Raw genomic sequence first — 71,497 nt, 5'->3', positions numbered from 1 at the left:
CTTGACGTTATACTGTAACTAAGATCTTTTACCCTGATGGAAGACCACTACTTGAATTTTTTATTTGTTTATTTTTAATGATTCCACAAGATTAGTAACCACACTTGGCAGCCTTAAACCAGTTGGGTCAGGAGGAGTGTATCTGAGTAACTTAAATCTGTGCTTGCATTATGCATGTATTTAGGCAGAGGTGTACTGCTGACAGTGAAATGAGTAGAATCTGAGTAGTGTCGGTAGTTCTCAACCAGCAGCAGTTTTGCCCCCAGGGGACATCTGGCAATGTCTAGAAATATTTTAGGTTATCATAACAACCGGGGTGCTTCCTGGCTTCTAGTGAGTAGAAGCCGAGTATCCTACTAAACGTCCTATAATCAAGCCCCCCAAAACAAAGATTTGGCTCAAAATTAATAGTGTCAATGTTGAGAAACCCTATTGTAACATAATTCAGAACAATTTTATGTTTGCTTATTTTTATTTTATTTGGAAATTTTCTACTATATTTATTAAATGCTTTCTGTTTTAGTACCATAATTCCTTTTTTATACTAAGCACTCATTCATCCCACTATACTTCATACATGGTGGCTACTCAGTAGAAGGAAAGTGTTATACTTTCATGTGTTCCTCTGAAGAATAATTGGAATATGTTCAAGTTGTCTTATGTAGTTCATAGCTGCTGCAATTTTTTTTTTTTTCTTTTTTCTGTTTAGGATGGCTGGAATGGCTTTAGTCATGAGGCTTTTAGAATTGTTTCAAGGCGGGATTATGCGTAAGTGTGACTTTTCCTTTGAGAGTATACTTATTAAGCCCCAGATCAGTGGTTTCTACATTTGTGATTAACTATTCCTTTATGTGATTACCGTTTGTATTTATTTATAGATTATGTAATGTGCCCCTGTCAATTCCCATTTGAATACTGTCATATATTTTCTCCTTTGGTCATTTTGGAGACTGCTGTTAAGATAACAATAATCATCACATTGTTTTAAATGTACTACAGATCAGAAGCAATCAAGGGAGCAGTTGTTGGAATCGATTTGGGTACTACCAACTCCTGTGTGGCAGTTATGGAAGGTAAACAAGCAAAGGTGAGCATGATTTGAAGCTCTGGGTCACTTAGAGGTAGCTGGTACCCAATCCAGAATTCTGTGGCCTTTGGCTTAGATAAAGGATTCTGAGACCTGATTTACATTTTAAAAGCTGCTTTTGGTTTTTTCAGACTTGCAAGGTTAACCTTTGTGGTATTGATAATTGAATGGGTTTTACTTCTAAGATAGAATATTAATATGTCTTTCTCATGTACAGGTAAGGCTACTAACTTATCATTAAAAGGAATTGGAACGGTTCGCACTGTTGATTACTCCTTGTATTCGTTTCTGTTGCTTATAACAAAATACCTGGAACTGGGTAATTTATAAAGAAACAATATTTATTGATTACAGTTACAAAGGCTAGGAAGTCCAAAGTCCAGGGAATGCATCTGGTGAGGGTCTTGTTTGGTAGTGGCTTTACAGCAATGCAGGGGTCTCACATGGCAGAAAATAGTGGGACAGAGAGAAGGAGACTCACGGTGTTCTCCTTTTAAAGCCTTCCTAACCTCGCCCCTGACCACCATTATTATTATGGCATGATCCTACAATCTAATCACCTCTTCAAGGCCCCACCTTTCAATTACCATAATAACATTTCCTACCCTCAACAGTTATAGTGAGAATTAAACTTCTAATATATGAACTTTGGGGGACAAAATTCAATCAATCCACAGCATTCTGCCCCTGGCCCCCAAAGTTCATGTTCTTCTCAAAGGTAAATATGTTCATTCCATCCCCAGAGTCTTAATTTGTTTCAACTCAAAAGTCCAAAGTTCAAAGTCCTGTCTGTGAAATCAAAACAAGTTATCTCCTTCCAAGATACAATGGTGGGACAAGCACAGGGTACTTATTCCTGACCAAAAAGGGAAAATAGGCCAAAAGAAGGGAATAGGTCCCAAACAAGTCCGAAACCCAGCAGGACAGGCATTAAATCTTGAAGTTGGTGAATCATGTACTTTGACTCAGTGTTAGGCATTCTGTGCACACTGGTGCAGGGGTTGGGTCCCCAACTCCTCAGGCAGCTCCATTCCTATGGCTTTCCTGGTCTGAGGTCATGTTTCAGCAGGCTGGCGTTGCACACTGGTAGCTTCACAATTTTGAGGTCTCCATAGTGGTCCTGCTCCGACGGCTCCACTAGGCGTGGTGCTGTTGGGGTTTTTCTGCTGCAACTCCAACCCCGCACTTCCACTCAGTATTGCTCTAGTGAAGGCTGTCTGTGGTGACTCCATCCCTGCCACATCTCTCCCTGGGTCCCCAGGCTTTTCCATACATTCTTTGAAATAGGGGTGGAGGTTTCCAAGCCTCCACAACTCTGGCATTCTGTGAGCCTACAGACTTAAAACGGCAACGCCGCCTGGGTTTCTGGCTTGAATTTTCCAAAACTGCGGATCCAACCACACCTGGAGCCAGTTTAGCAATGGCTGGAGCAGCTGAAACAGCCAGCGTGCTAGCAGCGAGCCCGAGGAGGGTGCTTCAGGCTTGCTCCCAGAGACCATTCTGTCTCCGTAGGCCTCTGGGCCTGTATTGGAAGGGTTGGCCCCAGAGGCTTCTGCAATGCCTTCAGGGCCTTTTTCTCCTTCTCTTGATAATCCCTTTCTTTTGTACTAATCTTAGCAAACGGTTGCTGAGCTGAACCATTTGTATTTTTCTCCTGAAAATGCTCTCTGCTTCTCTACCACATGGCCAGGTTGCAAATTTTCCAAACCTTTACACTCTGCTTTCCTCTTAAATCTGGCTTTGTATAATGCCTTTGCTGCCATAACTCAGTGTAGGCTGTTAGAAGTAGCCGTGCGAAGACTATGCTTTCAGGGATCATTTCTATAGTTCGTTACTAGTGAATGTGTAGAGCACCAAAAACCACGAGGAGGAGGTGTAGTGTTCTCTCTGGAGCATAATGCTGGTTCTTGGTGTTGTTTTATCGCAACTGCCATTTACGATTGATGATCGTCCCTGCTTTTCTATTAGAAGAGTAAGGTGGAAAGAACACAGGCTGAGTGGTTTAGGGAAAAAAAAAAGTAGCCGTGCAGCTTCCTGAATGTATTGCTGCTTAGAAATTTCTTCCACCACAGGGCCAGCCTGTGGCTCACTTGGGAGAGTATGGTGCTGATAACACCAAGGCCATGGGTTCGGATCCCTATATAGGGATGGTCGGTTAGCTCACTTGGGAGAGCGTGGTGCTGACAACACCACATCAAGGGTTAAGATCCCCTACTGGTTATCTTTTAGGGAAAAAAAAAGAAAGGAAAGAAAGAAAAGAAATTTCTTTCACCAAATACTTTGGTTCATAACTCCTAAGTTCCAACTTCCACAAAGTTCGAGGGCATGGACAAAATGCAGCCAAATTCCTTGCCAGTTCATAGCAAGAGTGATTTTTACCCCAGTTTCTAAGAAATCTCTCTTTATTTCTGTTCGAGACCTCCTTAGAATGGTCTTTGTAGTCCTTATTTTCATAAGCATTCTGGTCACAACCACTTAACTAGTCTAAAACTTTTCCTGGTTTTTCTTGTCTTCTAAACTTTCACCAGCATCTAGGCTTTTTCTAGCCTATTCCTTGAAATTCCTCTAGGCTTTCCTCAACACCTAGTTCAAAGCTGTTTCAACATTTTCAAGTAATTGTTATAAGCAACACCCACTCCTGGAACCAATTATCTATATTAGTCTGTTTCTGTTGCTTATAACAAAATACCTGGAACTAGGTAATTTATAAGAAAATGAAATTTATTGCTTATAGTTTCAGAGGCTGGGAAGCCCGAAGTCCAGGGAACACGTCTGGTGAGGGTCTTTTTGGTGTTGGCTTTACAGCAATGCGGGTGTCTCACATGACAGAAAATGGTGGACCAGAAACTCTTCCAATTGCTTTCCTTTTAAAGCCCTCCTAACCACACCCCTGATCACCATTATTTATCCAGTCACTACAGCATGATCCTCCAATTTAATCACCTCTTCAAAGCTCCACTTTTCTATTACCATAATAGGCTTTCCTGCCCTTAACATTTACAGTGGGAGTTAAGCTTCTCATATGTAAATTCTGGGGGACAAAGTTCAATCAATGTACAGCTCGTGTAATCAAAACCCTGCTTTTTTTTTTTTTTTTTTTTTTTTTTTTGTGGCAGCTGGCTGGTTCTGAACCCTTGACCTTGCTTATATCAGCACCACACTCTACTGAGTGAGCTAACCTGTCAGCCCCATTTTTCTTGTCATCTGCACTAAGGTTGGAGGTACAGGAACAGGGAAGTGGAGCTCCACATCCTAAGTAAAGTATGTTTTAAGGAGCTCCCGTTTGGCACCAAGAGAAGATGCTTTCTTCCCTCGGCCCTAGCCTATGGTACTTGGCGTAATTTTCTATATGCCTGAAATTTGTAGCCACCACAAAAAAAAATTTAGAAGTATGTTTAATTTGGGGCCGGCTAGAGTTGGTTAGAGTGCGGTGTTGTAACAGGTGTTACAACATCCCTGTACAAGGTGTTCAGATCCCTGTACTGCCAAAAGAAAAAAGAAAAAAATAAATATATGTAATCATCCATATGAAAGGAAAGATTACCTTGTCCCAACACTGAGTATGAAGACCTGATCTAGTCTTTGTCCGGTTTGTGTTTAGTTATAAGTAGTTTCAAAGTAGTAGAAGACTAGAGATATCAAGGTATCTTAAATATCTACCGTCTTCAGTAGTAGGTATTTACTGTATCAGCTTTCACAGCAGTAAAGCATGCTCATTAGTACCGTTCTTAGATATTTGGTGATTTGGCCCGTTTTGTGTCTTAAACAATTGCTGCAGAGATACCACTAACATTAGACTAGAACCTTATTCCCTGTCTTAATTTTGGGAATTTTAGGTGCTGGAGAATGCTGAAGGTGCCAGAACCACCCCTTCAGTTGTTGCCTTTACAGCAGATGGTGAGCGACTTGTTGGCATGCCAGCCAAGCGACAAGCTGTCACCAACCCAAACAATACATTCTATGCCACCAAACGTCTCATTGGCCGACGATATGATGACCCTGAGGTACAGAAAGACATGTGAGTAATAGCAAAAGCACAGTTGTTTGCAAAGGCCACACAGAAGAGTATTGCATAACGTTGATCGGGATTACTGGAGCACCTTACTTTAGTGACTTTACATATTGTAAATCCATGGGAGAGATCCATGCCCCTGCCAAAAGGGTAACTCCTTTAAGAAATTCTTTTTCACCTTCACAAATTAGGTCTTTGCTATGTATTGATGTAATATATGAAGATCTGTGAGGCATTCCCGTAAATTGGTATTAGACACATGAGGCAGATAGTTACATAGGTTTTATATTATGTATATATAACCAACACCTTGTTTTTTCTTTTCAAAGTAAAAATACTAGAAGCCTAAGTAGTTTCCTGTGTAAATCTTATTTTTAAACAGCTTTATTGAGCTCCGAATAGAATATAAATTCCCTATGAATGGATTCATATATATGTGGACTTTTGTGGCTGGCTTCTTTCACTTAGCATAATTTTCAAGGTTCATACATGTTGTAGCATCTATCAATATTTTATTCCTTTTTATGGCCATACATTCTGCTGTGTGGATATATACCACATTTTGTTTATCAGTTTGTCAGTTGATGGACATTTGGGTTGTTTCCACTTTTTGGTGATTATGAATAATGCTGCCATTTTTGTGTAGACATATGTTGTCATGTCTCTTGTGTGGATACCTAGTAATGGGATTGCTCAGTCATAACAGTTATGATGTTTCATCTTCAAGTGGAGCTGTCAGTCTGTTTTTCAAAGAGGCTGCAAAAATCTTTTGCTTAATGGGAAGTAAAGAATGTTCAGGTTTCATCAGGATGGTGTTTTTACATGGTAATGCTTGCTTTCTAAAATTTTTCATTAAATTTCTGAAATTGTCATTTGCTGTCCATGGGTCTCTTGGGGTGGAGTATGGACATTTATGGTATATAGTAACCTTGTTGTGGTAGGTTGCACTGGCCACTTTTCTCTAATATAATTTTTGTGTCTTTCAGTAAAAATGTTCCCTTTAAAATTGTCCGTGCCTCCAATGGTGATGCCTGGGTTGAGGCTCATGGAAAACTTTATTCCCCAAGTCAGATCGGAGCATTTGTGTTGATGAAGATGAAAGAGACTGCAGGTGAGTAAATGTAGTTCACATCTGGGAAGGTTCAGGGTGTGCTGCATGATTTCTCTGTGATAACTGGCTCCGTACCCCAGTGTCCCACAGTTGAGTCTATTTTGTACAGAAAACCTGTTAATGGCAAAACTTTACTTTTCATACGTTTACTGCAGATTGAATTTACTTTCAAGGTTTACTAATGGTGGCTGGCTTGTGTTTATTTCCCCAGTAAGGGGCATTGTTCTGTATTAAAAGCTAGAGGACTACACGTTAAGCTTTTGCCCCTGCTAAGTAAAACAACATCCCATTTGAAGAAACCAGTGGCTGTTTTAAGTGTAAAAGTCATTGTAGCTTGGTGAACTTTCACTAAAATGTTAAAGGTGAGATCTTTGGTTTTCAGCTAGTATCTTTAATTGGAGTGTTTTCTTACAAGGTCTCTACATGTTGTCACTTGCCCAAAAACTGATGAGTTTTGTTTGTGGCTACAAAAGAGGATCACACAAATTGTTAGGCTACATTAATAATTCTCTTGCCTGTTGTATATGACAAAATCCCATGATTGAATTTCATTCTTTCATTTTTTTTTTTTTTTTTTTTTTTTCCAGAAAATTACTTGGGACACACAGCAAAAAATGCTGTGATCACAGTCCCAGCTTATTTCAATGACTCACAGAGACAGGTGAGGTGAATTAGCGTTCTTATTCACAAAAAGTAATGGTAGCTGAGACACAAGGGTGGAAAAATGCTTTTTCTTTGTTTTCTCTAGGCCACTAAGGATGCTGGCCAGATATCTGGACTCAATGTGCTTCGGGTGATTAATGAACCCACAGCTGCTGCTCTGGCCTATGGTCTGGATAAATCAGAAGACAAAATGTAAGTTTGTGCAGTAAATTCCACCTGTATGTATGAGACTAAAGTTAGGGAGCTATGAGTCTGATCCTAGATCATCTCTTGATTTCTTAGTGTTTGAGCCTTGTCCTTGGACTAAAAATGCCTTTACTTTATACAAGGCTGTATGGTCTCTGTTTTTCATTTGTTTGAAGACCGTTTCTTCGTTTATTTACTTTTGGGTTGTGTTAATTTTTCTTTGCCTTGATAGGCGTGTTGGCAAGTATTATTCATCCAAAACTGTGATTGAATACTGTCAGTTTTATTGCTTTTAAAAATTGAGTTTTGTTTCAGCTCTGTGTGTGCATTGTACATTACCTCTTAAAGCCACGTGTTAACCAATGTATCACTTAGGCAGTTATCAGATTTCATAATTATTCTTCAGGAAATAGCTAAATTTATTTTCATTTAGTTATTGAGATTTATACATTTGTGACAGATTTTGTTCCTTAAAACTTTCTCTCCTTTCTTTCTAGCATTGCTGTGTATGATTTAGGTGGTGGAACTTTTGATATTTCTATCCTGGAAATTCAGAAAGGAGTATTTGAGGTGAAATCCACCAATGGGGACACTTTCTTAGGTGGTGAAGACTTTGATCAGGCCTTGCTACGACACATTGTGAAGGAGTTCAAGAGAGAGGTTAGTTATCATTGTGGTTAATATGTAGACACTGGATATTGAGAATTTCTGTTCTTTTTTTTATTTTTATTTTTGTGTTTGGTGGCTGGCCAGTACAGGGATCCACACCCCTGACGTTGGTGTTATCAACACCATGCTCTAACCAAGTGAGCTAACCAGCCAGCCCTGGATATTGAGGATTTCTTTGTTCAGATTGCTCTTTGCTTCATTTACAATCTTTTTTGCCCTTAAGGGAGCACTGAAATAATTGCATTTTGTGTTAATAGGTGTACTGAACTATTCTGGTTATTGCAGCTTCAGATTGGGAACAAATAAGGGACATAAGTTTATGGCACTCAGTATATACTACTGGGAGAGGAATATGGGTAACTCCTTTTTGAACTAGAATCCTAGGGCTGGAAAGAACTGAACATCAGTTCAGCCCCCTGATTCCAGGCACAGATACCGTTTTCAGAAGAGGCTACTTTTTCTCTACATATTTTTAAGAGTAATAAAAAGTAATTCATGTTTGCTCAAAAAGGTATGGCTCCATTTTGTGTTGTTCCATGTTTCTACTATGATTTAAGTAGTATTCGTCATCTCACTAATGCTAGTATTGTGTGTTTTAACTTTGTAGACAGGGGTTGATTTGACCAAAGACAACATGGCACTTCAAAGGGTGCGGGAAGCTGCTGAGAAGGCTAAATGTGAACTCTCCTCATCTGTGCAGGTGAGACATGGAAAAGTCCCAGCAGTCTTGAATATTTTCAGCCTGAGTTTATTTGAATAGAATATTCTAATTGGCCTAATGTCAGTTCAGTCTTTTTACAGTTTTCTGGTTGGCAGACCCTTTGCCATGAGCAAAGGAGCAGTATGAGCTTTAGTTTGTTTTAATGGATGAGCTGAAATTTTAACCACCCAAATGAGAGGTTATGTATACTGGAGCCAGATATTAAGATCTGAATCATAGTTGATGCAGTTGTTTGCCTTTAAGTTAAAGACGTGGATTTAAAAATCTAGTCTAGCATTGTGCAAAATTAGAATTACCAGCCTGGAAAAACTGCTGTCTTCACTTAACTGAACACATCTCTCCCTGTGAATTGTGGGAGTCTCTATCTCTCATTTAATAATTCGTTCCTTTGTTTGTTTTTGGCGGCTGGCCGGTACAGGGATCAAACCCTGGACCTTGGTGTTATCAGTACCGTGCCATAATCAACTGAGCTAACCAGCCAACTCATTTAATAATTTGGATGGCCAGTCTAGAAAATGAGCTGTGAAACCTTGCTGATGTCTACACCTGTGCACAGATTCTCTCTAAGAGCATCAGATTTGCTCGGCTTCTGTGAGAGGTGAAGCCTCACTTTCCCTTAACTACCAAGAATAGAATTGTAGAAACCATATTAAATCTGAGTTGGAGACCCACAAAGATGGAAGATAGCAGATCTATTTCTGGGTTCTTAAGTGACAGCAGGAAGAGCAGAGCTGTGACTTCTCAAAATTTTTTTCCTAAGCAATAGGCTTTATCCATCTTTATTTATGTATGTATGTTTGTTTTGGTGGTTGGCCGGAACAGGGATCCAAACCCTTGACCATGGTGCTTGATGTTATCAGCACCAGCTCTAACCAAGTGAGCTAGCTGGCCAGCCTAGACTTTGTTTTTATAGCAGTTTTAGGTTCACAGAGATATTGAACGGAGAGAACAGATAGTTGCCTCACATCACCACCACCCCCATATAGTTTATACTATTATTAACTTGTTACATTAGTGTGGTACATTTGTTACAATTATGAACCGATATTGAAGTTGTTATTAACTCAGTTTTACTTTAGGGTTTCTTCTTTGTGTTGTGCAGTTTTATGGGTTTTGCCAGATACATGCCATGTATTTGCTATTACAGCATCATACAAAATTATGAGTACTTGTTAGTTTGATCACCCGCAGGGAAGTGGTATTTACAGAAATTGTCAATGTGTTGATAAAGTGGTTGCTACTAATTAGCCTGCATTTCAACCTGAGTTTTGTTTTTGTCTTTTTTTAAGTGGCTGTGAAGAGTAGACAAAGTTGTACACACACATCCTTGCTGCTCATGATGTTACTTTGTTCCTGCTATAATATGGAGTAGCAGAACTTTGCAGCATGATGATTAGGGTTGGAGTTGAAATGTGTGGTACTGCCAGAAGATAATTTGTAATGCTTTAAAGGGATTTGACACTTTTTTGTGGGGGTGATACATTGGAAGATGTTGGCTGGCTTTAATTAGTGTGGTATCCCATTAATAGTTATTTAGATTGTTTTCCACTATTTAGTTTTATAGCAAGATGTATTGAGCATTCTTGTACATTCAGGTTTGTGTAAGTGATTGTAAATCTGTAGGATAAATTCCTAGAAGCATTTATTACTCTCATGTAGTTTATAGTGTGGTTGGGCAGATGGACATTAATTAGAACATTATATTTTTTGTTGGTTTGCTTTTTTTTTTTTTTGTGGCTGGCCAGTACGGGGTTCTGAACCCATGACCTTTGTGTTATAAAGCTGCACTCTAACCAACTCAGCTAACTGGCCAGCCCAGAACATTGTATTAATAAATGTCAAACCAGAAGAGATATAAAGTAGAAGAGTGACGATTCTGCAAGCAGGCTGCTGGGGTTCAAGTCCCTGTTCATCACTGCTTAGCTGTTGATGTTTCTTATCTACAAAATGAGGATATTAGTAGTATTTTCTCCCTGGTTGTGAGGATTACCGAATTAATACATATAGTAGGCTCAGGATAATGTGTAGTAAACATCGGGTATTCTAAAATGTAAGTTATCGTTAATGTAACAGGTGATAAAAAGGCAGAATTACATTTATAATTTTAAAAAGTAACCTGACAGAGTGTTCAGGATAACAAGGATAGCTCCTGATAGATGACTTAACCAGGAGAAGATAAGGGGCAGTATGTATTAGGCTCGGGTGAAGACCTGAGAAAGGCCAGTGTGGCTAAAGTGCAGATGCAGAGAGGGGGTGGCCATCATGGAAGGTGAAGCTAGAGGCTTTATTTTTTTTTTTTTTAAAGGTGACCGGTAAGGGGATCTTAACCCTTGACTTGCTGTTGTCAGCACCATGCTCTCCCAAGTGAGTGAACTGGCCATCCCTATATAGGGATCTGAACCCGTGGCCTTGGTGTTATCAGCACCACACTCTCCCAAGTGAGCCACGGGCCGGCCTGAAGCTTAGAGGCTTTATACATTTGGGGTTTGGAGTCTATCCCGAGATAATTGAGTACAAACTCCAGAAGAGTTTTAAGTTGGTGGTAGTATGTGGTCTTATTTTGATGGCTGGGGGGGAGTGGAGAATTGTTTGGTAGCATCCTGTGGCAGAGGGCAGTGGATGTGGGAAGATGTGGGGAGGCTATTGTAACACCAGGCGGTTTGTAAACACCAGCAGACTGCTTGCAGAACCATCACTCTTCTACTTTACATCACTTCTGGTTTGACATTGTCTGGGCTGGCCGATTAGCTAAGTTGGTTAGAGTGCAACGTTATAACACAAAGGTCATGAGTTCGGATCCCGGTACCGGTCAGCCACAAAGGAAGTACTTGAACTAGAGCTGGGGAGCGAGAGATAACCTGGCTGGATTTCAGTGGCACAGAACTTTGTGGTGGCTGTAGAGGTTTGAGAGTTGGTAGTCCTGGAGTTTTTCAGATTGGCATTACTTTTAGCATTTAGAGGTGTGCTAATAACCGCAGCTACATGTGGGTATTTTAATTAAAATTAAATAAACTTTAAAATTTTGTTCCTTAGTTGCACTGGTCTTATTTCAAGTGCTCAGTAGCCGTATGTGAGTGGTTACTGAATTCGACAGGATAAAGAACATTTTCATTGTCACAGAAACTTCCACTGGACAGCATTGGCTTATATAATTAAATTCTGTTCTCTGATTTGGTTTATTAACATCTTGCAAAAAAGAAAGAAATTGTCAGTGGTATTCTTTAAAGCAAAGTCCACTACCTATTTCTACAGATGGTGTGTTAACTCATTATTTATTTAGTATTTAAATGTTTAGAGTGCTTTCTCCTAAAGAAAGATAGTTAAGGACTCACTCCTCTCGATTAATATTTACACTGTGCTGGCCTCTTTGCTGGCCGTCAGCAAATTCTGTGATGAATTTTGCTAGTCTAAATATTCCAAGTTACACATTATAAGATCCTGTGCCTTACTAGGGTTTGGAATTTATTAAATACTGGCGGTTAACATTGTGCAACTATCAGGTGCTCTCCACAGATGTGATTGCATGCAGGTCAGTCCTCTTTAATAAGAGCATTTCTGTAGCTTTCTTAACCACTTACAAGCTTCCTAGAACATAAAAAGCCTGGGGTGATGGCATGTTATTTGGTTCAGAGCGTACCTTTGACATTTTTCTTCATGTACATGAGATATTTTGAAAACTTGGTGAAAGAAAACATTATTCGTATTTGTTTTTTCTTCCTTTTTTGGCAGCCAGCCGTTACCAGAATCCGAGCCCATGGCCTTGGGGTTATAAGGCTGCTCTCTAACCAGTTGTGCTAACTGGTCCATCCTTTAATGTGATTCTTAATGAAAGTAGGTCTGACCCTCACTGTGGCTTTCCAAGTCTTTCTGTCCTAGGATATGGTCTTATTTTAACTGAGGTAATAAAGAAACTTAACTACCATTGACCTTCCCATTGATGTACAATTAAACATATCCTTTGCAGACCGACATCAACTTACCATATCTTACAATGGATACTTCTGGACCCAAGCATTTGAATATGAAGCTGACCCGGGCTCAATTTGAGGGCATTGTCACTGATCTAATCAGGAGGACTATGGCTCCATGCCAAAAGGCTATGCAAGATGCAGAAGTCAGCAAGAGTGACATAGGAGAAGTGATTCTTGTTGGTGGCATGACTAGGATGCCCAAGGTATGGACCCATGGAGTACTTGTCATGGGAGGAGGAGAGGGCCAGCACATAATATATTCTGGGGACTGGTGGCTTATGTTGTATATGGACATGAATATGTGGTCCATTCTGCTAGGGTGACCTGAAAGAGGGATGGGATTGTGTTCTCAATGAAGTGTTTACAGCTTTTTTTTTTTTTTTTTTTTTAATTAAAAGGTACTTAAAAAACAATTAGGTAGAGAATGTCTTTTGGGACAATATCAAGGGAGGATTTCTTTTTTATTTATTTATTTATTTTTTTCTTAAAATGACCGGTAAGGTGATCTTAACCCTTGACTTGGTGTTGTCAACACCATACTCTCCAAAGTGAGCCACAGGCCAGCCCTAAGGGAGGATTTATAACTCAGTCTTGTAGAATTTTCACAAATGAAAGTTTGAAGTCAGAGATAGCTTAAAACTTTGCAGCGTAGTGCCTGGGGTTTCTTTTGCATCTCTTCAACAAAGATTTGTGCAGTGATGCATTTTATTCATCAACACATCATTCTGAAAGCACAAATGTGTGGAAAACTAATGACTGAGCACAGACCTGTTGAAGATGCAATTCTTCCTTGGCTGCCTGAGTAGAATTACCTTGGGCCTGAGTTAGTGACTTATTTTCTTCATTTTTCCATTGGAATATGTGGGCTTAGGAAAATGCATACAGAAGAAACCTGAGGGAGAGGAAAAAAAGGCTCTGGGCCGGGAGGATATCTTGATGTTAACAGATTATCCTAGATGTCATTCAGATAGCACTTTTTCTTGGCCTTAATATAATAAACAGGAGGAAAGAACATGCCCCACATCAGTACCAGTGTTATTACGGCTTCCTTTAAATTGGTTTTTAGTTGATAACGCAGCAGAGGACTTGGACTACACAATTTCGAAGTCCCCTTACTTTCCACCTTGTGTTTCAAGTGATTTAATATGTTGTGTGGGAAACCAGAAATAAAACTTACACGAATTCTTCCCAAATTTAAAAGGGCCATGAATGAGGTACTGCCATGAATAAAGTATGTGAGTATTATCAGATCATTAACAAGAACTCAACTATGAAGTAGTAGTTTGAGTAAACATTCTTGGATCTGAATCAACCTGTCTTGAGACTTGCTTAGGACATACATGTGCTCTTTCCCATTCTAAGGCAGTTGCTCTGAGTGTTGGGTGACAGGTTCTTTATCTTTGATGCTCAGGTTCAGCAGACTGTGCAGGATCTTTTTGGTCGAGCCCCAAGTAAAGCTGTCAATCCTGATGAGGCTGTGGCCATTGGAGCTGCCATTCAGGGAGGCGTGTTGGCTGGTGATGTCACAGATGTGCTACTCTTGGATGTCACTCCTCTGTCTTTGGGTATTGAGACTCTGGGAGGTGTCTTTACCAAACTTATTAACCGGAACACTACTATTCCAACCAAGAAGAGCCAGGTAAGAGCCATCTTTCCCTACCTTGTCACTGAGGTATTTAGATTCTGTGAGGGATGTGATTGCAGTCCCTTATGTGAGCTTTTTCTAGAAAACTTGACTCTGTTTTGCAGTCCAGAGTAGTTGACTGTGGGTGGTGAGACTCATCTTCAGTTTTTTTTTTTTTTTTTCCTGGGAAAGTTCTTACGTGTTAGCTGGCAGTGATGATTGTAGGGAGGGTTTCAATAGTCTCTCCTTCACAGGATTAACATGATTTGCTGAAAGGAGTCTCAGTTGTTTGGGAGAGAATTCCATGTAGTGTTCTGTTACCAAAGACAGTAAAAAGAATAGCCTGGCCAAGACTTGGGGAGTGTGCTTGTTTTATGAGTTGAATGATGGTATAATAGGGGTACTGAGATACCAAGCAGGGCTATTTGGACAGGCTTGGTCTTGGATTAAGAATTATTTCCTGGCTTTCCTAATCTTAACATTTTTCTGAAAAACTATGGCTTTTGCTGTATTTGTTAACACATCATTCTGAAGAAAGGTGTGGTGACTTCCTGTGACTGAGAACATGATACATCTCTTGTTTCTGATCCGAGTTTCCCCAGACCAGCGTGTTTCAACTTTTAACTCCTTCTCTTGAGGCTGCCTGTGCTAATGCTGTATTTTTGTACAGTGCATTTGCTTAGTTGAGACAGTAGCTATTATATATGCTCTTTTGCTGTATTAATCCTACTCCTGTTCCCTGTAAAGACATAGCCTTTGTTCTGAACATAGGACCCTTCCAATGTTGAGATGTGAATTTCTTTCTCTGGCTTGCCTATTGTCTGTATAAGTGGAGTAGTTTTCTTTCTTTTCTTCTCTTTTTTTTTGGTGGCTGGCCAGTATGGGGATCAAACCCTGAAATCTAGGTGTTATCATCATCAGTCTCTAACCAACTGAGCTAACTGGCAGCCCAGGGGAGTAGTTTAATTGGTTGGCAAACCCAGGAAGTTTTCTTCCTCCCTAGGTGTTTTCTACTGCTGCTGATGGTCAGACTCAAGTGGAGATTAAAGTGTGTCAGGGTGAGAGAGAGATGGCTGGAGACAACAAACTTCTTGGACAGTTTACTTTGGTAGGTATTGTTAATCCTGAATATTGCTCAGTCTCTTCAGTGTGAAGTTAGACAATATTCTAACCCGTAAAAACGTTGCTACAAACTACTAACATACAAACGCGTACTATGTTATCTTGAGAAGGTATGCAAATGAATTCTGCAAGTGGATCCCACTGCTTTAGTTTTTACCTGAAAGCCTTGCTTGCTCTTGTGCCTTAGGAACTTCATCAAGAAGTTTATAAATATAAGAAGCAGGGAAATGTTCAGAATCAATCATTTCTCCTGATTACTCATTTAAAAGACGTTTGATATTGTTGGTTTCTGAGCAGCACTGCTTATTGATACTTGGTGAGATGGACAATAGTGGGGAGGTTGGCTCTCATTCAGTATGTCCTGCATACCAGGTACATATAGCCATTTATGGATATTTGCTACATAGCTAATCTTCACAGGTATAAGCCCTGTTGATTTCAGGAAGTGATAAACCTACTACCCTCATTTGTGTTTTTGTACATTAAGTCAAGGTATTCATTGTTCCTCCCAGAAACTAGCTGACTTCTTTACCAGAAGACCATATAGATTTGAACATAATAGCACTGGAACCCCTCCCTCTGTGAGAGGAGCTTACTCTTGATATTTGCTTATTTATTTTAGATTGGAATTCCCCCAGCCCCTCGTGGAGTCCCTCAGATTGAAGTTACATTTGATATTGATGCCAATGGGATTGTACATGTTTCTGCCAAAGATAAGGGCACAGGACGTGAGCAGCAGAGTAAGTCCTCTTATTTTTCAGACTGTAAGAGGGAGATAAGGGACGCTGTTGGAAAATAGACCTTCTTGTTGTGCTGCATGTCTTTTTTCCCCCAGCCTCGGGGGAGGATGATGAGTCCTTTTTGCCCCTTTTCTTCTCAGTTATCAGATTGATTTTGACAAGTGTAGTATTTATTCCCCAAAAAACAGGCAAGCAGTGAGGCTGAAGTTTCAGCAGGCAGGCCAGCCAGTTGGACTTTAGGTTTCCTTTTCCTTCTTAAAGGAAAATAGGGTATTCCTCTTTGTAATTTGCATCAAGATTGACTACTGTGAGCTGGTGTATTTTTTTTCTTAATAGAGGAAGAAGAAGCATATAATTTTACTTGGGAACTAATGAGATGCCTTCTTTTTATTACAGTTGTAATCCAGTCTTCTGGTGGATTAAGCAAAGATGATATTGAAAATATGGTTAAAAATGCGGAGAAGTATGCTGAGGAAGACAGGCGAAAGAAGGTGATCACTTTTTGCCTTTCTTCTGAGCTTCTTAATCTTAGTAAAGCTGGGACATGAAAGTGGGAGTTTGGACATGTCATTGCTCTTATATTTCTCTTCCTCAATCTATTCTTTCTTCCCCTTTGCTCATAACTTAGGTGTGGAATGCCTTTCTTATTCTCACTCTTTCCCTGTCAAAATTCTCATGTTACAAAATACAGCTCAAATCACTCTTAAAGCTGTCCTAGACTACCTCAAACCACAGTGATTTCTCTCTCATTTTCTATTTTATTCTGTAACTGTACGCAGCAGATAGTTTAGTTTTGCTCACTGTGGACATTCAGCAAACTATGGTTGATTGGAAAATCTTCCTTTATGTTAAACTTCTAATTTCTCCCAGGAACGAGTTGAAGCAGTTAATATGGCCGAAGGAATCATTCATGACACAGAAACCAAAATGGAAGAATTCAAGGACCAATTGCCTGCTGATGAGGTAAGTTCTGTTTTAAAATAACTCGAAGTTGGAGGCATTATCATCAGTGTCATTAAAATTCATTTTTTGTGGGTTTTGATAGGGATTTAATTTTTAATTGTTTTTGAATATTAACCGCCACATGTTATGGGACAGGAAACCTAGAAAAGTGAGGGTTTTTTTTCCTTTTTCTCTTTTTTTCTAAGTGTAACAAGCTAAAAGAAGAGATTTCCAAAATGAGGGAGCTCTTGGCTAGAAAAGACAGCGAAACAGGAGAAAACATTAGGCAAGCAGCATCCTCCCTTCAGCAGGCATCACTGAAGCTCTTCGAAATGGCATACAAAAAGGTAAAGGAACTGATGGAATGGTGTTTTGGTCCTAATTTGACCTTGATCTGACTGCTCTTGATTACTATCACTGGTGGTTTCCTCCATTGCCATTTATGGAATTGAGAAGTGAGTGTTGAGAAGTGAGTTGGAAATATCCTCTTGCCCTTTTGACTCTACTTTGGGAGTGGGGGTAGGGTCAAGTGAAGGATTCACAGAAACCACCAAATAGTGTACAAGGGGGGGAGAGAGACTGGAATAGAGACACAGAATGGGATGTGGCTCCTTCATTTTTGCATTCAGCAGAGAGCAGCATAGCCCTGACATTAAATCTGAGTGGCTCTCAAATATTTTCTTAACAGATGGCATCTGAGCGAGAAGGCTCTGGAAGTTCTGGCACTGGGGAACAAAAGGAAGATCAAAAGGAGGAGAAACAGTAATAGTAAATTTTGGAGCCAAAAGGACACATACTATGAAGCTTGGGAGTGAAGGAATTTCCTGAGCAGAAATGGGCAAACTTCAGTCTCTTTACTGTGTTTTTGCAGTATTCTATATAATTTCCTTAATATGTAAACTTAGTGTCTGTTAGTTAATGGTCATTTAATGAGTGATAATTCCCCAACAGTAGAAAGTTGACAATGTTCTGTCCCTAGCCTGTCATCATTTTTCAGCTGCATGTAAAAGGGTGGTAGGACAATTTATTGATCATTATAAAGACTTAACATTGTTTTGTGCTTAAGTGGCCATATTTTTAAGGGGTGAAACCATCTCACACACAACAATGAAGGTGGTCAGTCACACCTCGAATGAGACCATATAGGGATGAGATCCTTTTAGTTAGGTAACTGCTGTACTCTGGCTTGTGTGTACATGGGGTCCTTCCATTGAGGCCTTGAAAGGCGAACCAGCTGTGCCATGTTTATAGGTGGGGCAAGGAAGCCAGATCAGTGGAAAACTAAGCTAGCTATTTATGTTAGGTACAGCTTGTAAAACAAGGTAGTAATGAGGCTCCCTAACTTTCCTAAGGCATACTTTTATAGCTACCTTCTGGCCTGTGTCTGTCACCTACATCCTTGATGATTGTTCTTTTTGATCCATTATGGATTTTTTTAAAAATAAATATGAAAAGCATCTTGATCTCGTTTGTGAGTGGTAAGACTCTTAAGATTTGACTTTAGGAATATGAGGACCTCTGCTTCCCATACATCCCAAGGGGGGAAAATATAGCTAACACTGGCTAAAAATGCAAACAAATTGAAGATGTGGAAGGGGTGGTATAATGAAATGATAAGTAGTATTAGCATAGGCAAATCTATTAGGAGCATGTGTGTGTGTTCCCCTGCCCGGTAGCCCTATCTTAAATTTGGAATTGAAACAGTCTACAGATAAACCAGGACTATTTTCAGGTTGCTTTCCAGCTATAAGTAGCAAAAAAAAATACAACCAGAATTGGCTTACGTTAGAGAAACTCATATTTTGTAATAAGTTCTATGGTATGACTTCAATGGCTTAAAAATAACAGGAACCCAGATTCTTTCCCTATTTCTGCTCTTCTATTCTCAGTGTATTGGCTTGTCCCATATTTTCTGATGTAGTTCCAATAATCACATGCTGACAATTTAGGAAGCACAAAGGTGACTGCTTTTCTCTTGTATTTCATTCAGTGTAAAGAATTACTTCCAAAAGTCCCCAAGCAGACTTCCCTTCGTGTTTCATGAATTATTGTCATATGTCATGCCTAAAGGAGTCTGTTACCAAGAAGATGGCCTTAGACTATCAGACATAATGCCTACTCTTAGGTTTTGTAATGATACCTAGAAACAAAATTCGTACATTTTAAAAAATCAATATAAAAAATCAGTTTAACGCTCTAGTGTGAAGGAAGTGATTGAGACAATAATTACATTCCTGGAAAATGCAATGTTCGTTACCACCCATGTAAAAGATTCTTGGGATTCATGTGAAAAATAAATTTTAGGCCCAAGTTTCAGACACATAAACACTTGATGGGAACATTTAGGGATGTTTAGTAATTTCATTATGAAGGATTGTTCTGTGGTGTGCTGGAAAATATTTAGCATTTCTGGTTGGCCCTTGCTGAACTGTCTCCTTGAGTTTTAAAAAAAAAAAAAAAAAAAAAAAGCCCTCCAGGATTTCCAAAGTACCTCAGTTGGGAACTACTGGTTTATATTAGTCAAGATTCTTCCTTCGGATCAGGGAAAGGAGCCAGGCATCCCCTGAACTTATGGGTTCTATTAGAAAGGAGGGAGAAGAGCTGCTTGGGTAGGTACCCATATCTGCTTTCTCAAGCTGCTCCATGGGTAGGAGTGAACGCACTGTATTTCAGGTACCTACCAAGAAAGCTGATAGTGCAAAATAGTCTTGAAAGGTATATTAGGATTCCCCAGAGATACAGAACCAATAGGCATATATATCTAGGATGAGATTTACTGTAAGGAATTGGCTCACACAGTAATGGAGGCTGAGAAGTCCCACAATCTGCTACCTAAGCTGGAGACCCAGGAAAGTCAGTGGTGTAAAATTCCAGTCACCAGGAACACTAGTGGTGGTAAGTCGCAGTACAAGGTTAGGAAAAGATGGATGTCTCAGCTTAAGCAGGCAGAGAGAATTTCAAACTGGTTTTTTGTTTGTTTGTTTCTTTTTCTATTTGGATCCTTAACTGATTAGATGATGCCTACCAACTTAAAAGAGTAATCTGCTTTACTCAAATTCATTGCTAATTTCTGGAGGCAGACCCAAATATACTTAAACAGTTATCTGGCTACTTACAGCTCAACAAACTGATAAAATTATCACACAAGGCAAAAAAAAATGTTTTGGTTTTATTCTTCAGTAGAGTCTCCCTTTTGTGGTTGATGATAAGTGCTTGATTAGGTCCCAAAAGTAACTTCTGATTTCCCTCTTACTCCAACCTCCATTTCTTAAATGGTCTTTCCTGTTTCAAAGTAAATGTGCTGCTATGGTTGCTCAAACCCAAGAAATCCTACAGTCAGTAAATCTTAGCAACTTTGAAAGTACATCTAGAATCACCATCTCCACTACTCTTAGTATAAATTACCACTTGGATTATTCCAAGTTTTAATTGTTCTTCCCACTTAACACCCTTGCTTGATCTTTTACCACAGCAGTCAGATTGTCACTCCTGCTCAGCGCTCATCCCAAGGCCTACAGGCTTCATGTGATCTGGCCCCTAGCCCCTTATTAACTCTTTTCCCCCTTTCTCCCAATTTCATCTTTTGGCCTTTGCCCTTGGTTCAACAGTCTTCCACCTCCCCTATATTTCTACTTAGCTCACCCCTCACTTTTTTCATAGGATTATGAAATGTAAAATAGTAGCCCCCTTCTTAAGTCCCTGTCATTTCCAAATTTTACCTTACTCTTTTTTTCCACAGCATTTGTTATCACTTAATTTGTCCTTCTCCAACTAAAATATAAGCTCCAATGGGCCAGAAACTATTCATTGCTATTTCCCAGCACCTAGAATAATGCCTACTACATAAAAAACTCAATTTTTTTGTTAGATCTCCTATGGTTCAAAAATCTGGGTGGTTTGGTTTCTCCATTTTACAGATTAAAGTCCCTTGTTTTTTAAGATTGTGTATGAATTATACTCTCATCTGTCAGAGTACTGGGGGCAATTTACTAAACCCAAAAACTAAGTTAATTGATAAGTTCTAAATTAGAAAAAGAATCCGAAGAGAAATTGAGAGGGCTGGCCAGTTAGCTCAGTGTGGTGCTGATATCAAAGTCAAGGGTTTGATCCTGCACTAGCTGGCCAGCTGCCAAAAAAATAAATAAAATTGATAAGACTAAAAATGTGGCCGGAGGTTTTCCTGAGCCAGCAAAGGGAAGTGGAGTGACCAGAATAAATCACAATCCTATCTTTTATTTTTACTTTTTTGGCAGCTGGCCATTAACAGGGATTGAACCCTGGACCATGGTGTTATCAGCAGCACACTCTAAGCAACTGAGCTAACCAGCCAGCCCACCTCAATTCTGTTTCTTTTATACTTCCTAGGTATGGAGTCCAGTTCCACTGCAGACTTACTCTGTGTGATCTTGAAAAAAGTTACGCTGGTATTTTATTCAGATTGTTTTTCTTCAACTTTGTGAAACTTTCAAAACTATTTTTAGAAAAGCTGTAAGAATAGCATAATATATATATATATATACATACACACTTTAAGTGCAGATTCACCAATTAACATTTTGCCATGGTTGCACACTCATGAATGCACATGAACTCTTTCTCTGTGTTATGGAGAGTCCAAATGGGTGAACTTCAGGCAGTACATAAGACAGTGATTATAAAATGCAAGACAGTATTATTTTCTAGGCAAATAGTCCATTTGAGTAAACTTATTTCTGGAATGTTTCAAAATAATCCAAGGGAAGGTGGGAAAAAGTAAAAAGGAGATAAGTTTCACTGGTTTCTTGACAGTCTGTGACCTAAAAAGTGTTAAGAATTAGATTTTCTACATGGGAAATCAATCTACCTTACTAACCTAACTGGCTTAAATTCAAGTTGTGTTCTCCTAGTCCCTGTACCCCCCTCACCATTTGTCATCCCCTCAATCCTGTCTATGCATTTCTTAAGCATCCTTGGTCTACCCACCTCTATGAAGCCTTCCCCACTCAGCCCACACTGATCGTTTCACTCAAATTCTTATACCCTTATTTTTCAACTTCTTGGGCAACTGGCTGGTATGGGGATCCAAACCCTTGACCTTGGTGTTACAACACCACTCTCTAACCAACTGAGCTAACCGGCCACCCCCTCAACTTCTTAATATTCGATTCAGCAACTTACCTCCTTTTTATTTTTGCCCACCTTCCCTTGGATTATTCTGAAACATTCCAGAAATAATTTTACCCAAATATTTCAATATTTACCTGTGAAAGATTTTATACAAAACATAACGTCATTATCACCTAAGAAAAATTAACACCTCCTTAAGAGCAAATACTGTGTTCAGCTTTTCCCAATAGTTTCATAAGCTTCTGAAGTTGATTTGAGTCAGGAACCAAGTAAGGATCACACCAGCATTGATTGATATCCCCGAAGTCTCTCCGCCTATTTCTTTCCCCTTTGCAATTTACTTGAGGAAGCTGGACCATGGACTCCTACATTCTAGATTTTGCCGACTGCATCCCTTTGATGTCATTTAATGTGTTCTGTCCCTGCTTCATTTGGTTGAAGTTCAGTTTTCTTTAATAATAGGTGGTGTATACTTCCATCAGAAGGTGCATAATTCTGGTTGGCTCTTTTGTCATATTAGCAGCCTCTGATGATCATTATCTAGATCTCTAATTTCATACTATTCTACTTCTATCTTTTCTAATTTGTTTCTTAATTAGAATACCTCTATAGCAAGAAACTCCTTCTCAACAAGTACCAAGTTGCCATGAGGTACGGTTCCTATATATAGGAAAGTCTGGTTAAAAATGCTCAATTCTGGGCTGGCCCATGGCTCACTCGGGAAAGTGTGGTGCTGGTAACACAAGGCCATGGGTTTGGATCCCTACATAGGGATGGCTGGTTAGCTTAATCGGGAGAGCGTGGTGCTGACAACACCAAGTCAAGGGTTAAGATCCCTTTACTGGTCATCTTTAAAAAAAAATAAAAAATAAAAAAATGCTCAGCTCTTTGGCCAGCCGCCAAGGAAAAAACCCTCAAATATTTATTTTCCTTTATTTACTAGTTTTTAGAATGAGTTGGTTTTGTAGTCAGGAAATGAAGTTTCTTGTGAACTCATGGATTTTGACTTCTGTGTTTCAGTTCATTGCAGTTATTCTTATTGATGCTCAAATTGTTCTAACTTTGGTCTGTGGGAGCCTCTTCCTATCAGCTAAGTCCTTTTGACAAGATCCCAGTAGTATTTGTTAGTTTCCTTGCTTACTGAGAAAACAAGGTGTTCCAGGCTCATCTTGTTCATTTCTGCCTCAGTACAGAAACAGCTATTTCTCCCTAGAACAAGGATTTTTTTAAAAAAAACTTTTTTCATACTGAAAGAATGAGAAAAAAGGGAAGTTTTAGTTTTCTATGGGCCTTATTTTCTTAAAGGAAGAAATCATAAAGCCAATATCTGCTTAATTTAAGAAGACTATGGAACTGTATGTAAAGATGTTTGGTCCCCTAGAGAAGAAACCTTACACTTGCCCATTTCAAGTCACTTTCACACATACTGCACTCCAGTTAAACTGTGTCTTATGTCAATTTATTTAAGGATGGAATCTACAGAACTGCATTCCTCAAATTCATGAGTAAGTACAGCTAGGAACTTGAGGGCAGACTACATACTCCTTTATCGGTATCCACCTACTTCATGACATTGTAAGTGCTTTAGAGATAGTCTAGTCCAGGGATTTTTTGAACTTTATTTTTCTGGGTACAGAAACTTTTTTTTTTTTAAACTAAATCTTATATGAAAGTCTGATAAGGGGCAGGGAAAACACAAATGTAACTATTAAGATACTTAGGAAAAAACCATTCTAATATAGTTAATGAGAAAAAACACATTCCATTTCTTTAAACTCTCAACACAGAACACTTCTATGATAAGACGTGGGATTTTTTCCATACCAAGCAAGTTTCCAGCTCTCTGAACACAGCTGGGGTGTCCTACAGTTCGGTTCTGACACACTCTACCTGAAGTTAGCCTGCGTCTCACAAGGCTGCCCCCATTTCACATGCCAATCACAAGTCCCAGGCTGTAAACTATGCTTCTGATCGTGGCTCTATATCACAGTTCCCATGACCCTCCCCCCTTGGGTTCAATAATTTTGCTAGGACAGCTCACAGGATTCAGGGAAACACTTAAGGTTTACCTGAATATTCATTACAAACAATATTACAAAGGATAAAGATGAATAACCAGATGAAGAGGTACATAGGGCAAGGTCCAGGAGGGTCCTGAGCACAGGAGCTTCTGTTAGGGTACACCACCCTCCCAGCACATATGGATGCATTCACCAACGCAAAATCTCATCAAATCTGTTGTTCAAGAATTTAGAAGCTGGCTTGTTAGTTCAGTTGGTTAGAATGCAGCCTTATAACGCCATGCTCAAGGGTTCGGCTCCTTGTACCAGCCAGCTGCCAAAAAAAAAAATTTTAATAGAGCTTAATATAGCTTCACCTGCAGCACCTCCCACCTCTTCCCAGAGGTTGGTAGACGGGGCTGAAAGTTCCAACCCTCTAATCATTTGTTCTTTCTGCTGACCAGCCCTACTTTAAGTAACCTTATTAGCATAAACTCAGGTGTGATTGGAAGAGGCTAATTATGAATAACAAAAGACACTCCTATCAGGAAATTCCAAAGGTTTTAGAAGCTCTGTGACAGAAACCTGGGACGAAGGCAAAATATATTTCATACTATATATACTATAGTTAGGGGTATATAAATACCCATTATTTTAAACTCCAATTCTGAAAAACTCCAAATTTCTAACAATTATTACGCCAGCCACTTAAGCAGGGGAAAAGATCCCACAGGCTCATTTTACTGGCCACCTCTTTACACCACAAGTAAATTCTTAGGAATTGTACTATGGATCTACTTTACCTTTAGCCTCTCAACTGTTATTTTCTGCTGGAGAATGATAAAGTGAGTAGTGCCACAGGTTCACAACAGTTGAGTACAGAAAATAGTGGACGAGGAAAGAACAAATTGGGAGAAACTAAAAAAATGAAGGGAACTAACATTTATTGATGACATATGCTTACTATAAATGATACTATATATTATTTAATCCAATGATAGTCCCATAAAATAGGTGGTATCCCATTTTACAGGTAAGAAAATTGAGATCCTGAAAGTTTTAAGAAGTAACTTGCCCAAGCTAAGGAGCAGAGTCAGGATTCAGTTCTAAGGCTGTCTAACTCTAGAGTTCTTTCCTCTAACAACCTGCTGACTTCTAGAGGAGCCAAAGGTATAGCCCTTAGCATGTCTTTCCACAACTATCCCTTCCCTGCCATCCTCAGCTGCTCTTGAACTGACCTTCATATTAGCAATCAATGACCCCATTCTGGAGCTAACAGCATTATGTTTATCATGCTATGTTTGCTTTCAACATTAAAACTTACAACAATCCATCCCTCTCCTTTCTCCCCCACCCCCACCCATTAGCTAGCAATGTCCCCTATATCCCAATATTTAACTTCATTACCTAATGTTACAGCTATAGAGGAAGTTCTGAGATCATCAAGAACAATTCCCTCATTTTTCAGAGAATCTGCCTAGAGGCATTATATATTCTATTCTCACTGCATGGCAGTTTGAAAAATCTGTATCACCCTTATATAACAGGCAGTTCCTCCTCAACACTTTATAGTCATGGTCCCATTTTAAAAGGCTTGCCGAAGGGACTAGCACCCCTGCTCCATTCCTCCCAAATTTCTTCTGCTAGGCATCTATCCCAGCCTTTGCCTCTAATGCACACTGATTTCCAAGTCTAAATGCAGAGGTGGTGAATTTGCAGCAACTAGGCAAGTGAGCTTTTAGGACTACAGTTAAACTGCCTGGGTCTGCAATAGTCTAAGAAACAAGTTTCAAGAATTCAAAGGTTGACCAACAGCAATCCTACCTGGGATGTCACCGTGCATGAATAACACATAAAAAAGCAAGCCTGTGAGTTGGTCTGGAAAGCCTGGAAAGCCTTCAACCATGGACATAAAGCAACACTATAAACACAAACATTAAAATGAGCAGGAAAGGCAGAGCAAGGCAACCTAATATAATAAAGTAGGAATTGGGGCAAAGGAATGAAGTAGGGAAAAACTTGGGACACACTAGACTCCTAGTCAGTCAGTAAGCAGTGTTTATGGCTGTTTGAGAAAACCACGCTACTAAGCACAGTGAACGGCACACAACAGGAGTACAATATTATATAATGAGTAAACACATGCTGAAAATTACAAAACGGAACCTAAAGAAGAGGATCCATACTGACAATTCATTTCCTGGGGGAAAGATTTGCCCCAAAGAAGTTTGTGTCTACATCCTATGAAAACATAGGTAATGGAGTCACTGATAAATACACTGGACACCGAACATGGAATCTGGAAGCCGCAAAATAGCTGTGACTCTGAGCAAGTCCCTTTAATCTTTCTTTCTCTTAGTTTCTCCAGGTATGAAATGGGGATAATATTCCCATCTCCCAAGTGTGGACACAGTTGAGAAAACAGAAAAAGTACTCAAAGCCCATAAAAATGCAGTTGCATGATTGACATGTCTCATAAGTAATCTCACTTAATGGGCACAAGATGAAATTCTCAATCATCCCCCAATGCTCATCTTTCCCACTTCAGTAAATGTCACCATTTCAGTACTCTGGGAACCATCTTGCTCTTCCTCATCCTCTACATCCAACCGATCATCCAGTCCTATCCATTCCAATCCTCGTGTCCATTCACTTCTATCTGCACTGTCACCACTCTAGCCTAAGCTACAATGATCTCTCACGATACAGAAGCAGCCAAAATGGTCTCTGAGCTTCCACTTTTGCTCTCTCCAATCCAAGCCAAGGTTCTAAACACTTTAAGGTACCCGTTGTTCTTAAGAGAAAGAAGCCAAATTCCTAAACCTGGCTTAAAAGGCCCCTATATGATCTCTTCCCCTGCTGCTTCCTCACACCACTCTTCTCATTCCTAACCTTGCTCCAAAACACCGGCTTTTTTTGTAGCTCCTCAAAAGTGTTATGCTCCCCACTGACAAACTCCTATTCATCCTTTGGGTCTCATTCCAGAGTTGGGTCCCCTGTCATACATTCTCAGAGCACCTTGAAGTACTTAAGTATTTGAGCATTTATTTTATCACACAAAAGTATAAAATCACAAACGCTTATAAACCCAACTAGACTGTAAGCTAGGTAGGCAGTTATACGGTTTGCGCCTGTTATCCCCAGGAAAAAAGGGTCTAACACACGGTCTGTGCTCAAATATTTAATGAACACAACCGAGGTGAGGAGAGACATAACGTAACCAAAAATTCTAACTCAAGAAGATACAGTTCTAAAGTATACAGTTGCCCATTTTACTTCAACACTCTCCCACCTCCACTCTTAACAGATCAGACCAAACCATACACAGGGTCAGGTATGTGTACCTCAGGTCTCCAACCTCAGGCAGTCCCCGCTTTCTTCCACTCCATAAAGTTCTCAGTCCAAAGTGAACCCATCCTAGCACTAGAGCGAGAGTGACATGCCTCCTTCGTCCCTGCGGGTGAGAGTCCCGGCTCACCCGGGGGGAGGTTCCTATCCTGACCCACTGGCCGGGACTCAGAACACTAGTCCGCGCAGCCGTGACGCACGCAGGTCCGAGCACTTCGTCAGCGAAGAAGTCGCTCAGCGCGAGGCACTTCTCTGAGGCTCCTTAAGCGCTATTCAACCCGTGCATCGGGGCCCGAGAGCCTAGCCTTGCATCGCAGAGCCTCACATATCCGCTACGCTCACGGAAGAGGAACGGAAAAGAGGACTCCTATGCTTCGCCCTTTAAGAACCACCCCCATTCGAGCCTGGCGGGGCTCTGAGCAAAACCTCGCGAGAACACCGGTTTCTGTCTGCTTCCTCTTCTCGGCTTGCCGGGCCGGAAAGGAGGCGGTACCTCCCGCCCCCGGCTTCTACCTCACAAGGCCGCGCGGCCCGGCTGAGGCCAATCGGCTGGCTCACTGTAGGCCGCGGCACAGAGAGCCAATGGAAAGTCGCGGCGCGCGCAGAGGCTTACCCTCACCCTCTCGGACCCCCTCCCTTCCGCTCGCCGCCTTCCACTCCGCCCCTGGCGGAGGAAGTGATGTCACAGGCCCCATGTGAGCGGATTGCAACACATGCAGCTGCCTGGAGAGAGGGAGCCGGTGTCCTACGTCAGAGCCGCCGCCGCCGCGGAGTCGCCGCCGGGGAGGAGCAGCCGCTGCCGCCCAGGACTGGGCCCTTAGGTAAGGCAGGCAGAGGGAAAGGCCAGCGACCAGCGCGGCGGGTCGCGCGGGGAGAGCAAAGGAGGGCCTCTTGGGGGAGGTAAGGAAGGGGGCCGCTCTGCCCCAGCGGCGGCGCTAACTCTGTGGTCTTGGTGTCTCCGGGCCCCGCCGGGCCGCTCTAGGGAGGAGGAGGCGAGAAGATGGCGGACGACCCCAGTGCTGCCGACAGGAACGTGGAGATCTGGAAAATCAAGAAGCTCATTAAGAGCTTGGAGGCGGCCCGCGGGTGAGCGCCGCGTCCGGCTCCCGGTGCCCTCTTGGTTCCCGGACCCCTCAGGATGGCCGCCCCCGCGCCGCATGGCCGGATGAGGAGAACCAGGCACTAGCCAACTCCCGCCTTCTGGACCTCTGGGTAGTAGCCCCCGATTCCGGGGCGAGGGTCGACGCGGTTGGCCCGAGAAGGGGTGCTTCCCCTCTTGGGGGTAAGGAGCCCGCGCTCCCAGGGCTCAGACTACTCGACTCCTCTCGTGGTGGGCCACTACTACTTTTGTAACCCTCCCAGGTCCCTAAATCCAGCTGCTCATTCTTCGGGACGAGGGTGCTGTCGGGGGAAAGGGCTCGGCCTTCTTTTTTCCGGGTGTCCTTTCCTGGTTTCCTCTCCTTTCACGTTACTCAGCCAGGCCTCATTAAAATGGCCTCTCCCTCTTGGGCTTTTGAGCCTGGTTAGGTGAAGTTTCGATGGGGCAGGAAGGAGAGGTGGTCAGGGACATCCTCTTTCAGACCCCCTCCTCTCCCCGATTTCTCTGGGTCTTCCACCTCTCCTAAGATGACTTAGTTCAAGCCCTTTAATTTCCCCGGAGCTTCTTGGTTTTAGCTGTTCCAGGACCCACCTATAAACTGAAAATGCCATCGTATGCGGGATGGAGGGATAGGATAGGTTTTGGTTGACGAAACTGTTGTGTGTATGTTCACGAGAAATCCGGATTATGGGGACGTTTGATAGGAACTTCGACAACAAAGTCTGTATTGGCCTTTCCGTAAAAATTCTGGGCATATCACTATAGATATGCCTGATGTACTAACGCTTGTTGCAATTCAGAACTGACTTAAGTGGGCTTTTAGCCTCCTGTTGTAAATTTTGGTAAGAAATGTAGGTGTGTGTCCATTGTGGGAAAAGTGGGCTAAATTAAAATTAGCCATATATGTTTTGGGGTTTTTTGGGTTTTTTTCTTTTAGTTTGAGGAAGATATGCCAAAGATATTCCGGTTTCCTCACTTTATTACTTTACTTTGTTTCTTTCCCAATAATAGAAACTTTTTACTTACAGGAAGTGGCCAAAAAAGTGTTTGGAACATTGCATATTTGTGTGTCTGAGCATTCTTAGAATAGCAGAGTGGCCTGCCCCAGGCCGTGTGTTAAGTGATTATAGCACAAGAATTAGACATTGTGGTTTCCAGCCCAGATTTGTCTTTGATGGGTAGATTTGCAATGATAGGATGACCACCCCTCCAAGCTCTTCATTATTACTACTTTATGAAATATAGGGTGTGCTTAATTCTCCTGAAGGTTCAGGGTTAGCAAGCTGGTTTTGCCATGGTGTTTTGTTCCTAGTAAATTAGCTACAGTTTTGTTTGGGATGAGGCTTCTGAAAGTTTGGCCCTATTCGGTGACTTGGGTCTTTGCTCATTCCCTCTTTAGTGTACTGGAGAAACATAATTATAATATGAACTGAAGGTAGCTGTTTATTCTTTATTTCTGAGGTTGTCTTTGAATTTAGTAGGCTATTCAGCTTATTAATAGGCTATTATTCACTTAATAATCTTACAGGAAATTGTTCCTTGTGATAGAGTGAATAATTATTCCCAAAGTGTGAGAATACTCTACAGAAGGAGTAATATAGGTCATGACCCATAGTAATGCTCTACCAGGAATTAGCCAGGTTCTCTTGTTTCACTAGGATCTTCTGTTGTATTATTTGAAACCTTCAGTTGGGTATGGGCTTTTATAGATTGTTGTTGTTTTTGCATTGTTGTTTAAAGTTGGATGTGACCTGTGGGTTTGTTTTCATATTGCTTTCATTTGGAGGCAGGTTCACACATTAGAATTTGCATACATTTTATTCTCTGAAACAGTCTAAAATATGTATTTATGACTGATTTGCCTGTTGTCCGAGTGAAGTAACATTGAAGATAAAACTGCTTAATAAGTAACAGCATTCCTCTCTACCGCTTGAAGGAAGCTCATTCTTAAATTTGCTTCTAGCTATATTACCTGGCCATTTGAAATGTTTAAGCTCCTCTTTAAAGCTTTTGGAAGCTTTTTCTCTTTGTATAATAACTTATATATTCTCTTTGTATATAACTTTAGTTCATTAAAGTTTAAAGCATGCTAAAAATGAAGTTCTTAGGAAAACTTGTCTTCTAAGTGGTAGAATTTGAATGTTTTAGACAGAATTAAACTGTCTAAAATAGTGGGGAACTCTTTCTCTAAACAAACAGTGTGGTTAATAATCTTTTCCTGTTTTGCTTTTAGTCAGGATTTGGTTGTATCTTGATCCCATGAAAATGTAAAATCTGGGCCATCTCTGGGTATGGGTAAGGGAGTTAGAAGTTTATCCTATGTGGCTAAGAAGTTTCCCAGTACATACCAGATTCTTTTGGGGAGTAACAAGATGGTATTTTCATTGCTGAGTTGTTAAAATCAGACTCTAGATTTTTATAGACAGTGTGCAGTAAGAAGTGTTTTCCCTTCTTTACCCAATGCTAAAAAAGTTTTAGGAGAATTGTAATGGGCTTTAAAGACAAACTAGATGGTAAAATGAGTCCATGTATACCAGTGTTTGGGGAGTATCCTCTGGGTTTCAGGAAAAACAGATTGTGTTCAAGCATGGTTGTTAGCACAGGATAGTGAAACTTAGGAGTATATTAACAGAAGTGTTTGGTTTTGGTGGCTGGCTGGTACAGGGTTTGAACCCCAGACCTTGGTGTTGTCACCACCATGCTCTAACCAGCTAACCTAACCAGCTAGTCTAACACTTGTTATTAAGATATGCTAGGATAAGAATAATTTTGAAATTGATATAGTAAGTATGTGACTGTCTTTTGATATATGACATAAATGCAGTGTAGCTTGGAAAAAAAAAAAACCACCTGCAAAATGGACTCATTAAGTATGTCTGAACAGAGCAAAGTATCTAGGCAAAATAATTTATTGAGCACTTAGTATGTTACAGGCTCTGTGTTAAGCATTTATGTCATTTAATCTTAACAGTAAGTATTGCCACCATTTGAAGTCCAGACAACTGAGGCTGAGAAGTTAGGTAACTTGCTGTCCAAAATGTCACAGCAAAACTGTAGCAGAGTCCAGGACTGGAACCAATGTGCTATACTGGATATATTTTATTTTTTCAGAAAAATACAAGGCTAGATTTACTCAAAATGTAACCTGAGCTGTAACAGACTCTATTTTATGTCTGAGGAAGAGTGTTTATAGACACCACATCACTAAAATAGGGAACTTGCTAGCATTCTGTTTTGTAACCAGCATCATACTTAATTTTCTGAGTTGAAAGGAGTGTTACACATATAACTTGATTTTAAAGTCGGGTGGAACATGCCTATTTGGTTTCATACAAGCTTGGTTGAATGTTAGTTTATGTATGCTAGTAAAACAACCAGCCAGTTCTTTTGCTTTACATAAGCCACACTTAAAGTTGGTGGTAGTTCTTCCCTGTGAATGATTGCTTCTGGTATATTCTCCATAGCTGGTTTGTGAGGACAAATGTGTACATAAACCAAAACTGGAACCAGGGCTGTGTGAGTGGAACCATGGTTGTGGATATCTTGAATAAGGAAGTAAAGCAGGTAAACATATGTTACAAGAAAAGTAGGTGGGAATATTTGGTTGGTTTTTTTTTTGTTTGTTTTTTGTTTTTTCCTCGTGTTTTCTGAGCAGGGCAGAGGTAGCCCCAGAAATAGTGTTAGGAGCTTTACAGTTTTCAGGTACTAAAATCATAACCAGAGTCTGTTCTAACCAAAGACAGTGGTGGATGTGATGAAGGAGCAGACCGTGTTAATTTGCGTTAAGTTGTATCTGTTGGTATTAGAATATTTTTTCACGTGTCTTCACCAGGGAACTTTGTACAGTATATTTCAAAATATAATGAATCTTGTATATTTCAAAGATAACGCTCATAGACTTCAACCCATGTTTGAAGATGAGTGCAGCTTATAAACTTCTGCTGTAGTCTTTGGGCATTTTAAAAATGTATTGTTTAGTTAAAAGTAACTTGTTGAAATCATCTTAACTCTGAAGGAAATAGAAATTATCTGGTCATACATGACTGTCTTTTCTGCCCCCATATATAACCATTTTTTAAGAATCTCTACAGAATTCCTCACTTTATGTTGAATTAATTTTGTGAGATCATTGAATAGGTTAATTTTTTTAATCTTATAGATAAATAACATGGACAGATTGGTAATCTGTATAATTCGAGTAAAGTATTAAAATGTGTTTGAGTGCCTTCTCCAAGTGAACATTGTTGATTAACAGAACATTCATAAATAATGATAAAAAGAATGTTCTCAAAGGACTGAATTTCAGGTACTTTATACTGTATTTCTCAGTATCCATGAAAGGCAGGTTGTAACTAAAGTGATATTTTGTAGTCTTTTTTACTACCTGAACCATTCAAGATTCAGGCTGTTAAAGAGGGCCTTTTTCATCCTTTTTTCTATCCACTTCCCCCACCCCACCATCTCTGGTTAGATAAAAGATCATATGAGAGAAAAGTCAAGAATTAGAATATTTTAAGTTTCATGAGCAAAGATTGAGGTCCTGGTGGCCTCTCACTAACTATCTGTTTGACCTATGGCAAGTTATTCTTTACAGGCTTTGGTTTCCACACGTGTTACTGTGGACAGTAATCTTAGTTTGGGTGATTACAATTGAGATAATATGAGTTAAAATGCCTAGCATCACTTTTGCCATATAGAGAGTGCACTGCATATGTTAGCTCTTTCCTTTTGTATGCACAAACATTGATCCTTTAGAAATATCCTAATGGAGAGTTATATTATGAAGGGATCAGGGTACAGATGCTATCAACAGGAAAGGGAAGAGGGGAGATAAGAGTATATGTGATAGGGTGTGGTGGTATTCCACAGTCTCTTCCAAGTGTCGTAGGCTGCCTGCCTCAACTCAGAACTAGTCATAACAGCCATCATATTCTGGCATGGTGTTCTATGCACTGTGGACCTAATGAACAATTACTGCCTTTGAATTTCAAGTCTTGACAGACTTCTCATTGTAATAGCAGATATACTTACCCTTCCAAGGAAGGAAGGCTTACTCTGGACACACTCCTAGGTAAGCAAGTGTACCTAATTAGAATACCATTTAAGGCAGAGTGCAATGTAGGTTACAGATCATCCTGTTTTTTCCCTTCCTCCGCCCCCAACACCAGTTGGGCCCTTTCCGCAGAGGGCTCTCTTTATTTGAACTTTGGGTTGAGGATATGCTCAGTGCAGTTCAGCCCCTCATGCTGGAAAAATGTTTGGTTGTAAAAAAAAGTGTCAGCTTTGCAGCAGGGCTAAATGGTCTTAGGTCATATTTGTTTTTGTTTTTTTAAAGATGACCGGTAAGGGGATCTCAACCCTTGACTTGGTGTTGTCAGCACCACGCTCAGCCAGTGAGCGAACCGCCCATCCGTATATGGGATCCGAACCCGGGGCCTTGGTGTTATCAGCACCGCACTCTCCCCAGTGAGCCACGGGCGGCCCCCGATTAGGTCATATTTGAAGAGTGGGAAGGAGAAATTTGCCTTCCCACTGCTGGATCTGTCCAGCTGAGAACGTGGACAGCAAAAATTTCTTCTGAGTCTAGCCTATTTTCCAGGGATCTCAGAATAGAACCTTCTCCTAGAATACATTCCGTAGGTGTCTGTTAATTCTTCAGGAGCCTACTATCTTAGTGAGGAGGAGAAGAGATTAGGGAGATTCACAGCTTTTTTTTTCCCCCAGCAGGTTAGAAATGATGAAAGTATGAGGTTTCTTACTGGGGCACTATCCTGAAAGCATGACGAGGCTCCCTCTGATAACAGCTTTATCTTGTGCTGATTGACATACTTGTCTTTACTCTTGTCACAATCCTTCCTACCAGGACTGAACATTTTCAGGTGCTTGAAAACTGATTTTTTTTTATTGAAACATAATTGATTATACCTATTTGTTGGGTACAGATTTGAACATCAGTACCTCTGTACAATATGTGATGATCAAATCAGGATAATTAGTATACTCATGTTTCTAAAACATAATCTTTGTGACCTTAACCAATTTCTCACTAATACCCCTTCTTCTCCCCCCTTCCCACCACTAACAGCCACAGTTCTCTTCTCTTTTCTTTTGAAAGGTCAACGTATTATTGTGATTGTTCTTTCTTTCTTTCTTTTTTTAGCTCCCACTTACGAGCGAAGACGTCATATTTCTCTTTCTGTTCCTGGCTTATTTCACTTAACAGTTTTCTCTAAATTCATTCATGTTGCTGCAAATGGCAGAATTTCATTCTTTTTTATGGCACAGTAGTATTCCATTGAGTATATATACCACACTTTCCTTCTGACAACTGATTCTGGTCATGAAGATAACTGCATGTTGGGCCTGTATTCTTCTGCTTACATATTTTTTTTTTAATGTGACCTGTGTACACATTTTTGTTTATCTTCTAAGATCTCTTTTAGAAGAAAGATCCTAGTTAAAAGTTTCTTTTTCCTGCCATGACTGTGTTCTTCTAAACTAGATTTTTCCCGAAACACACATCTAGGTATATGAAAAATGAAGCCCACAAATATTTTTATTATAATCCAGTCAGCTAACAAGCTTTATCAAACATCTGCTGTGAGTTGGGCATTAGTCATTTCGGAAGAAGTGCGTAATAAAATGAGAACATGGCCTACAACACAACCCTGGAGTATAATATAAGCTCTTTCCAGCCCCATATTAATAAGTATAGAATAACTCAGTACATGTTGAAGGGGTTTAGTATAAGGAGATGATTAGGATCTTGAATGAGGTGTTGGACATTATCAAAAAGGAAAAGACATTGTGTAAATACTTGGGCAAAAGTTAGTAAATTTCCTGGGCAAGGCAAGGGTTGTCAAAGAATGTTACTTTAGGCATCAATATTATTTGGTTGATACACTATCTTTGATACAATGGTGGATTGGAGCTGTAACTGATCTGCAACTTTGATATTGTAATTGAAATCCATTCTTGATTAAAAGCCAGTTAGCCTAAAATGAGATCCAAAAGCTTTGTGTTGGTTGATAGTTTGTAAGCTGTCAGGGTATTGACATAGTGCAGAGTATTTGCACACCTGTGCCTTGTTGGTAAAGTTGGCATGACAAAATTTTAACAGTCCTAACACAAGTTTGCCTTTCCACCTAAATAAACTTTAGTTTGCAAGAAATGAAAATGTGCTTGTATTGATCCCCAAACATGCATTCCTTAATGCCTCTGATACTTTTAGCTATTTACTTAAGAAAAGTTCTCTTCCTGTTGGACTACCCTATTTTCTGGTATAGCTCCAGTTGAGCAGGGTGGATCCTCAGGAAAAGGCATAGGGTTAGAGATTCATCCCTTAGATGTGTGGGGTTTTGTTTGTTTCTTGTGGGTTTTTGTTTTTGTTGTTGTTTTTGCGGCTGGCCAGTATGGCTGAAGATGTGCTTTAATCAGTCAATGAAACTAGTTTTCTGAAGATGAGTAGATGAGTAGCATACATTTTGGCTCCTCATAACAACTCTGTGAGGAAAGCAATTATTGCCATTCCATGGATGAAGAAATTAAAGTACAAAGAGAGTAAGTAGGTGCCTAATATGACATCCCAGTAAGGGGCAGTGCCAAATTATGTTCCCGCTTTTCTGATTTCAAAGCTTGTGATCCTAACAATTGTTTCATACTGCTTTGCTCTTTGGTAAGTATTTATTTTGCTAAATAGAAACATCTCCCATTCTCTTCTGAAAGGAGGATTTTTGTCCAAGGAGATTTGTAATTTACTAGAAGGAGCAGGTGTGCCGAGACCCAGGAGCAAAGATAAAAGAAAAACATGCATGCTATTTGCACAACTACCCTAGGAAGAACTTGAGTACTGAACATGTTTATTCGTAATGAGCATCAGTGGTGAGGGAAATAACTTGTTGCTAAATCCCTCCCCAGAAGCCCATTTGTGTATTAGAAAGAAGATGAAAAGGAAGGCTATGGCTTTTGCTTTATTTGAAAAGTACTTCTGTAGTGGTCAACTTCATCATCTATAGGGTTCCGAGTAGAACACTAGTAGTAAGTCCATGGTTGTGATTGCAGTCTCCTGGCTTTGCACCATTGTGAGAACACTATAGAAATTTTCCAGTTTCTGCTGCTCCCTGGTGGAATATTCCACTAGGTTTGTTTTGTGAACTTTTCTTATTAAGACGAAGTAAATGCCTGTAACTGTGGAGAAAGTAATACTCTAGCAAATGTGTACATTTTTGTTTTCTGTGACTGAGTAATCCTTGTGCTTTTGAGGATAAAACACTAAGATGAACCTTTGCAAACTTTATGCTGAAAAAAAGTTGGGACATCTAATTTATTCTGTACCTTAGGATAGAGGCTGCTTTAATGTCTCAGTAAGTTCAAATCTTGGTATTCTCCAATCTAGTTATAGCATCTGACTCTAAGGTCAATAATAGCATAATCCAATTTCAGATAACTTTCCTAGCCCCTTTGAACAGTAACAGAATCTTCCCTCCTAGTTTGGTGTATTTTGATAGTTGAGAATAAATCTCTGCTTAGAAGAGAGTGTATACAGAAGAAGACCCTATTATTAATCGTAGGAATTAACCATTTATTCATTCATCAAATGATTGAGCACTATGTACTACAATGATTTCTGCCCTCAAGAAGTTTATATAGACCTAGTTGTAAGCAATGTGTGGTTTCATTGTTTGATACTTGGTGGAAGAGAAAACAAGTAAGATACCTGGTCCTTTTGGAGTAACTGATTTCCAGGTAGAAGTAACTGAGTTTTGGTTATATCAAAATGCTGAACCTATGCCACAAGTGTAGGATAATGCCACTTAAGCTTATATATAATATAGGTATTTAAAGTTTTAGAGGGGAATGAATCTCTGTAATTCTCCTTTATGATAAATTATGAAGAACAGAATTTCCAGAGTTCTGGCCATATTGTTTGAGTTTAGTTCTTTTGTTCTGTAGAATATTTGGCAAGACTTGTAATCCCATAAAGGTGAACACCACCTAACCACAAAGTTGGCTGTTACCTCTCTTTGAACTTACCCAGGTTCAAATAAGACTTCAGCACCACCTGACAATACTCCACCCTCCCCCTCCATTTCTAGCTGTGCTATGATGCTTCTTTCTGACTTGTACTAGTGGGGTAAGAGGGCACGGGGAGCTCCATCTAGTTACCGTTTAGTGATTACTTACTATCTACTCTCCAAGCTAGGCACTTGACATATATTACCTTATAGAATCCTCATGACCTTGTGAAGTAAGTAGAAACTGAGACCCACAGGGATTTATGTAATTTCCCTTAGGTCACACAGCCATTAAATGATAGGACAGGACGTGAGCCTGAGTCTGCCTGATTCTAAAACCTGTGCTCCTATTCTATTCTCATATTAAGCCCATACCAAAAAGATTGCCTTAGTTTAAAAGCTGAAACTTCATTTCGTGCACTTAACAGAAAAGGAAAATGGAAATCTCACAGTGAATAAAATAAGGATGGTTTTGGAAATGAAGTAGAAATGGGGAAGGAACTGATTGATTTTCAGCTGGTGATCTGCTGAAGATATAATACAGTTGGCTTAGCAACTTTCCGAGAAATGATCTAGTTGAGATTTAAGTTGAGCTTTGTGAGACAGGAATAGATGTGAACTTGAAAGGCGATGATGAAAACCTTGACCTTCCATGTTGTAGACCAACCAATTATCAAACAGTGGAATGAAAGCTTCTTGGGGAGCAAATACTCTAAATCCCAACTATGGGAGTATGGTAGGCAGTCTCTAAAATGTTCCTGGTCCTAACCTGAAAGTAGTTCTATTACTTAGAATTGATGAGTTGGATGGCAGGGCATTTGATGGAGAGTGGGTGGCTGGTAAAAGTTGGGCATCTCTGAGCTGTCACAATTAAGTGTGGTTGTGTTACAGCTAGGATGTCTTAGTCTGTTTGAGCTGCTATAACAGAGTGCCACCAACTGGGTAATTTATAAAGAAGAGAAATATATTTCTCACAGTTCTGGAGGCTAGTAAGTACAAGATCTAGGCACTGGTAGGTTTTGGTGTCTGGTCAGAGCCCAGTCTCCACTTCCAAGGTGGCACCTTGAATGCTACATCCTGCTAGAGAAGACGAACAATGTTCCTCACATAGTAGGAGAGAGAAAGACCATTTTCACAAGCCTTTTTTATAGAGGCAATCCATTTATAAGGGCAGAACCCTCATAGCCTAAACATCTCATCATGTCCTACTTCCCAATATCATTGCATTAGGGATTAAGTTTCCAACACATGAATTTGAGGTGATACATTCAAACCATAGCATAGGGTAAATGCAGCACATGGGCTCTCTGGGTACTTCAGGTGGAAGGTGAGGTTGTAGAAGCTCTTTGTCTTCAGCTGCAGAAAGCAAGCCAGGCCCAGTGATTCTCAACCCTAGCTCTGCATTAGAATCTGTTGTATTTAAAAATTGAGACTCTGTCTCACCCACAGTTAACACCTCCCTCATTCTCCTATTCAAGAGCTATTGAGTCCAAATGGAGAGAGGGGGGATCTTTTGTATCTGAGCATTTAATCTTTTATTTAGCCTTTTTAGAAGCTGTTCAAGGATTCTGGAATTCTCATGCACACTGGTCAGTGGATAAACCTATGGGAACCACTTTTTTTTTTTTCCTAAAGTGTTATTGAGCATTGTTGATAACGATGCATATTTGTAAGATCTTTGCAAGTCAAAGGGTATCTAGATTTTCTGGTATATTTCTAATCACTATCTACATCAGAAGTTTCCTTGAATCGAAAGTCTGGGACCCTGCAATGCCTAAAGTTACACAAGTGCATATACACACCCAGCACAATCAGGATTTCTCTGATCACCTTGAGTTTTCTTTTTCCTTAGAGATCTTTCAGTCCTGGCAGTTCAAGTAAATGTTTCCCCATCCACAGTGCTCAGGGGCCATGAATTCTTGCATTGGATGAGTAGCTGGTGGTACCATCCTAATCTCCTTGTCCTAGGGAGAAAGACCTTTTCTTATCAAAAGCCTCTTTTTGAAAGTGAGGAAAGGGAAAGCTGTCAGATATTTAAATTCCCTTTCTTCCTGAGTTTTGTTTTTGGGTGTTTTTGTTTTTTACTTCTCAAAATACATTGTACTTGATTTTCATGCCCCTTTACTCGTTCCTCTCCACCACCACCACCCCGCCTCCCCATCATATCTGTGCACTTGACTTAAATAGTTCAAGGAATTTTTGTAGTTATTCTGTCTTCTTCCCCCACCCTTTATTTGTTTATGTGTTTATTATTTAATTGTTAGCTCCCACAAATAAGTGAGAACGTGGTATTTCTCTTTCTGTGCCTGACTTGTTTCACTTAATATAATTTTCTCTAAGTCCATCCATGTTGTTGCAAATGGTAGTGTTTCGTTCTTTTTTATAGCATAGTAGTATTCCATTGTGTAGATGTACCACAGTTTCTTTATCCACTCATCAGATGATGGACATTTGGGCTGGTTCCAGCTCTTGGCTATTGTATATAGTGCTGCAATAAACATTGTAGTACAGGTATCCCTTCGGCATGATGATTTCCATTCCTCTGGGTATATTCCCAGCAGTGGAATTGCTGGGTCATATGGTAGATCTATCTGTAATTGTTTGAGAAAACTCCATATCATTTTCTATAAAGGCTGCACCATTCTCAGTCTCTTGGATGTTAGCCATCCTAACTGGAGTGAGATGGTATCTTAGTGTAGTTTTGACTTGCATATATTACAAAGCTATAATAACCAAAACAGCATGGTACTGGCATAAAAATAGACACACAGACCAATCGAATAGAATAGAGAACCCAGAAGTCAGTCCACACACATACAGCCATCTGATCTTTGACAAAGGCAGCAAAGCTACACACTGGGGGAGAGACTGCCTTTTCAACAAGTGGTGCTGGGAAAACTGGATGCTCATATGTAGGACAATGAAACTAAACCCTTATTTTTCACTGTATACCAAAGTCAACTCAGTGAATTAAAGAATTAAATTTACATCCTGAAACAATAAAACTCCTTAAAGAAAACATAGGGGAAACACTCCAGGAATTAGGAGTGGGTACAGAATTCATGAATTGTTTGGGGTTTTTTAAAAATTTATTTATTTCATTTAGTTACATCACTCTCTATTTAGTCTGTTTACAACTACTTTTTCCTCCTGTCTCCCAGCTATTTCATTTTTCAGAAGTTAAACCTCTGGGTGGAACTACTGATGATGAAAGCTTCTTTGATAAGGGAAAATGTCCATAACACCAATGAGAACAAGAAGGGATCTGAGAGCAAAGGTCCGTAGGAGCTTTATGGGGCACATTGTTGTATGTTGTGTCTTGTTTTGCCCAGTTTTTACAACCTGCATGTGAATATTGCTGTACCTCATGATTCATTGGCTCTTACTGAGTAAGTGCCTTTTGATTTTGGAAAAGGAATATAGTAACAGCAGAAAAGTGGAGGAAAACTATTAAAATTAAAGAAGGTTGTATTTTTCCTGTATAGCTAGCAGCTCCTTAGTTAAAACTTTATTTCTCATTCTCCCCTGAGGGTGTTTGCTCTACTTTAACATGAAATATTCAGCTTCCTTAATTTTATTTTGATGTTGACACAAACTGGTCTAACAACTTGATTGGCTTGGGGGAAGGGGGGTAATTTTTTTTTTTTTTGGACCAGTAAAGGGATCGTAACCCTCGGCACGGTGTAGTCCACACCACGCTCAGCCAGTGAGTGCACCGGCCATCCCTATATAGGATCCGAACCCACGGCCTCCAGCGCCACACTCTCCCGAGTGAGGCACGGGGCTGGCCCTGGAAAAAACTTTTAATCTGCTTGTATTAAACCTGCCATACAAAACATCAGGAGTTATTGAAGTACCCTTTAAATGTTTAAAGTAGAAGTCATCCATTTAATAATCTACATTTCCTCCTCACAAGGCAGGTGTCTTATAATAAAGGTGAATTCAGGAACTTAAGGTTTCCTCCACAGAGGGTAGGTAAAGGCATGCAGGGAAACTAATGAAAAGTAATTTTTTGCATGTAATTCACAATTCAAAAGGAGTAAGAAGCCAGGACTAACTTTCAAGTAGTCTTTCAGACTTAGCAACTTGGTAGAAATCTACCAAATAGAAACAGTTCTTTGGCAAGCTACACTTCTAAGCCATTTTTTAAATAGAATCCTATAACAAGATCATGTTCCTAGGTGTTTTCACTACTTTGTCCTCTCCTGAATGTTACATGGATGTGAGTGTAAGATTGCCCAACTATGCTATACAGTAAGGTTACTTAATGTTTATCTTAATCTATCTGCAGTGGAAAGCAAATAGCTGCTTATCTTAAGGTCATTGCTTTGCCCTCCACATCATTATCTTGCTTTAAGGATTGCCTTCAGGCATTTTGGGTTCACTCACTTAATTGGTCCCAACATCATCTTTAGCCTCAAATTTCCCAATCCTTTGGGGTTTGGTGCCTGTTCTCTCCTCAGCTCTGAGCCTTCAACCCTGCTGTCCTTGGAGCCCCTTCTTATTCCATTCCCTACTGATTGCCTCTTTGCTCGTTCCATCTCCTAGGAAATTACTCTGTAAATCAAAGCATGTCAGCTTTTTAAAAAACTGAGCCCTTCTTTTAAGAAAGAATTCCCTTGGTCCCTAAAGCTTCAGAGAGCCCCTCGAGTGAAGATATATGTCCCCTTGAGGACTGGTCATTGAAAAACAAGCTCAAGCCAGTAAAGTTGGTATTCAAACTTATCTATCCTCTTCCCCCCACCCCTCGCAGTTCTTTTGTATTTTCACGTTCTCCATGCACATGAGTTGACTCCTGCATAGGGACAAGGTAGGTGGCACCTATAATCTAGACTTGTGTTTTTAGTTAAATTACTTGCTCAATGTTTACATCCTCTCCCAAAGAAAACTCCTTTTCTCCTCCTTGCCCTATGAAATTTGACATAACTCCAGAAAGATCATCAAAAAGGTTTTTCAGAAATTTTGTTTTAGAAGCCTAGGAAGTGTTTATGACGACAACTGAAGCTGCTTATTATAAATTTCCTGGATTCCCTGGTTTGGCTGGAATACTTGCTCCCCTAACCAAGGGATGGCAGCAGAGCACACATCATACTCTTCCTATGTACTGTCTTCGTCAACTTGTAGTTTATAGGGGAAAATAACACAAAGGTTATGAACCAGCTTCCAGCTTTCGAATAGACACTCCAACAGAAACAGTGCTGGTTTTTGAGATATAACTGACAACCTGAGAGTAACTATTTTCATAGCAAAGGACTGGATAGCCAGCTTTTCTGCTTATAAAGAAGACTCTTCTCTGTCTAGAGGACCTGTGGAGTTGACCACTAGGAGAAAACCTCCAGGGAAGGGTCTCCTGTAAATGAGATCCCTTTGCAAAGCAGATACTGAGGAAATACATCATGGTGAACATTTATGGAATTAATTTTGCTCTATGAAAATGTGTTTCCCAGGACCCGATTCCAAACACCTATAGTTAAAAAGCTAATATAGGGGGTTTCTTTTTGTTGTTGTTCCCCTCACAGTGCTGCTTTCCTTATTTCTTACTAGTTACTTGGCACATGAGCCCATTTGCCTTCACATCATAGCCAGCTTTCTAATTGCTTTTTCTTGCCAGCTTTCACTGAACTCTAGATATATGAAATTCTAGTAAAGCTGGCATATTGGGCTACTGTGAAATTATGCAAGCCCAGTAATTAGGGGAAAGTCAGGCAGGCTTCCCAATTTATCTTTCTTTGGTCCACCTGCTCTCCCATGACACTAATGATCATAACTGTTAAACTTGTTATAGCCTTTAAGGGCCTGATCTGTAAGGATCTCAGGAAGTAACTTTATTACAGACTCATTAAGTATAAGGTAGAAACATTTTGTGGAAGGACACCACATTTCTTCACATGCTTTGATTCGTATCAGATCAGCCTTTGCCTTCAAGATGTAGATCAGCTCAATTTATACTGATAGCTATTTTAATAAAGCCAGCCTTTAGATCTGGTCGGGGCAGATTTGGGGCTTTTAAATTTCCTATGTGTTGTTGATTCAATTCTGTGTATATTGCCACTTGTTCTCCTTATAAAATTGGTAAACTAGTTTTCTTAACATAAAATTAACAATTTATTGATAATTTAGTGAAAACACAAATTTACTTTTCTTGGGAAAATATGCTTTGGCTTTTCTAGAATAAGCTGTGAGGCTAAGAGATCTTGAAGAGAATATCCTATTATATGTGTACTGTCATGTTTTTCCAATAGGTTTTTTTATAGCAGCTTTATTGATGTGTAATTTACATAACAAAATTTACACCCTGTAAAGTATATTATTCACTGATTTTTTAGAGTTGTGCAACTGTCATTACTAATTTTTTTTTAATACTAACTAATTTTAAAATGTTTCCATCAACCCAGAAAGAAACCCCATACCCTTTAATAATCACTCCTTATTCTTCCTCCTCCCTGCCCCTGGCAACCAATGATCTTTCTATCTCTCTAGATTGCCTATTCTGGATATTTTGTATAAATGGTTCTACACAATATGTAGTCTCTTGTAACTTTTACTTGGTATAATGTAAATAAATATATACACACTTCATTCTTTTTATTGCTGAATAATACTCCATTTTATGAATGTACCACATTTTGTTTATCTATTCTTTCAGTTGGACATATAGGTTGTTCTCCTTCGTGACTTATGAATAATGCCTCGGTGAACTTTCAAGCACAAGTTTTTGTGTGTTACATGCATTTTCATTTCTCATGTTACATACCTAAGAGTGGAATAGTTGGGTCATATGGTAGGTCTGTTTAAACTCTTAAGAAACTGCCAGACTGTTTTACAGAGTATCATACCACTTTACATTCCCATCAGCATTGAATAAGGGTTTCAGTTTCTCCACATCCACATCCTATATCTACTTTGAAGAAGTGTCTGTTCACGCCCTTTGCCCATTTTTTATTTGGGTTGTCTTTTTGTTGTTGAGTTGTAAGAGTTCTTTACATATTATAGGTATTCTTTATATAAATTTTGTCAGATATGATTTGCAAATATTTTCTGCCATTCTGTGGGTTCTTTAATAGTAGTTTTCCCATGTTTGGGTATTAACAAGAGTTTATTACACTTGTATTTTCTAGAGTAAGAAGACTTGGGCAGAATGATGAGAAAAGGAATGAAACTTAGAGAAACCTTTTTTGCAAAGGAACTACTTAGAACGAACTCCCCAGATTAATTTAATGTGCCTCCAAGGTTGATAACTACTGTTTTGGGCTGGCCTGTTAGCTCAACTGGTTAGAGGTTAGCCTTGTAATGCTAAGGTCAAAGATTTGGATCCCCAGCCACCAAAAAGAAAAAGAAAAAAAAAAAAGAGCTTAGAAGCCGCCACAAAGTATTTTTTAAAAAAAGAAAAGAAAAGAAAACTACTGTTCTAGGGAAATATGCTTTTGAATTTTTTAACATATAAATGGACTGAGTAGATGATGTGGTTTTAGGTCTTTTGTTTTTTTAATCTTTGAATTTTATTGTAAAAAAAATACATAATATAAAGTTTACCATCTTAACCTGTTTTTTTGTTTTCTTTTGTTTTTGATGGTTGACTAGTACAGGGGTACGAACCCTTGACCTTGGTGCTACAAGTTGGTGGTGCTCTAACCAACTGAGCTAACTGGCCAGCCCCATCTTAACCATTTTTAAGTGTACATACAGCTCAGTAATGTTAAGTACTTTGTTGTACAGCCAATCTCCAGAACTCTTTGTATCTTGTAAAACTGAAACTCTATATCCATTAAACAACTCCATTTCCCCTATCTTCTATAGTCACTTGCAACCACCATTCTGCTTTCTGTCTATATGAATTTGACTACTCTAGATACCTCATATAAGTGTAATCATACAGTATTTGTCCCTTTATGTCTGGATTATTTCTCTTAGCATAATGTGTCCAAACCTCATTCATGTTGTCTGTGTCCAAATTTCCTTCCTTTAAGACTGAGTGTGCAAGTATCTGTTTGAGTCCCTGCTTGTGTTCTTTTGGGTATGGACTTGAAATTGGAATTGCTGGATCATATGGCAATTGTATGTTTAATTTTTTTTAGGAACCACTGTACTGTTATCCATAGCAGCTGCACCATTTTACATTCCCAATAGCAATGCACAATGGTTCCAATTTCTCCACATCCTCGCCAACAATGTTATCTTCTAGTTTTTTGTTTGTTTGTTTTTAATAGTAGCTATGGTAATGGGATAAAGTGGTTTCTCATTGTGGTTTTGATTTGCATTGCCCTAATGAGGTAGTATGTTTTGATATGTAGTTGTTATGTTTTGATATGATATATTTGCCTCAAGTTTAACTAGGAATATTGAAATGAGGTATTTCTTAACTGGTAGTAATGATAAGTATCTTGGGCAGGTGCAGGTAAAAATATGTTTCTGGTATCAGTCAGTATTGAGAGTGGTTGGTGGCTGCTCAGAAGGGACCTCCCATGTGGAAGGGCCTTGGTGATATCCTCCACAGTTCAGTTTGGTCCTGCTTTTTATTTCTAGATACTTGAATTTGTTTGGTCACCCATAGTTGACCAGACTTTCAATGTGTTGCTCTTTTTATTCAAACTCAAACACAATTGATACATAAAGTACATGCCTTTTACAGAGTGAGTGAGTGTGTGTGTGAGAGAAAGAGAAATTTGTGTGGTTTCCAAAGCTCTTCTTTCTCATTATCAAGGTACTTAGGGTGCTAAATTAGTGATGATAACTTTTTATGGTGAGCCTGGAATTTAAAGAAAAGATAGAAGAGAATGTTAGGTGGTATTTTGTCTAGATTTTGGAAAGATTTGTTGCATCGTCCTGGCATGGTATTTCTCACTGAAGAGCCACGAGATTTTAAGCCTTGGCTGTGGATGAGCCTCACTGCCACATTCCAGCCTGCTGGCATTCCCTTAGCATGGGTTCTCTCTTCATCTTTGGGGAGTAAGGTGTTTCCCAAGCATTTCTTCAAGTGCCTTCTTTATGTAGCTAATCTCACTCAACTATTCATTCAAATAATTGAGTACCACTACAGTAGACTCTTGAACAAGCCTGGGGTTAGGGACACTGACCCACAAGCAGTTGAAAATCCATGTGTATATGTACTTAACTACTAATAGCCTACTGTTAGGTAGACTACCTAATTGTTTGCTCAGGTAGGTTGTACATTTGTTACATACCTAATCAAAAATTTTCTGATATATTTATTGAAAAATATCTGCATATAGGTGGACCCGTGCAGTTAAAATCCATGTTGTTCAAGAGTTTGCTGTATATTCTAGGGCCGGCCTGCGGCTCACATGGGAGAATGTGGTGCTGATGACACCAAGGCCCACGGGTTCGGATCCCTATGTAAGAATGGCCGGTTAGCTCACTTGGGAGAGCGTGGTGCTGACAACACCAAGTCCAGGGTTAAGATCCCCTTTCCGGTCATCTTTTTTTTTTTTTTTTTAATGAGTTTGCTGTATATTCTGGACACTTTCCATAGATTTGGGTATACTTTGGTGAACAATACCAGTATAGTCCCTACCTTCCTGGTCACTTTGAAAGTGACTTGTTTCTATTACTTGAGGGGGTTCTCACTCTAGCTCACTTTATAAAATAGACATGAATTTTAAACTTTCTACTTAAGTGGTGTTTGAACCTCTAATGAGTTATTCTTTCTTCCACAGCAATGGCACCAGCATGATATCATTGATCATTCCTCCCAAAGACCAGATTTCACGAGTGGCAAAAATGTTAGCGGATGAGTTTGGAACTGCATCTAACATCAAGTCACGAGTAAACCGCCTTTCAGTACTGGGAGCCATTACATCTGTCCAACAAAGACTCAAACTTTATAACAAAGGTGATCTGGAGCTTGGTCATTTTCCTTTACTTTGTTTGTCTTGGTTATATTTTCCTCTTAAATCACACAGTGGTTCTTTGTCCACTAATGTTTCCTTCAGCCAGCTGTCATCAGTGTCTCTTTGGCCTTGGTGTTTAACTTTTGTTTGTTTGTTTTGTCTTGTTTTTTATTTATTGAAAGTTAAGTAGAATTTACTGTACTTAAAGGAATACCTACTGAAACATCTCAGAAGTTTTAAAACTAGGGAGAGAATTCTCCCTGAGAGTTTTAAGGATATTTCTGCTTTATGTAAATTATGATTTAAAGGGTCAGGGACAATAGTCTGTGGGGAACATTTTCTGTTAATTAAGGAAAATTAGCTGTGGATTAAAATAGAGAAATTGTTTGTGTTCTTTGCAGTACCTCCAAATGGTCTGGTTGTTTATTGTGGAACAATTGTAACAGAAGAAGGAAAGGAAAAGAAAGTCAACATTGACTTTGAACCTTTCAAACCAATTAATACATCATTGTATTTGTGTGACAACAAATTCCATACAGAGGTAAGAAGTGTGAGCACAGAACATTTTCTTCACTCAAGAAAGAAACCCCATACCAGTTAGTAATCATTATTTATTCCCCACCCTAGGCAATCACTAATCTATTTTTCATCTCTAGATTTGCTTATGCTGGACATTTTATACATAAAATCATATAATTTGTGGCCTTTTGTGACTAGCTTCTTTCCATTGGTTTATGGTTTATCTATGTGGTATCATGTATCAGTACTTCATCCCTTTTTAGTACTAAATAATATTCCCTGGTATGGATATGCCACATTTTATATATTCATCAGTTGATGAACATTTGGTTTGTTTTCACTGTTTGGCCATTATGAATAATGCTGCTATGGAATTCATGTACATATACTTAGGATTAGCAACATAGGAAGAAAAAGAAATTCATGTACAAATTTTTGTGTGTGATCATATGTTTTCATTTTTCATTGGTATATATCTTGGGGTAGAATTGCCAAGTCATATAGTAACCATGTTTAACCTGAGAAGTTGCCAGACGGGTTTCCAAACAATTGTAACATTTTACATTGCCTGCTATTTACAAAAAGTAAAAGAACATATATTTATTATGACTCTAGTCATTAAGCATGTTGAGGAATGTCCTAAACTGGTTTTGGAGAACTAATTAGAGGCAAAGAAATAATTGGCTATTTGATCTCCCATCTCTCCCTATGTACCAGTGACACTTGCTTATATTCCTTGCATCGTTAGTTTTCAGCTCACAAATTATAAAATTTTTAGTAGGACTATAAGAGTGTTTTTTTTTCTCTCTCTCTCTCTCCATGAAACTTTTGAGTGACAGAGCTGCCATAAGATGAACTTTAATGGTGGAAAGGAAACCTCATTAGAGTGACCTAAATCAGTCAACAGTAGAACAATCAAGAATTCACAGCTGGCTCCTAGTTCAGTCTCTTGCCTTTCATCGACCTAGGGAAAACCTCCACAGTGGAATTAGAACTGACATTTGTCGACACAGTTTACAATGGATGATTTTTTGCTAACTTGACGGGAAGTCCAATTCCAGTTGGATCTTGGTCGACTGCGTAGACAATCCAGACTGTTTTTCTCTTAGTTACCACAGTCTCCTTCTGTAGGGTGGGGAGGCTCTTAGCCACGTCCCACTTACCTGTATCTGGTTTGGTAAAAACAGATTTTAAATCTTGTTGATTTAAACAGTACTTGGTACCCGTGCTTTCTGGCTTTAGCTCACTTGTTAGCCTTAATTGGTTTTTCTAAACCTTAACTCCTCTTTGAAAGTAGTGTTTTGTCTTGCTGCCTTTGTGTATTTTGGCTTTAACTGATATGTCAATAACTAGAAATGAATGTAGTATACTTACAACACAGTTTATGTCCTGTTTAATCAGGGTAATTATGCATTCTTATAAGGATAAGTCTACTCCCTGATAACAGACATTGCAGTTAATCAAGCTACCTAATAGAGATCATTATGATGAGGTTACATTTTTAACATGTGCATTATTTATGTCTTAATGCTAATTATTAAGTATGGTTTCATTAAAGATGGATTCTTGGTTGGTTAATCTGCTGTCTAGTAAATTATTGAAGGAACCATGTTCTTCCTTAGTTAAAATGGAATGAGTAATAATTTCTTAGTTCTCAAGAGATTGCCACCTGGCAGTTAGTGATCTGTCAGGCTCATAGTATTCAAACTCCATCATGAAAACTCATATGTGGGTTCCAGGACTATTTAAATAATTTGTCTTTTGGGAGGCAGAAATAATGGGGGTATAATGCTAACCCAAAAGGAGGGTTTTCCCCATAAAACTCAGAATCATTAGCTATAATACTTTAAAACTGAGTTTCAGTTTTATATCCAGATATTAATGATGCTGAAGACATGGGAGTTAAATGAAGCATTTTGAAACTAGATCTTTCTATAGACTGTTTCTGGGTTTTGTACTCCTGTGCTCCTACTCAAGTTGATTTACATGAATTCTCATTTGTCATGATGGATACTACCTATTAATGCTAGGATTATTAATGGTAACAGAAAGTCAGTTTTTGGAAGTTAGAGCCTTAATTTGAATGTTATGCTCCATAGACTACCATCAGTTTAAATCAAATTAAAAACTAGGAAGAGGGGAGCTGGCCAGTTAGCTCAAGTTGGTTAGTGTTATAACACCAAGGTCAAGGGTTCGGATTCCCTAACTGGCCCAGCTGTCAAAAAAAAGAAAAAGAAAAAGAATTAGGAAGAAGTTGAGCCCTATGACTCTATTGAGTTTTGAGGGGAAGGGGGTAGGTTGGGTTGTTTGTTAATTTTTTTACTGTAGTAAAATACACATAACATAAAACTTAACTATTTTTAAGTGTACCGTTTAGTGACATTTATAATATTGTGCAGCCATCACCACCATCAATCTCCAAAGTTCTTTTCATCTTGTAAAACTGAAACTCTATGCCCATTAAATACTAATTCTTCATTCCCCCTTTCCTCCAGCTGCCAGTAACCACCATTCTTTCCATCTCTATGATTTTGACTGCTTTAAGTACCTCATATAAATGGAATCCTACAGTATTTCTCTTTATTTCACTTAGCATAATGTCCCTGGGGTTCATACATGTTGTAGCATATTGCAGAATTTCCTGTCTTTTTAAGGCTGAGTAATATTCCATTGGTATGTATATACCACAGTTTATTTATCCATTCATCCATCAGTGGACACTTGGGTTACATCTAAGTTTTCTAGGTTTCTAAGATGAAAATATTGTGAATAATGCTGCTATAAAAAAATATAAATATCTAGGGCCGGCCCGTGGCTCACTCGGGAGAGTGTGGTGCTGATAACACCAAGGCCACGGGTTCGGATCCCATATAGGGATGGCCGGTTAGCTCACTGGGTGAGCATAGTGCTGACAACACCAAGTCAAGGGCTAAGATCCCCTTACCAGTCATCTTTTTTTGTTTTTTGTTTTTTTGTTTTTTTTGTTTGTTTGTTTTTTTCGTGACCGGCACTCAGCCAGTGAGTGCACTGGTCAGTCCTATATAGGATCCGAACCCGCGGCGGGAGGGTCGCCGCGCTCCCAGCGCAGCACTCTACCAAGTGCGCCACGGGCTCGGCCCCTTACCAGTCATCTTTAAAAATATCTATTTATATATATATATATATATATATATATATATATATATATATATAGGTTTTGGATTCACATGCCCAGGTCAGGTATGTTGAAGGGCTTTACATAGATATCATTGGTTATTTCTGCATTAGGTTCAAATTTGTCCATAAGAGTTACATATTTATAGCTGAAGTCTGTAAATTATTCCATAAAATGATTTTCCACAATACTCATGATAAGTGGGGTGAAAGCTTTATATATGTCCTTCTGGGTTTTGTCTTGACTGGCAAAACTTTGGGGTTTATTGTATGGTGCTTGTGTTTGCTTTTCAGGCTCTTACAGCACTACTTTCAGATGATAGCAAGTTTGGTTTCATTGTAATAGATGGCAGTGGTGCACTTTTTGGCACGCTCCAAGGAAACACAAGAGAAGTCCTGCACAAATTCACTGTGGATCTCCCAAAGAAACATGGTAATATAGGAGAATATGAACCCATGTACTTTGTGCATAGCAATAAGGAAACAAATAGTATGATTCGGGGAAAAGTAAGTCCAGATGATAGGGAGAGAAGCATCCTAGAATAATTCGTGCCTCATTGGTGCTTATGGCTCTTCTCTTGACATCAGAATTAGTAGTCACTCTCTGAAAATGAGTAGGAGTTAAGGGAATGGTGATTTTTCTCTTTGTCTTTTTCTTAGATAATGGCATGATTGATTATTTTATTACTTTTGCATTCACAAGGCATCTTGTGCTTCTTAATAATTTCCTTTTTCTCTCACCACTTTTGCATCAAAGGTAGAGGAGGTCAGTCAGCCTTGCGCTTTGCCCGTTTAAGAATGGAAAAGCGACATAACTATGTTCGAAAAGTAGCAGAGACTGCAGTGCAGCTGTTTATTTCTGGAGACAAAGTGAATGTGGCTGGTCTCGTTTTAGCTGGATCAGCTGACTTTAAAACAGAACTAAGTCAATCTGATATGTTTGATCAGGTAAGTGAGAAGTCGATGCTCCATTATATGAGTCTGTAGGTGGGAGTAGGTGAGTCCTCTGTATGAGCACTGGGACACACACTTCTTTTTTAATCTACATTGATAGATTCCCTGGGTTAAAAACCTAGCTCTGAGTTATACAGGTATTTATTGGGAAACATTCCCCCATACTTTTCTGGGCCCTTTCTCTCTTTTTTTTTTTTTAAAGATGACCGGTAAGGGGATCTTAACCCTTGACTTGGTGTTGTCAGCACCACGCTCACCCAGTGAGCTAACCGGCCATCCCTATATAGGATCCAAACCCGTGGCCCTGGTGTTATCAGCACCGCACTCTCCCGAGTGAGCCACAGGCTGGCCCTGGGCCCTTTCTCTTTGAAATCAGCTATTTTGGGGTGGAATCCTAGGTTCTGTGGAGATCTCTGGTTTAGTGGGTTGCCATAATTGGCTTTAAGATGAAGTTTGATTTCAGAGAAACTAGAAGCTGTTTTTTACTATCTTTTTCTGATTTATTCCTGGAGGTAAGTAAAGCAGTGAAACTTAGCAATATGACAAAGCTGATTAAGCCTAAAGCATTTAATCCAGGAGTATCTTTTGGTTTGTGACATGGGCTCAGCTGTGACACATTCCCAAGGTATTCTTCTGGAGGAGGTAGCATTATGGTAGAAGGTTGACCAGAGAAACTGTCTTGTACTGTATCACCTTATTTGGCAGAAGCCAAATGCTTCCCGCTTTTCTTCACAAGAAATTTATTCTTTGCGTTTAATGAGTTATGCTATAGTAGGTTTAATAGAATGTGTGATATGATTGGCTGAGAAAATTTATCCTGGCAGCCTTGCTCACTGTGAGAGCAGCTGTTGAACAAATTGGGCTCCTTCACCATATTTAGACTTCAGTGATCATAATGCTGAACTTCACATACCATTAAGAGATAGCAGGTTTTGGTAAAGATGTTTTGAAGTACTAATGATTTTTTTTTTTAATTGTATCAGAGGTTGCAATCGAAAGTTTTAAAATTAGTTGATATATCCTATGGGGGTGAAAACGGATTCAACCAAGCTATTGAGTTATCTACTGAAGTCCTCTCCAACGTGAAATTCATTCAAGAGAAGAAATTAATAGGTATCAATGAAATACAACTACTTTATTCTGTGAAATGTGTTTTTGTGTGTATGTATGTATGTATGTACATGATTGTACGTATGAAACAAGATACTAAAAAGATAAAAGAGAGGAAGATTTAACAATTTTATTAAAATCTTCTGCCTCAATGGAATCATTATCTTTAACCTTTTTTAGTCATTAGGTCTAATAAGTATGTTTGTATCTACATGGGACACTTAATATATGTCCTGTTGACCTATTCCTAATCACAGGACGTTACTTCGATGAAATCAGCCAGGACACGGGCAAGTACTGTTTTGGTGTTGAAGATACACTAAAGGCTTTGGAAATGGGAGCTGTAGAGATTCTAATAGTCTATGAAAATCTGGATATAATGAGATACGTTCTTCATTGCCAAGGCACAGAAGGTATGAGAATTAGAAAATAAGGTTGCTGTTTGTTATTGACCTGTGTATTCAGGAAGCCTGGGGTGGAGATTTAGGAGGAATGGCTAATTTCGGGTGCAATCAGAAGGCAGATCTGCCCCTTGTTCCCTTCTCTTTTGGTCTGTAGCACATACATATATTTTTCTGCTTGAACTGTTTAATGTCTGCTTAAGATTGTTAAATTTGTTGAGAATCAGGACTATATCTTGAATGTCTTTGATGTTTTCTTATGTTAAACATTGTGCCTGGTAGACACTCAGTGTATGCTGACTAACTTGCTTATAGAAAGAAGGTTGATAGAATGAGTCATGAGAGCCAGGTTAACACATTTTTTCCTCCTGATACTACAGAGGAGAAAATTCTATATCTAACTCCAGAACAAGAGAAGGATAAATCTCATTTCACAGACAAAGAGGTATGTGGTTGTTTTCTTGGCTTGGTGATACATGCAAGGAAGCATACATCCATGTGTTAGAGCACTGGCAACATAGCGACAACCTTAGGAAACCAAACCTCATACTTGTTGAGAGAGGGCAGTGAGAGGTGGTTAGCTTCTATCTGCCACATACCTCTCTGATTCCAAGGAAGGAGGCTAAGTCATGGTTACTGTGGCCTCTTATTTTTCTAAAGTAGTTAAACAATCAGGAAAACATTCTCATTACCCTTGAAGTAACAGAAAGGAAGATTCAATTTGAATAGTCTCTCCTGCACTGTGAAACCTGTGGTGCTTTCTTCACTTTATCAGCTTTTCCACTGCAGTGGCTTCTCTGGGTTTTGTCTAAATGCATTACTGTAGTTTGAAGTGCCACCTTCCATCTTATATGAGATAGCTCTAAGCGGTAGCTTCCTAAAATTCTGAGTGGGAGGACTTTTTTTTTTTTTTACAGAGCCTCTCCCAAAAGCATTTCTGGTATGTCTCTTCTGGGCTGTTGAATGAGTGCTACCTAGAAGCACTACAACAGCCTGACTTCTAGAGTCAACAGCAGGAATTATAAGTTGAAAAACCACTGAGTATGTGCTGATAGTTCATTACTGAGGCTAAAGCCTGAGGAGAAATGTTTGACATAATCAGAATTTCTCTACTGTTTCAATGATGTTACCAGAAACCAGATTTCAGTTAAAGAGTTTTACTCACATACACACACACACACACACACACACACACACACACACACACACACACACACACACACACACACACACACACACACACACACACACACACACACACACACACACACACACACACACACACACACACACACACACACGTAGTGGGAGAATGAGAGTGATGGGGGTGGGAGGTGAGAGGGGCTAAGCCTTTGATATTTCCTAATCCCATTGCTTTTGTATCTTCCGGTCACCTCTATAGACAGGACAGGAACATGAGCTGATTGAGAGCATGCCCCTGTTGGAATGGTTTGCTAATAACTACAAAAAATTTGGAGCTACATTGGAAATTGTCACAGATAAGTCACAGGAAGGATCCCAGTTTGTGAAAGGATTTGGTGGTATTGGAGGTGAGTAGTAAATCAGCAAACTGAACTTAAAACCAGGGTTTCAGGCCAAGGCCTTTCCTGGCTACCCCAAAATAAGTTACTTCAGGTGAGGTGTGCTTATTATCTACTGAGGCAGGTGGTTGGGGCAGCAGGTAGCCACAGTTTCCTTTGTACCAATTTTTACAGTTACTTCTTTGCTCTCTATAATTCTGCAAGAGAATTAGGCTTCCCTTGTTAGAGTGATGCCTCTCCATTCCATGAACACAAGTAATTTTGCCCTTTGGTTTGTTTCCCCAGGTATCTTGCGGTACCGAGTAGATTTCCAGGGAATGGAATACCAAGGAGGAGACGATGAATTTTTTGATCTTGATGACTACTAGGTAGTCGACATGGGTCTGGCAAAATGTGCCTCACCCTCCAGCATCCAACCCAAGGAGCATACCCGTGGTGGAATCCAAACAGATCCCTGCCTTACAATTGGAATGTTTCCAGAACTTAATCCATGAGCATTGGATATCGAAAAGAAAACCGAAACAAAACCAGACCCAGCCCTACACTTTGGTTTGTCATGGTATCAGCGCAGCAGCCTACAACTAAGTTCCTAAATGCCACTTTGGACTTATTTAAAAAAGAATCCCAGTTTTTACTTTTACTCGATGGTGAAATTGGTTGCTCTTGTATTTTATGGGAAAAAAATGATTTTTTTAACCTTCATACATAGAAGCAAAAGTACTTTAACTGCTGTAAACCTTCAAAACTTAATAGAAGTGAGATCATACTGGTTTGTTTCTTATTTTGATTGGAGAAAAATTAAATTGCTGCATTTTGCAGTGACCCATTTACATGGCATTTTCAGCGTAGACTGCATAAGAAATATATGTGGTGAAATGTTGGAGCCATTTCTCTCTCGGTCTCTGTTTAATGTTGAAAGGGTGAGCTAATAGGAGGCAATTTCAACTTCACTCCCTCACACAACCCCTCCCCCTCCAGACTGTCAGTTTCAAGGATGCAAACTGCATTTCAAAGTCAAACTGACTCATGAAGCAGTTGGGCCAGTGCACTGTTTACTTCCATCTGTTTGACAGACGCATTTGTGCCCAGCATTTGGGAGCCCTTTATATCAATTGCTTCGTCAAGGGTCCCCATAGTCAGCCTACTAGAAACCAGTTTAGGGTGGATATGATGGGGCTTCTGTGCTATTGCTGGGATTGGGAGAAATAAAACATGCAATTTAAGTGGACACAAATTTAAAGATTATTTTATTTTATTTTGCTTGGGTCTATCTTTGGTAAAAGGGAGGTGGTTGTGTTTTCCTTGTGTTGGATGGCATGAGATTATGTGAATGTTTTGATTTTAAAAAATGAACTGCAAGGTTTTTCACAGGAACGATGGACAATACATGTATGACTGTGCATGTAATTATAAACCCCTGACCTCCTGGTGGGGTTGGAGCATCTGTTTCAAATGTGGGACTTACAAGCACCTCTCATGTGAGAAATTATGGGAGGAGGGTGGGAAGGGCAGGGGCGGGAAGGGATGGGACACAGCTTCTGGCACTGTGGACTTAACCATGTTAGATCAAAAAGTTGGCCTAAAACCTGAAGCTTATGCTTCATGGCTGGACTGTAAGTTGGACTTGAACCCAGCTGACATGCAAGGTCATGGCGTGCCTGAGGGGTGACAGTGAACAAAGTGTATAGGATGTGCCCAGTGGTAGCAATGGAAAAAAGTATACCAAATGGACTTTGAAGGACCAAAGGTTTTAAAAGTCAATTGGTATCACCCTCACACTGACTAAGGTAGTGGGGTGCATTTGGTTTTCAAATTGGGTACTTTTAACACTTTAGTGCCTGACTGCTGTTCTTCACTGACTTGACTCAGTCACTTGTAGCTTTATTGGTCTGAACCAGCTCCTTGTTCCCAGGTTACAGACCTGCCTATCGTTCCAATAATCCTGTTTCACTTGAATGAAGGGAGTATGTCTTAAATGTAAAGCTTCTGGTTCCACACTGTACTCTGAGGTCCAGATGACTGTCTATGAATAACCTGATGTCTCAACCCCCAGTAAGAAGAGTCGATTCTTTGGTGTTCACCAACGTGGGAGGCGTCACCAGAACAGGATTTTTGCTTTGGGCTCTGCTGTTTGTTTGCAGAACACCCAAGAATGAGCAAACATGCTCTCTTCACAGCAGTACCTTAGGGTTTTGCCATTGTAAATGGGTCTGATGTGATATGACAAGACCAGAGAAATTGGATGTAAATTTACATTTTTGAAAATGCTTGTTGTTTCACATGATACATTTAGGGTATGCAGCTCCTTTTGTAGTTTTTATTTTTACTATTTAAGTTTGGAAATGATGCCAAATTTTTGTATTTCTTTAATCAATGTGTTCTCTTGGGTGATATATATTGAATTATATATTGATGTGTGTATCAATATATACTGATATGTATTACACTTACACATACAAACACATAAATAAGAGGGGGTGAAAACCGTAGCCTTTGCATTCTCTATAGCCTCTTCAGAGAGATCCTAAGCAGCAAAATCTTGGTGTTGTGATGTACAGAAATGGAGAAGAGTATTAAACCATATTTAAGAATATACTTTGTGTGCTTGAGATTTTTTAGGAGTGTTCCTAGAAAGGTCTGAACTATGGAAACTGAGTGAGCTATCTGAGGCATACGTCAGATTAGTCATGGCTAATAACTTTTCAGCCTTCGATTTGAGTTTTCACTGCATTTGCCTGTAGAAGGGTATATGCAAATGATGTCTGATGTCATGATCCCAAAGTCATTCTAGAGGAAGGAGGTTCAAATTGCTGGAGCCAAACTAATTCATATCTTCCCCAATTTAACATGCACTTCAAAGAGAAACTTGCCTTTTTTTTTTTTTTTTTTTTTTAAGGTTTTTCAAGTGTGTTATCCTGTAATTCAACATCCCATGGAGGTAGATGGTATACCCATTTTACAGGTGATGAAACAAATGAGGTTAAGTTGGGCCGGCCCGTGGCTCACTTGGGAGAATGTGGTGCTGATAACATGAAGGCCACGGGTTTGGATCCCTGTATCGGGATGGCCAGTTAGCTCACTTGGGAAAGCGTGGTTTTGACAACACCATCAAGGGTCATCTTTTAAAAAAAAGGTTAAGTAGCAGCTACTTAGGGATAAAGCCAAAATTTTATCCCAGGCCTAATTCCAAAGTTGATTCTGTTTCTACACCTGTTTGCTTTTGAGTCCTATAATAGAATGGTCCAGATGAAAGGAGAAACTAGGCCTAGGCCCTTTCCCTCCCACTCTGCCTCATCTTGCATACCTTGCACTAGGCAGGAGAATAATAGCCCCATCCAAGACAAGAGCAGAAGAGGGTTTGTTTCATTTGCTTTCCCCAAAAGTTGAGGTGCTTAGAGCCTCTTCTCTTTGGTCGTTTACAAAGCCTAAGTTGAAGAACCAAGGTGGTGTGCCTGGTTTGCTTTCTCCAGACTTGAAAAAACAATGTTTTTAATAAAATTGACCGGTGATGGCAGTTTTTCTGTCACTTTGCTTTTTCATCATACTTTGTCTTTTTTTCTCCTCTGATCTAGGTGATAGCCCTGATGAAACCTGATTACCCTTTAGGAAGGGGCAGGCATGCCTGTGCAGGTGGAGATATAATTTTCCCTCTAATGCATCCCTAGGTTCTGTGCCTGAAGTCAAAATTGTTGGAAGGCAGCAGTGGTACAGGATGTGGGGGCTGTGGTGTTTCCTGTCTGGGCCTGCAGCACTTGCCATCTTTTGTTCTCTGGCTCTAGTTCCCATGCCATGACGCTCCCAGACAGGCACAGTGGGTTTGGGGTTGAGTGCCAAGGTGGAATTTAAGCCTCATGCCAGCTTCCCCCTTGTTGCCAATTTGAATGACCGCCAGCTGGGACTCCCACCTGCCAAGTTCCACCCTGATGGGACTACGCCTCAGGGGACATAGGAACTAACCAGCCAAGAGGTGCGGAAGCATCACACCAGAACCAGTGAAGTAAGGCACAGTTGCTTGCTCATTTTGTAGCAGTTTGGGTGCCACGAGTTGCTGAGGATGTAACTGAACAACAGAGGAAGTAGTTTATGTGAGAAGAATTCTCCTCCTACAGGGTTTTCTGTGAATGAAGTCTGTCTGGGTGAATTCTGTTTCAGGTATAGCCATCTCTAGGAGTCCTACCCTAAGGTGTTCAGCTAAGAGCCCAGGACAAGGAGTCTTAAGAAAACCCTGGTTCTGGCTCTACCATTACCTGGGCTTGTGATTTCAGGTAAGTCTCTTTCTATCCCTCAGTTTCTTTATCAGTATAAGGCATCTGAAGTGCCTTTCCAGCCCTGAAGCTATCAGGATAGCATAGTGGGAAGCAGGAGTTCTGAAATCTGTCTGGGATAGAAATCCCAGCTGTACTTGGGAGACTGACAAACTATTCCATGTCTTTGAGCAGCAATTTCCCTACCTGTAATAAAGCCTCCTTCATAAAGATTGAGGTACGGATTAAATGGGGTAAGGCACATGAAGAGCAGTGTATAGTGCCTTGCACTTATCAAGGGCTCAAATGAGAGCTGCTCTCATGATGGTCCCTCTGCTACCAATCATGGTCCTCTGAAAGTGAGCAAGGTAAGTTTGCACTGGTGACCACAAGGTGGTGCTAGATTTAAGGATACTGGCTATGCAAGAAATTTGCTTCATCTGAAGTTGGGGAGGTGGGTTCTGACAGCATTAAGAGGTTCTTGGGACAGCTTTCTTTGCCATTAAATTTTGGAGGATTGGAGAGGGCAATCTACCAAAAGAAGTAGGAATGAATGAACAGAGGAGAGCCCAGGAGTCTCATTCCAGCTCTGCCCAGGTTTCTTATCACTCCTCAGTCTGGGCTTTGAGCTGTCCATCTGTAAAATAATTGCTATGTAATCCTTAGTAAAACTTAATGAGGTAGATACTGCGTATATCTGCCCATCCAAGTCACAAGCTACTAAGAGGCAAAATTTGGGACTCAAAGTCAGGTCTATTTGGTTCCAAAGCCAATACAAATGCAGGTCATTCCTCACTCAAGAAGGGAGAGAATTAGGGGCCGGCCCATGGCTCACTTGGGAGAGTGTGGTGTTGATAACACCAAGGCCGCGGGTTTGGACCCCTATATAGGGATGGCTGGTTGCTCACTTGGGAGAGTGTGGTGCTGACAACACCAAGTCAAGGGTTAAGATCCCCTTACCAGTCATCTTTTTAAAAAAAACAAACCAACAAAAAAACAGTTGCTGGTACAGTTGACAAGATAGATAAACTCACCTCACCAACCCCTATCATGCTTTCAGAGACAGTTGACAGCTTGGATTGTATGTGGAAGGCGCCCATCTAGCACTGCTGTCTGCTCAGCCCAGCCTAGTCACAGCCACAGTTGAGGATGTGCAAAAGGAACTCCCTTGGACTCTGTCCTCTATAAAGAATGGACACCCATAGGGAATTTCTCAGATTCTTGACTATCTGCCCCTGCTCTTAAAAATTACATCACTATTAGGACAATTAACAAAATAGAAATGTGTGCTGATAAAGAGTATCATATCAATGTTAAGTCTAAATTTGATAACAACCATGATTATGTAAGAGAATACTCTCTTAGGAAATACACATTGGGGCTGAGCCCGTGGCGCACTCGAGAGAGTGCAGCGCTGGGAGCGCAGCAACGCTCCCGCCGCGGGTTCAGATCCTATATAGGAATGGCCGGTGCACTCAGTGGCTGAGTGCCGGTCACAAAAAAGACAAAAAAAAAAAAAAAAAAAGGAAATACACATTGAAGTATCAAGGGGCTTAAAATAAGTAAAGCAGGATGGCTGGTTAGCTCACTTAGTTAGAGCATGGTGCTGATAACACCAAAGTCAAGGGTTTGGATCCCTATACCAGCCAGCTGCCAAAGAAAAAACAAAAAATAAGGAAGCCATATTCGTTAAGGAAATTTTTGAAATTCCAGAAATGTGAAAGAAAAACATAGGGGCATCATTTAACTATCTTCAACAGTTTAGGATCATCACAAATATCCTTTGTAGAATAATGTGACAGAGATAGTGTTTGGGTCTAACTGGTTCAGAAGGTATTTAAAACAAAGTTGTGGTTTGATTATTGATTCAAGTTTGGTTTTTAGTCAGAATTTGGGCTTGACTCTCAAATTAGCCTTTAGAAGAGTTCATTCTGCAAGGTTTGCGGTTCAAGAGAAATCCCTACTCTGAGTCAACCAATGGGTCTGGGGGGCTGAGGCCTGGGAGTTGTGGCCCAGGCTGGAAGGAAGAGATCAATGGCAGGCCAAGAGAGGAGCTGCTGTCACATGCCTGGGACATGAAATCAGCCTTGGGGTTGGTTTGGTGTGGGTGAGATGAGTCAATATGAACAACAAGGGCTTCTTGGGGGGCCCTTGACCCCTAGCTAAGTGAGCAACCCTGGTGATAGAAGGCAAAGCTGTACCTGGGAACTTCGAGCCCATTCTCAGGACAAGAGTCTCATTAGACTCTAGTCCTTTGTGTACAGCCACACCCTTGTATAACTCTTTTCTGTAGTAGCCTAATACTTTCACTTCTTGAGGAATCAATTTTAGCACTTGAAAGGGTCATGGACCTTACGTATTCCAATCCCCTCATTGAAGAGAGAAGAAAGCTGAAGCCCAGAGAGCAACATAAAGACTTGTCGGGTTCATGCAGCAGATTGGGAGAGCCAGCATGAGCACCTGATGTTACAACTCCAGGTTCGGTGCTCTTAGTGCCTGGATGATGTTATTCTTCATCTAAGCCTTGTTCTCTCCAGTGTTAGAGATGAGAAAAGGGAGGATCAGAGGGAGCAAGAGAGTGGCCTGAAGCCAGAGACAGAGCTGGGAAGGGAAAGGTGGGGTTATGAAAGCTGTTTTGAAGTCACTTCTCCGTGAGTCAGGGTTGGCTTGAGTATTGAGATTAACTTGATTCTCCAGCCTCCCAACCCCACCCCACGCTTCCAAATAAGCCCCATCTAAGTTTCCCTGACTGCCACCGACGTCCAGCTCCCTTTCCCACTCTGCTGAGATACCCTACCTGGGCTTAGTCCCTTCTGCTTGGCTCTGCAGCCCCACCCAAGGGAATCCTAGAGGGCAAACCCATTTCCAAAGAAACCAGGAGACCAGGGAAGGAGGGTGGAAACGAGAAAGGCTCCAAGCAGGAAGGGCATGGATCTTCTGAGATAAAGGCAAAGATGCAGAGATATTCTACCTGGGAGAAGGGAGGTGGGGGCTGGGATTGATGTGCCAGGATTCCTGCCCCATGCTACAAGGCCATCCAGACCCAAATATATATGCAGCCTAGGAACCCTAGGGGGGCAAAATAGGGGCTGTTTGTAATAAGGCAGGATGTTTCCTGGGCAAGAGGAGTTGAAGCTCCTTCGGGTAAAGCTGCATTCCTGTGCTCAGGGCTAGAGCTCCTTCTTTGCACCCCTGTCAAGCTCTGATTTTGAGGAGAGAGCAAGGAAGGAGTTCTGCCTCTCCCGAGGAGCTGAGCAATGGCCTTCAGAAACCCAGTCTCCTCCAGCCTTCCACCTGTCTCAACAGACATGCCCACTGACACTTCTATTCCTTACATTGGACTTGGGCTAACCCCAGTCTCATTCTTTCACTCAGTGAGCATTTACAGACATTTCCTGTGTGCTAGAAATTCCCTGTGAGAGATACTGGGATAGAGGGGTGAACAAAGCAGGCACAATCCCTGCCAGCAAGACAGTTAAGGAGAAAGAGTAGGGACAGTAAAGACAAAGAGTGGGGAGTGTCAGAGGATAAGTGGGGTGTAAAGTGGCTCCTGCCTCATCTGGGGGTGCTAGACCTGCCTGGTGAGCAGGGGTCAGCTGGAGAGGTGAGAGGTGGGTTTGGAGAGGGAGATGGGCCAGTCCTAACTTGATCCGAAGGCCAGGAAGCCCTCAGGTTTCAGGACCCTGATTTTTTTCACACTTGCTATCATTCCCACTCACAGCCCTAGGCAGCCACAAATCTGCTTTCTGTCTCCGTAGTTTTGCCTTTCCTAGAAAAGTTATATTAATGAAATAACACAATATGTAGTCTTTTATGTCAAGCCTCTTTCACTTAGCTTCTTTCATTTAGATGAATTTTTGAGGTACATCTATATTGTTGCAATGTTTGTTTATTTTTATTGTTGAGTTGTGTTATACAATAAGAAATATATATTTGGTCTTTTCCCCACCCGCCTTCCCAGCATACAGCTCCTAAATCCCTTGGAATCTCCGGAATGATAAGAATGTCTTTTGTATGTTAATAAGATGACTGGTGGCTAGGGACCCCTAGATATAGCTTCAGGATGGGGGCTGGTCACCAGAAAGACCAAGGCCAGATTAGAGTTGGAACTTTCAGCACTCTCCATCCACCTCCCCACCTCCAGGGAGGTAAGAGGGGCTGGAGATTTAAGTTAATCACTGATGGCCAATGATGTAATCAATCATGCCTACGGAATGTAACCTTCTTAAAAACCCCTAAATGACAGGGTTCACGGAGCTTCTGAGTGAACACATCGAGGTGCTGGAAGGACGGCATTCCCAGAGAGGGTATGGAAGCTCTACAGCCCCCTTTCCCCCCATACCTTGCCCTATGCATCTGTTCCATTCGGCTGTTCCTGAGTTGTATCCTTTATAATAAATCAGCAATAATAAGTAAATTTTTCCTGAGTTCTGCGAGGTGTTCTAGCAAATTACCATACTTGCAGAGGGGATCATGGGAACCCCTGATTTATAGCCAGCTGGTCAGAAGTACAGGTGGCAACCTGGGATTTGTGATTAGCATTCGATGTGGGGGCAGTCTTAGAGGACCGACCCCTTAAGCTATGGGGTCTGCACTAACTGCATAGTGTCAGAATTGAACTAAATTGTGGGATACCCAGTGACATCTGAAGAGTTGGAGAATTGGTTGGTGTGTGAATAAAATGCACACATTTGGTGTCAAAAATGTGAGCAAATACAGCACAGAAATAGTATCTGCACCACACTCTCCCGAGTGAGCCACGGGCCAGCCCTTAGCACAGAAATAGTATTACATTGTATGGGTATCACATTTTGCTTATCTCTTCTATTGGTGGATACTTGGATTGTTTTCCATTTTTATCTGTTATGAACATTCACGTACAAGTCTTTGTGTGACTATATGTTATAATTTCTCATGGGTTGACATCTACAAGTAGAATTACTAGGTTGCATGTTAAGTGCATATTTAACATTTTAAGAAGCTGCAAAGCTGTTTTCTACAGTAATTGAATCATTTTACATTCCAACCAACAATGTATGAGGGTTCCAATTTCTCCACACCTTTTCAACACCTGTTATTGTCGGTCATTTTTGTTATAGCCATGCTAGGGTGTATGAAGTGGTATCTCATTGTGGTTTTGATTTGCATGTCCTTAATGACTAATGATGTTGAGCATCTTTTCATGTGCTTGTTGACCTTTTGTATATATTTGGAGAAATGTCTACTCAAGTCCTATGCCCTTTTTAATTGGTTTATCTTGTTGAATTGTAAGAGTTCTTTATATACTGTATTCTGGATAATAGTCTCTTATCAGATATATGATTTGCAATATTTTCTCCCATTCTGTAAGTTTTCTTTTCACTTTCTTAAAAATGACCTGTTATGCACAAAACTTTTAAAAGTCCAATTTATCTATTTCTTCTTTTGTGGACATATCTAAAAATCCTATATCAAATCCCAGGTCATGAAGATTTACTCTTATATTTTCTTGTAAGAGTTTTATAGTTTTAACTCTTATCTAGGTTATGGTCCATGCTGAGTTAATTTTTGTATGAGGTGTGAGGTTGGGGGTCTGACTTCATACTTTTGCTTGTGAATATCCAGTTATTCCAGCACCATTTGTTGATGAGTCTATTATTTCCCCCATTGAATGGCCTTGGCAGCCTTGGAGAAAATCAGTTTGCCATAGATGTATGGGATTATTTCTCAGCTCTGGATTCTATTCCATCTGTATGCCAGAACCACATTGTTCTTTTTTGTTGTTTTTTTTTTTTTGGTCTTTTTTTTCGTGACCGGCACTCAGCCAGTGAGTGCACCGGCCAGTCCTATATAGGATCCGAACCCGCGGCGGGAGCGTCGCCGCGCTCCCAGCGCCGCACTCTCCCAAGTGCGCCACGGGCTCGGCCCCACATTGTTTTGATTTATGTAGGTTTGTAGTAAGTTTTGAAATCAAGAAGTGTGAGTCCTACAACTTTGTTCTTTTTCAGTATTGTTTTGGTTATTGATCTCTCCTTTAATTCTATATGAATTTGAAGATCTTTTCTACTTCTGCAAAAAAGGCTGTTAGAATTTTGATAGGGATTGCATTGAATCTGTAGATTGCCATCTTAATAATATTAAGTCTTCTAATCCATGAGCATTGGATGTCTTTCAACAATGTTTTGTAGATTTCAGCATATAAGTCTTTTCTTCCTTGGTTTAATTTATTTCTAGGTATGTATTAGTCCATTTCTGTTGTTTATAATAAAATAAATGGAACTGGGTATTTTATAAAGAAAATGAAATTTATTGCTTACAGTTTCTGAGGCTAGGAAGTCCAAAGTCTGGGGAACGCATCTGGTGAAGGTTTTCTTTGGTGGTGACTTCAGTGACAGCAGATTATCACATTGCAGAAAATGGTGGAGCAAAGAGAGCAAGAGACCAACCTCTTCATTCACTCTCCTTTTAAAGCCCACAGAACCATGCCCCTGACAGCCATTATTAATCCATTCACTATGGCATGATCCTACAACCTAATCTCTTCTTCAAGTCTCCACCTTTCGTTTACCATAATAGGATTTCCCACTCTCATAACAGTCACAGTAAGGGTTAAGTTTTTTTTTTTTTTTCCTTTTTCGTGACCGGCGCTCCCAGCGCCGCACTCTTCCGAGTGCGCCATGTGCTCGGCCCTTAAGTTTCTAATACATAAAATTTGGGGGACACAATTCAAGCTTCAGTGAGTTTTGGGGGGACATTATTCAATCCACTACATTCTGTCCCTTGCCCCCTAAAACTCATGACCTTTTCACATGCAAATACATTCATTTCATCCCCAAAGTCTCAACTTGTTTCAATTCAGAAGTCCAAAATTCAAAGTCCCATCTGTGAAATCAAAGTTATCTACTTCCAATATACGATGGTGGGACAAGCATAGGGTACATATTCTTGTTCAAAAAGGGAGAAATAGGCCAAAAGAAAGGGATAACAGATCCTAAGCAAGTCCAAAACCCAGCAGGGCAGGCATTAAGTCTCAAAGCTGGTGAATGATGTATGTTGACTCCATGTTCAACATCATCTGCACACTGGTGTGGGGGTTGGGTCCCCAAGTCCTCAGGCAGCTCTACTCCTATGGCTTTCCTGGTCTCAGGCAATACTTCAGCTCTTGCAGGCTGATATTGCACGCTGGTAAGCTCCACAGGTTGGGGGTCTCCATGGCAGTCCTACTCCCACAGTTCCACTAGGCATGGCACTGTTGGGGTTTTTCTGTTATAGCTCCAAACCCACGTTTCCACTCGGCATTGTTCTAGTGAAGGCTGTCTGCGGTGACTCCGCCCCTGTGACAGATTTCTTCCTGGGCCCCCAGGCTTGTCCATACATCGTTTGAAATCAGGGTGGAGGCTCACAGCTCTGGCATTCTGTGAGCCACGACTTCCAGCTTGTATTTTTCTTTTTTTTTTTTTTTCTTTTTTTTAAAGATGACCGGTAAGGGGATCTTAACCCTTGACTTGCTGTTGGCAGCACCACGCTCAGCCAGTGAGCGAACCAGCCATCTGTATATGGGATCCGAACCCGGGGCCTTGGTGTTATCAGCACCGCACTCTCCCGAGTGAGCCACGGGCCGGCCCCAGCTTGTATTTTTCAAAGCTGCAGGTCCAGCCACACCTGGGGCCAATTTAGCCATGGCTGTAGCATCCAAAGCAGCTGGAGTGCTTGTGCCAGAAGCAGCTTCCTGAGGTGGCTTCCCAAGGTGGTGAGCCTGTGGAGGGCACATCAGGCCTGTTCCCCAAGACCATTTGTCTCCCTAGGCCTTTGGGCCTGAAATGGAAGTATTGGTCCCAGAGGCTTCTGCAATGCCTTCGGGGCCTTTTTCCCTTCTCTTGATAATCCCATTCCTTGAGTGGGGACAGAAGTAGTCCCTTTGTTTCCCTTTCTTCTTCCCTTCCTCTTTACTTTCAAAAAGTACTTAACATGGAGGGACAGGGCAGTGCATGGGGTTAATAACAAGTCAATAACACTGGAGCCAAATGTCCAGGCTTTGACTTGCTCTCTACCACTTACTAGCTCTGACTTGCTCTCTACCACTTACTAGCTCTGTGGTCTTTGGGATGTTTCTTTCTTTTTTTTTTTTTTAAACGATGACCAGTAAGGGGATCTCAACCCTTGACTTGGTGTTGTCAGCACCACGCTCAGCCAGCGAGCCAACCGGCCATCCCTATATAGGATCCGAACCCGTGGTCTTGGTTTTATAAGCACCACACTCTCCCAAGTGAGCCACGGGCCGGCCTTTTGGGATGTTTCTTATCTTTCAGTTTCTTCAAGTTTAAAATAGGATGTTTTGTTAAATAAACTAAGTTTTTATTTAATTTGTTACATAAAATATGTGCTTACTACAGCCAAGTACTGTGATAGACCCTGGAATATGGTCGTGAGCAAAAGAGTTACAGTCCCTATCCGGATGGGCTTCCAAGCTAGTGGATCACTCCAGTGGACGTGAAATCCCAAATATGATAAAAACCTGAGGAAGGGGCCGGCCCGTGGCTCACTCGGTAGAGTGCGGTATTGATAACACCAAGGCCACGGGTTCGGATCCTATATAGGGATGGCCGGTTTGCTCACTGGCTGAGCGTGGTGCTGACAACACCAAGCCAAGGGTTGAGATCCCCTTACCGGTCATCTTTAAAAAAAAAAAAAAAACCTGAGGAAGGACACACATCTGTCACAGGGGCATTTGACCTGGCAAAGAGGAGGAAGAGCACCCCAGGTAGTGAGAACAACATGTAGGTGGGGCGAGCAAAGTTGAGGAGGTAGGTGGAGACCTGTGTGAATGAAGCTCAGAGAGTGAAGGAGTGTGCTGGAAGATGCGACCAGAGAAGCCAGCAGGGGCGGACCTAGTTGACCCTCAAAGGCCTTGCTGAGAACTTAAGATTTCATTCTGAAGAATATGAGAAGTGACTGAGGTAATTTAAGCAGCAGGGTGATAAATTCAAATTTGTTTTTCAAAGAGGTCTGTCTGGGAACCGTGAAGTTTGAGGAGAGAGTCTGGGGCTAAGACTTGAAGCACTGAAACACTTAATGTCCAAGTAGAGGAGACTCAAAGAGAGCAGCAAGAGAGATGGGAGGAGAACCAGAGCCATGTAGACATCATAGAAGTGATAAGAGGATTTCAAGAAGAGATGATCACATGCAAGTCAAACACTGCTGAGAATTAGTCAAGGAAGATGAAAACTGAAAAAATCCTACTAGATTCAGAGACAAGGGGTCCCTGATAATGCTCTGAACAGCCCCCAAACACTGTTGCTCAGCCCTGCAACCCATTGCAGGCTCCAGCCCCCACAGCCGCTGCCTCAGGACTGTGCACCCCCACCCTACACTCTGCAGATTGGAGCAGGTCTTTCTCACTAAGCTTCTTAGGAGGATTCCCTGGCAGCGCTCCTGCTGTCTGCGGTATCTGCGTCATGGGGCCAAGCCAGGGGAGCACTAACAGCAAGAGAAGTGTGCATGGCAGCGAGAGGCTCAGGACAGTTCCAACATTTCTGCCTCCTCGCCTGACTCACCTCACCCATTTGGCTGCTTTGTAGGCAGAGGTAACTCCTGACCGGATGCCAGCAAGAAGGCAGCCTTATGCCATGCCTAAGTGCTACTCTGAAGTCAGACACTGGTTCCTATCACAGCTCTACCACTTCAGATCTTGGTGAAAGGCACTTACAGGGCTGAAGCTGTTTTCCAGTTCATAAATCACTGTGATTAAACATGACAATAAAGTATGTATCAAGCATTCCACAAACAGTATTAGCTATCATTGGTTCATATTCATTCATTTGACAACTGCTTATTATGCCAGGCAATAGGGATATAGCAGTCAACAAGGCAGACACGGTCCATGTCAATAGGAGTGCCCAATCTAGTGGCAAACCAACTCAAGTGAAATGCCATACTTTAGTGGGAATGCACAATGCACTGGGCAGAGGGTTTTGTGGGGTAGGGGGACAAAAATAGCACCCAATCCAGTCTTGGTAGGAAGGGATTGGTGCCATCGGCAAGAGAAGGTTTGGTTCCTGTGTGTGAAGAGCATAATTTGGTGGAGGAAACAAGCATAGGGAAAAAAAGTGCATAGAAATACTGGGCAACTCATATTGGGTGTCACACCAGCTTTTTTTTTTTTTTTTTTTTGTCAGAAAGCCTCAGTTTATCAGTCCCAGGTTCCAACATCCCCACCATAGAGAGGCTGAAAAGCCACTTAGGTATCTGTCTCTCACAGCCTACCTTCTTCATAGGGCTTTCAAAAGGCTCAAAGCCCAGTCCCCCAGTGGAGAACAGAAGGCCTGCCCAAGCAAAGGCCTTGGGTTCCTGCAAAATCTGTAGCAGCCTGCAGGAGTTCCCCAGCTCCTCTTAGGCCACCCCAACACACCTCCGCGCCCCCCGCCCCCCCCCCCAGGTTGTTATAAATAGCTCACTGGTTGTTTCCAGCCTGGGATCTCCCAGCCCTGTAAGCAGCATGCACCGCCTCCTCACCCTGAACTGCCCTCAGCCTGGAGCAGGAGGGGGTGGTGGCTGGTAGTGGATGGAGAGAAAGGGAGGGGAGGGAGTGGGAAGCAGTGCAAAGGCTTCTGAAGCTGTGAGTGTGCAGCCCAGCCCCTGAGGCCCAGTTTTTCCCAAACCTAACTCCTGGACCTTTGAGACCTTCTCCATGCACCCTGTTCACAGGCACTCAGCCAACCTGGAGCTGGGGAGATCCACAAAGCTCCTTAACTTTTAGCTTTATTTGCAGACATTGTATGTGTGTGTGTGGGGGGGGGGGTGGCGCTACTGGAGTGATTTCATTCTGGACCAAGCCCAGAGGCTGCCTGGCATAGAAGTCCCTTCTCTGGCATATTCCCCCACTCACCCCCTGCCTCACCTGAGGCAGAACAGTGGGGGAATCACAGGTTGGTCCAGCTGGTGGCTACATGGGGCCTTGCTCTGCTCGTCTGCTCCCAAGTAGAAAGCTTGGACTTTTATGACAGTTGTGCTTCTAGTATATGTCTGTTCCAGCTGGGGGGTGAGGTTTCTGCTGAGGTTTGGTCCCTGTCTCTGTCCTTTGCTAATGGCAGAACAGATCAGGGTAACCCCATTGCTGGACCAGGTTTAAGTCTCTGGAGGTGCTGTAGGGAGGGCCTGTGGGGGCTTGCTGGTTCTTGCAGTGGCAGATAAACCAGAGCTGTTAGGCTGAGCAAAAGAGGCCATTCAAGGTGGTGGGGGCACCCCTTGGGCACTGCTGGATCCCAGCCCCACCCACTGTGGATGCGTACCTGTCCTAGCTGTGGTGTCCCCTATCCCACCCCTCCAACTTCCCCAACAGAGTCAAACTATTCACGTATGTTCTGGGGCTCATGAGCCTCCAGACCACAGGGTGCCATAGCAGGTGGAGATGTTGGGGACCAGACCTAAAGTCAAGTACCTCTGTCCAAGATGAAAAGGGGCTGTAGCACGTCTGAAAACAAGTTCCTTTCCTTCATTCAGATATAATAATGATCGTATACTGAGGTGGGAACTAGGAATGCAAAGACGAGTAAGACCAAATCACAGTCCCAATAGAGAAACGATGTATGCATAACACTGTATTAAGTACATAGCTCTGTTGACCTATGGGGTGGAAGTGGGAAGGATTTCCAGAAGGCCAGAAGTCTGAACCAAGTAAAGGATGAGAAATTCGTCCTGCCAGAACGGTGTGGGTAGGGCACTCCAGGCAGAGAGCAGTGAGAAACAGCAAGGAGGGAAGGAGAGAGAAATAGAAGCAGTAGGTACTACCAGACCAACTTGCAAATGCAAGCAGAGGAGCGGCAAGGCGAGGAGCGGCAGGCTCTAAACACCATGTTCAGGAGTTGGGGCCTTCGGTCCTGGGGTGGGAGCCGCTGAAGGATCTCCAGTGAGGGTGTGCTGTGTTCAGGACAAAATACGAAACCGGTGAGGGACGGTGGGAGCCTCAGACCTCCTGGGGGCGGCGGAATGCGCTGCGCCTACTGCGGGACTCGCAAGTCGGCCCGCCCCGCTTTTCCCTCCGCCGGCCCGGGGCTGCGACGGGGCCCGACGGCGCGTTCCCGGCCCCTCCCGCCGGCCGCCCCCTCCTTGGCAGCGGGTCCCCTGGCCGCGAACACCCGGGCGCGGGCGGCCCCCGAGGGCCGGGCCGTCTGCCAGCCGCGCCGGGAAGGAAGCGCCTTGTATGGGCCTCGGGCAGGGAGGAGGCGCCTTGTAGGGCTCCGGCAGGAAGCGCCGTACATGGCGCGGGGCGGGCCGGGGCGGGAGCCCGCCCGGGAGGGAGGCCGCTTCCGCCGCCGCGCCCGCTCTGTGACCTTG

General features: G+C 41.0%; 2 protein-coding genes, 1 non-coding gene and 1 pseudogene across 3 annotated transcripts in view; all 4 read left to right on the top strand.

Moving 5' to 3' along the window:
- Nucleotides 1-18,311, top strand: part of HSPA9 (heat shock protein family A (Hsp70) member 9) — a 19,363-nt gene extending 1,052 nt beyond the window's left edge. The window contains exons 2-17 of the mRNA XM_063086212.1: nt 710-768; nt 1,000-1,087; nt 4,924-5,105; nt 6,086-6,210; nt 6,798-6,871; nt 6,959-7,065; nt 7,557-7,719; nt 8,336-8,428; nt 12,414-12,623; nt 13,832-14,059; nt 15,048-15,152; nt 15,789-15,906; nt 16,303-16,397; nt 16,777-16,869; nt 17,055-17,195; nt 17,537-18,311. Coding sequence (XP_062942282.1) covers nt 710-768; nt 1,000-1,087; nt 4,924-5,105; nt 6,086-6,210; nt 6,798-6,871; nt 6,959-7,065; nt 7,557-7,719; nt 8,336-8,428; nt 12,414-12,623; nt 13,832-14,059; nt 15,048-15,152; nt 15,789-15,906; nt 16,303-16,397; nt 16,777-16,869; nt 17,055-17,195; nt 17,537-17,614 — 1,959 coding nt within the window. The 3' untranslated portion in view covers nt 17,615-18,311. The remainder of the gene's footprint in view (nt 1-709; nt 769-999; nt 1,088-4,923; nt 5,106-6,085; nt 6,211-6,797; nt 6,872-6,958; nt 7,066-7,556; nt 7,720-8,335; nt 8,429-12,413; nt 12,624-13,831; nt 14,060-15,047; nt 15,153-15,788; nt 15,907-16,302; nt 16,398-16,776; nt 16,870-17,054; nt 17,196-17,536) is intronic.
- On the top strand, nt 2,884-3,089 carry LOC134371262 (small nucleolar RNA U3; annotated as a pseudogene).
- On the top strand, nt 13,111-13,185 carry LOC134371366 (small nucleolar RNA SNORD63). The gene has a single exon (XR_010022794.1). It is a non-coding gene; the product is annotated as a small nucleolar RNA SNORD63 (small nucleolar RNA).
- Nucleotides 18,312-27,990: 9,679 nt separating the features above from the next.
- ETF1 (eukaryotic translation termination factor 1) lies at nt 27,991-56,181 on the top strand. The gene is made up of 11 exons (XM_063087080.1): nt 27,991-28,123; nt 28,285-28,388; nt 47,090-47,265; nt 47,665-47,804; nt 51,230-51,368; nt 51,693-51,883; nt 52,873-53,002; nt 53,257-53,412; nt 53,781-53,845; nt 54,803-54,950; nt 55,227-56,181. The coding sequence occupies exons 2-11, from the start codon at nt 28,303-28,305 to the stop codon at nt 55,307-55,309; spliced, it is 1,314 nt and encodes a 437-aa protein (XP_062943150.1). The 5' UTR covers nt 27,991-28,123; nt 28,285-28,302; the 3' UTR covers nt 55,310-56,181.
- The last annotated feature ends 15,316 nt before the right edge of the window (nt 56,182-71,497 follow it).

This window comes from Cynocephalus volans, chromosome 2 (assembly GCF_027409185.1).
Source record: "Cynocephalus volans isolate mCynVol1 chromosome 2, mCynVol1.pri, whole genome shotgun sequence".
In the NCBI taxonomy this organism is placed as follows: Eukaryota; Metazoa; Chordata; class Mammalia; order Dermoptera; family Cynocephalidae; genus Cynocephalus; species Cynocephalus volans.
The sequence above is the reverse complement of the archived record's forward strand: the minus strand, read 5'-3'. Positions and strand labels throughout refer to the sequence as shown.

Excerpts from the sequence above, each read along its gene's own strand:
- ETF1 (XM_063087080.1), top strand. The coding sequence starts at position 28,303 with ATGGCGGACGACCCCAGTGCTGCCGACAGGAACGTGGAGATCTGGAAA. Across the intron at positions 28,389-47,089 it reads AGCTTGGAGGCGGCCCGCGG|CAATGGCACCAGCATGATAT; the intron begins GTGAGCGCCGCG and ends TTTCTTCCACAG. Across the intron at positions 51,369-51,692 it reads GGATCTCCCAAAGAAACATG|GTAGAGGAGGTCAGTCAGCC; the intron begins GTAATATAGGAG and ends TTTGCATCAAAG.